Source organism: Miscanthus floridulus, chromosome 2, assembly GCF_019320115.1.
Source record: "Miscanthus floridulus cultivar M001 chromosome 2, ASM1932011v1, whole genome shotgun sequence".
Classification (NCBI taxonomy): Eukaryota; Viridiplantae; Streptophyta; class Magnoliopsida; order Poales; family Poaceae; genus Miscanthus; species Miscanthus floridulus.
The window spans coordinates 133,287,286-133,359,374 of NC_089581.1; the positions used below are offsets into that span (position 1 = coordinate 133,287,286).

General features: G+C 44.7%; 2 long non-coding RNA genes, 1 other non-coding gene and 1 pseudogene across 4 annotated transcripts in view; all 4 read right to left on the bottom strand.

Annotated features, from left to right (window-relative positions):
* Nucleotides 1–7,769: 7,769 nt before the first annotated feature.
* On the bottom strand, nt 7,770–7,876 carry LOC136541151 (small nucleolar RNA R71). The gene has a single exon (XR_010780245.1). It is a non-coding gene; the product is annotated as a small nucleolar RNA R71 (small nucleolar RNA).
* A 7,787-nt stretch (nt 7,877–15,663) lies between these two features.
* On the bottom strand, nt 15,664–41,427 carry LOC136537091 (3beta-hydroxysteroid-dehydrogenase/decarboxylase-like; annotated as a pseudogene).
* Nucleotides 41,428–61,893: 20,466 nt separating this feature from the next.
* LOC136530426 (uncharacterized) lies at nt 61,894–62,995 on the bottom strand. The gene is made up of 3 exons (XR_010777774.1): nt 62,806–62,995; nt 62,634–62,704; nt 61,894–62,055 (listed from the first exon to the last, which is right to left on the bottom strand). It is a non-coding gene; the product is annotated as an uncharacterized lncRNA (long non-coding RNA).
* A 2,161-nt stretch (nt 62,996–65,156) lies between these two features.
* The window catches only part of LOC136530416 (uncharacterized), a 7,878-nt gene continuing 945 nt past the window's right edge, over nt 65,157–72,089 (bottom strand). The window contains exons 1-3 of one of the 2 annotated variants that reach the window (XR_010777771.1): nt 69,821–72,089; nt 69,127–69,648; nt 65,157–66,139 (exon numbers count right to left, since the gene is read on the bottom strand). The exon at nt 69,821–72,089 is cut by the window's right edge and continues 945 nt beyond it. This is a non-coding gene — a long non-coding RNA (uncharacterized lncRNA). The other variant, XR_010777772.1, reaches the window with a different exon arrangement.

Below are 72,089 nucleotides of genomic sequence, written 5' to 3' on the forward strand. Positions count from 1 at the left end.
GTTCGGCAATTCATTGTGGTAGTCGAACATGGCTGATGCTCCAGGAGTATGTGCGTGCATGCTCCATGATGCACACACGTAGATGCGAGCTTGGCTTGGTGTTGATGTACGCTCATGGTCCCACGAACTTCATATCTTTAATTAATCATCTTGCATGGTAGGTGCATGCATGCTTTAGATTAGTTTGGTGCTGCGTGGTGTCGTTGGTGATGACATCTGTGCCTATCGGCCAGTCAGTGGTCGGCTTAGCGGGCACAGAGATGAAGCACACTGGATTGGCTGGGATGCTTGCCGATATGATCTGCCAGTAGGACAGCTCACGCAGGAAGCATGATGAGTCCCCACTGTAGGTCAAAATCGTTGTTGTTGCCAAAGGATGTTGCCATCGCCGCTAGAAGCCGAGTTGCCACGGATGGCATTGATCTTGAGATCCCATCTAGTTCACCATGGGATCAGCATGCACATGCCCCACGGTGGGTGCCACTGTCGACGAAATCTGGTCGATAGTCTACCTAGGGGTATACCCACGGTAGTAGATGAATTGGTGGGGGTGCGCGTGATACGAACTAGATGGTAATACAAGCACCGAGACATAAGATTTAGACAGGTTCTACCGTTCGTATGACGTAATACCTACATCATGTGTTCCGATGTATTGCATTGAGATGTATGGAGATGTCGACTAGGGGACCCCTGCCTCTCCTTATATACTCCGAAGGGGTAGGGTTACAAGGAAAGTATCCTATTTGGTACTATACAATATCTTGCGGTGCACGTCGACCAGTGCCGTGCACGCCTTGATCTTGTGGGCTGGGCCACCTCTGATGGTGCGGCCCATGTCTTGTCTTATGGATACCGGGGGTCATATCCCCCACAAGAAGTAGCTCAAGCTCCGAGGAGATAGGGAGAAGAACATCTACAAGAAGAAGAAGACCAGGGATTTCGTCCTCACTCCTATCTACGATCCAACCCTACTACAAGCCATAGGTATGACCGCTGAATTCGAACTTATTTTTAAGACCATAGGATGGGAGGGTGCTTGGAAAATTGATGAGCCGGGGTGTAAGCTTTTGACTATTCAATTCTTATGCACTCTGCAACCCACCGATTTAGAAGTTTTATTTAGACTTTTCGGGAAATAATTTTCTATTCCCTAGAAAAATTTTAGTGAACTTCTTGGATTTCACTCGCAGTGCATAATTGATGTAGACTATGCTATACAAGACTTTGATAGGAATAAGTTTTGGAGGGAGATTTCAAAAGAAATTGTTTGCTACCGTCCTCGCACCAATGAAATTCAGCACCCTACTTTGAGCTTCATGCATAAATGGTTAGGCTTTTCCTTATTTCCTAGAAGTGATTTCTGCATTATTAGGAATGATGAACTAAAACTGCTTTATGCCATGATCAAAAGAAAGAAGGTCTCACCCATAAAATTCATGATGACATAATGAAAATTCCAAGTCTTAAGGGAGATGTTGGGTGCACTTCTTTGGTCACCCGCATAGCTAAAAATTGGGCCTGCTAAAAAATGCTTCTATTACTTACATTGACGTTCCCCGTTCGCTTATTGATTATGATTATTTTAACCATGCACATATGTTAAAAAAGGGAAGAGATGGGAAACTTATCATGATGTATGTGGATTATACAACCGAGTTCCCATTACCAGACCAGAACCTCAGTCTGTATGCAGTGGATTCATTTGTCTTTGATTTGTAGAGAAAGGAGGAAGCACCTCACAGGAGTGCCTCTATGAGGATTACTCGCAGCCTGTAGCCTCGGTACCATGGAGGTGACCCCATTCCAGAAGGTCCTGCCTTCACTGGCTACATAGGATTTGATCAAGCAGGACCTTCCTAGGTGCACCATCCTGTGCATGCAGGTTGGGACCAGTTGGGATCTTCCTGTATGCACCAACCTAAACATGCTAGGTGGGTGCAGCCTCCTCCGCATCATTTGGAGAGTTCCTGGCAACAGGGCCCAAGTGGGCATTGGTAGGATGATAACTTTGATTACTACCAGCAACAATCTTATGAGGAGGTCTCTAGTGGCTACTAGGGAGGACGCATGTCCTTCTCTCCTTGTGGCTTCCATGACCATCCCACGGGCTATCATGACCCACATATGGGACACCATTCGCCGCCCATGGGTTACCATGAGCAGCAGATGGAACATGCTCGCTTTGGCACTAGGCTGACCACCATTGAGGAGAACCAGCATGAGATTCAGAACACTCTGCACCAACATTCCTAGTGGGAAGAAGAAGCAGGACAATGCCTTGCCACCATCCAGCAGCACCAGGAGCAGGAGAACCAAAATTGGTAGTACTTATTATAGGGTCTCAACATAGACCCGCCCTTCTGAGAGACCGCAACAACAACTAGCTTGGGGGAGGAGCCCCCATTACTTCAGGTAAGTTTTCTTTGTTGTATTTTATTATTTTTTAGTTAATTTTTGAATTTGTATTATAAAAAATGCATAACTAAGAAAACAAAATAAAAATTTGCCTTTATCTTATATCAACCTGGGCACAAAAAACCGAAAACCAAGAACCAAACCGAAATAACCAGAACCGAAACCGAAGTAACCGAAACCGAAAATTTCGGTTCCATGTTCGGTTCCAGGTTTCCAGGAACCGAAATTATTACGGTTAATTCGGTTCCAGCACTCGGTTAACCGAAATGACTTTAAATAACCGAAATGAAGTACACAAACTCTGCGGGCTCTGCCTCTGCACTCATTGATGGCCCATAGAATACAGCCCAGCCCAAGGTAAACCCTAAGTCCTCACCGGTCGCTCTCCTATCCTCAGTCACTCTCCTCAGTCCTTACCTCACCACCCCCGACCCCATCCCCACCGTGCCGATCCGCCACTCGCGGTGCGCTGCCCCTCCCCTCCGGTCTCCGCCCCCGCCCCCGCCACGTCGATCTGCCCTCCCCTCTGGTCTCTGGCCCTCCCTAGTCCCCTCCGGTCTCTGGTCCTCCCCTCCCCTCCGCGACCCCGACAGGCGATAGGCTGACACGACCAGCTCCCTCCGTGACACAATAGGCGGCTAGGCGTAGGCGGCCAGCAGTCCAGCACCAGCGCAGGAGGCAGGACGCACCCTGCACCCCCCCGGCCGCTGGCCCTAAGTCACCATCGCCCACCGCACTAACGCCGCCACTTCTTGTGATCTACTCCACAACGGCTACATCAATTGCATCATGCAATGTAAGTGTTAAAGATCTGACTATATTTGTGACTGATTTGTTGTGGGGATTTGTAGTTGATAACTTGACTGCATTTCTTCAGATGTCTGACGAGGACATGGACCAAGACTTGAGGGATTGGGAAGAGACCTGTGGCGGGAGTGATGGGAATTTCAAGGATGATAATGATGTAGATAAGGATGGTGCTACTACTAGGGATGATGCTGATGCAGAGAAGGATGGTGCTGCTACTGGGGCTAATGGTGACGCAGAGAAGGAGAAGGAGGTCATTGATGTAGAAGCTGAGGAGGAAAAGAAGAGAAAGCCGATGGCATCTAGATCTAGCATGTGGGATCACTTCACCAAAATCTATGATAAAGGTCAGTTGGTCAAGGGAAAATGCAACTATTGCAGCAATGAAATTGCAGCACATCCAGTGCTCAATGGTACATCTGCTATGCGTAAGCATTTTAACACTTGCAAGTGTAATCCTCATAGAGTTAGTGATGATGCAAAACAAGGTGTTTTGCCAGTAAGTCAAGGCACTAGTGTAGGTACTTGGAAGTTTGATCCTGAATTGCTTAGGTCTGCTTTTGCTGAATTAATCATAGAAGATGAGGAGCCATTTGGATATGGTGAGAAGCCTAGTTTTAGAAAGTTCATATCTCTTGCTTGCCCTAGGTTCATTATCCCTTCTAGAAGGACATGTACTAGGGACACTGTGCAGTTGTACTTTGAGCAGAAAGCAAGACTTAAAATTTCAAGAACAATGCAATAGAGTTTGCCTCATAACCAATGGTTGGACATCACAGCAACAAGATAATTACATGACTGTGACAGCCCACTTTATAGACAAAGATTGGTGCCTGCATAAAAAGATAATTAGTTTTTTCAAGGTAAAAGGTAAAAAGGGGGATGATATTGGAAAACACTTGCATAAAGTATTGCTTGATTGGGGGTTGGACAAAGTAATGACAGTAACAGTAGATAATGCTAGTGCAAATGATAGTGGTGTTAGTTATTTGAGAAGACAAATGAATAGTGTGAAAACTAGCATAGTAGGGGGCAAATACCTTCACATGAGATGTGCTGCACATATACTTAATTTGATTGTCCAAGATGGTTTGAAAGAAGTAGACCAGTCTATCAAGCGTGTATGGGCTGCGATTAGATTTGTTAGGAATGGTGCATCAAGATTGGCCAAATTTAAAGAGATTGCACAATGGGAGAAAGTGGACAGCAAGGCATTCTTGAACCTTGATGTGTGCACTAGGTGGAACTCGACATATGATATGCTAAAAGCAGCTTGCACATATGAAAAGGTGTTTGCAAGGTATCCAGATGAAGATCCATACTATACAATTGAATTGCTTAGTGACATTAAGCCAGGTGTTCCCGGTTCAGGAGTTCCTGATGAACATGATTGGGATAATGCAAGAAAACTAGCTGAGTTTCTAGGACATTTTGCTGAAGTAACAAAACATGTTTCAGCATCATTAAGTGTGACTGCTCACACTTACTTTCATGAGATTGGAGAGGTCAATGAATTGGTGAATGAATGGATGAGTAGTTCAGATTCTGTCCAGCAAGAAATGGGGAGAAGAATGAAAGACAAGTATGACAAGTATTGGGGGAAGTGGCATGAACATTTAGAAATGCAAAATGACAAGGCAAAGGGAAGGGAGAAGGAGAAGGAAAATATTAACTTGCTGATTTTTGTTGCTGCTGTACTTGATCCTAGATACAAGCTTTCACAGTATACAGAAATGGTAATCGAAGAGATGTATGGTGATGGTGTTGGACAGAAAGTTTGGGCTGCAATTACCAAATGCTTGCAAAACCTTTTTGAAGAATACAGGAACAATAGTTCTCCAAGTAATGTGCAGCCCCAACCAAGTGAATCAACCCCATCTAAGCAAGGTGGAGAGGGTGCTAGAAAGTTGAAGACTAAGCTGACAAAGAAGATTAAGCTGAACAATGGAACAAGCATTTGCAGCAGGGGCAGCTGGACTGAACTGGATAAATACTTGGCTGAAGAGTGTGAAGAAGATACCAAAATGTTTGATATTCTTGCTTGGTGGAAGGGGCAGTCCACTAGATTTCCCATATTGTGTACATTGGCCCGTGATGTGCTTGCCATTCCAATATCCACAGTTGCTAGTGAATCGGCCTTTAGCACTGGTGGGCGTATTCTAGGTGATTTTAGGAGTTCACTCACTCCATTTATGGTTGAAGCTCTTGTTTGCACTCAAGATTGGCTTAGAAGAGCAACTCCCATCAACTTAGTAGAGAATACAGAAGAATTGACCAAAGTAGAAGAAGGTGACCATTTATTGTACCATTTCTTTACTGTTTTCAACAATGAAAAAAATATTTAATGTTTTCTTTGTTTGCTTTTTTCTATTTTCATAATTTATTAAAGAATTCAAGGACAAAGCCATTGTTGATGCCCATGCTACCAAGTCACAAATACAAGGCAGCAAAAAGAAGATGGTTACATCCACCAACATCAGCTCATCACAGCCAAGCAAGTCCTCCAATCCAAGCAAATCCTCAAAGGAAAGCAAGAACAAGAAATAGGTAAAAGATAAATGACCATGTGAGCTATATTGTGGTATGCATGTTTCTCCTTGGCGTAATCTTAATTTTTTTCCAATCTGCATGTTTCAATTGTGATTTGTGTTCTAACTAGGCCAAGGTCAGAATGAACTTAATTATTTTTACAAGAAACTAGGTCACTTGTCAATCTCACTTATCATTTTATTGCTGCAGTTCCATTGTATGCGGTTTTAGCCTTTTAGGACTAAAAAATGTCCCTTCTTGATGATACTGTGTCAGTTCTAATTTCTAGGTTTAATGTGTTATTTTGATGTGATGCATTTATAGTAGCATTGCCACTCTCTGATTATTGAACGAGCACAATTCTTACTGCATTTGTCTACCAAGTTTTTACTTGTTCATGTGTATAAGCAAGTCTAGTAGTTTCCAGCTAGTTGCAAAGTAGTTATAATGTTTTCTATCTATCCATTTTCCAGACTGAGAAGGCTTTCCTCAAGCAGCCTTGCAAGGGAGGCAACCGATTCTGGAAGAGCATTGCTGCATTGACCTTGGCTTCAAGACTCCCAGGGAAGCAATTGAAGCAGGCAAAATGGTGGACTTCTTGTTTCACTTGTGCTGTTGGACTTGGACCTCTTGTTTTTTCATTGCTCTATATGCTTGAATATGTGTGTGTGTGACTGTGTGGTGCTGGACGCCTGGAGGCTAGAGGCCTGGAGCTGTGGTCTGTGACTAAGCATTGCTACGCAGCCTATGCTATAGATATTGTTTGCCTGTGGATGCATTTTACACTCTGGGTCATATGGTAGATCATAGATGTGACACTCTCGTTGAGTCCTTTGTAGTCTAGTCCCCATTTGTAGAGCAAGTAGAATGCGGTTGCAAAAGGGAGATAGGCTCTGTTCTTGATCTTTCTTAGTAATGTTCCTTATGCATAGATCCAAAGTTAGTTATGCTATAGATGAGAGTGTATATACTTGGGTGTACAAAAGACTTAGTAAATAAGGAATGATTTAGGAATCTTTTGCTCTTAATGAATCTCCTGCTTAGCCGTACTACATTTTATGAGTCTCTATTTCTATCTCTGGAATACCACTATTACATTACACTTATTATTCATCTATCATTTTACTTACCCCTGCCATATCAAGAGAGTGGTTTTATCAAAAGTATATATATTTGTCAATATCTCTATGCCAACACAACTCCATAGCTCCTCCCTGTGGAAAAAATATAAATAACAATACCTAGCATACTCTCAGGTGAAATGCTACAATGGTATATTATCTATGCGCTTGTGGATACTTTAATATATATATATATAATTTTCCTCTGAGTTTTCAAGTGTCATTTATAATTACCAACAACACATTTCTGGCATCATGCTAGGGATGACAACTTAGTAAAGAGTGATGCTAAGAAATGTCAACAAGCATTTCTGGTGCCATTGCCGGGGAGGGGCACATGGCTAAGAGAATTGACCAAATAAATACTTATTGATAAAATCATAACACCACTGCTTTAGTAGGCTTACCCTTGTTTATCTTCGTTCATATCTTATACAGGGTATTGCAGGATTGGTTATGATTTACCAATAATTTCCATCAATCAGAATCAACCAAATTAAGAGGAAGCTCAATACCAGTTTCTGAAGCTATGGCTGACAAGACCCTGCGTGAGTTCTCTGCTACAAGCACCAAGAACATTCACACTAGACCAACACTCAGAACTACCAACCCCGAGTTTGAGCTCAAGCCAAGCCTCATCAACATGGTGCAAGCTACCCCATTCAGTGGAAAGGCACATGAAGGTGCTAGTGCTCATCTTTAGAATTTTCTGGAGATAAGCAGCATGGTTGTCATCAAGGATGTTGCTCAAGACATCATACTACTTCGCTTATTTCCATTCTCACTTGTGGGACGAGCGAAGCAGTGGATCTACATCAACAAAGATCACATCAACACATGGGCAAAGTGTTCAAAGGCCTTCCTAGAAAAGTTCTTCCCTATAGGCAAGACCAATGCCTTAAGAGGAAAGATTTCTAATTTCCAACAGTAGAAGGGAGAAACCATTCTAGTAGCATAGGAACGTTTCCAAGAATATATTTCAGATTGTCCTCATCATGGAATGGAAGATTGGTTGTTCATGCAAAACTTTTACCATGGATTAACTTAGAAAGCTCATAAACAACTAGTTGCAACTGCTATAGATCATTTATGTCACTCACCCTTGGAAAAGTTGAAACTCTTATCGAAAAGATAGCCTCTAATCAAGGCTGGTCATTGTACAACATTCAATTATGCAATAAGAGAGAAGAAGTACCAGAAGAGGTGTGTGCATTGTCAACCAAGAAGGATGTCTTATTGAATTGGCTTGAACAGCGAGCCAATTACAAGAGAGATCATCAGGCCATTGAAGATGCATTCAATGCACAAAACACCTATAGAGAATATTTGGGGGTTGAATTCCCTGAATATTTGGAGGATGCAAATATCGTCATCAACGATTCTGCTCCACAATAACAGAGACAAGGGTGGAATCAACAACAATGGTCGACTTACCAAGGTAAGTACCTAGATAATTACTATAATTCTTCTAAATCTAGTAGCCATCCTTAAGAGACTTAATCTTAGAACAAGTTAGGATGAATGAGAATATTTCTAAGAAGCTTGCTTTGAATGATAAGGTCCTAGAAAACATAAATACTAAAATGAATAACTTTTCTTCCGCCATAAAAGACCAACTTAGATATAATAAAAAGATAGAATCACAATTAGCCTAGTTGGTTGCTGCTCTACCTTTTGCTACTAATCTTGAGAAGGTAAACGCCATAATCACAAGAGGTGGCAAGTCTACTCGTGATCCACGGGTAAGACACCAGTGGTAGTACAAGAAGAGGAGAAGAGAAATGATGAAGTTGAAGAAGTTGGGCCATAAGAGCAAGAGTTACAATAAGATTTTCATGGCACAACCCTCCTACCATTTCCACGCAAAAATTAGAAAGCCAAAATGGATGAGCAGTTTGGTAAGTTCGTAGAGGTAATTCAAAAGATATATCAATATTCCATTGCTAGATGCCATACAATTACCTACCTACGTGAAGTATCTCAGAGACATCCTCAACAACAAAAGGCCACTGCCTTCACTGAGGTAATCAAGTTAACAGAGGAGTGTAGTGCGGCCATCCTAAACACTTCACCTGTCAAGAAGAAGAATCTAGGATGTCCCACTATCGATTGTTGTATCGAGATCCAGAACTTTGAGAATGCATTATGCGATCTTGGAGCAAGTGTCAGTGTCATGCCCAAAAAGGTCTTTGACAAGCTTGACTATTCAACGCTCACACCAACATCGATATGTTTGCAACTGGCTGACCAATAGGTCCGCTACCCTGTAGGAATCGCTGAGAATATTCCAGTAAAAATACAAAATTTCTTTGTTCCTGTAGATTTGGTAGTACTTGACATGCAAGAGGACATGAAGACACCCCTTATACTTGGGAGACCCTTCATGAGTACTACAAATGCTCACATTGATATCGAAGTCGAAGAAATTAAATTCCATATTAATGGAAAGAAAGAGCGATTCACTTTCAAGCCAAGACCGGAACAATGCTCCAATCTGGAGTGGCATGAGAAGCGAGTATCAAGGTCTCCATCTTCGTGACCTACTAACGCACCTGAAAGATAAACCCAAATGGAGAAGTCCGGTTCGGTGGACTTAAAATACCGAACTCTCGCCAGAAGGTAACTCCGTAGTTATCTACAATTATTTTTCGCATTATATTTTACTTTGGCATATTTAATTTTCAACACCTGCATTAGAAAAATGAAATAAAAATACTCATCATGGCATTATAAAAATTCAAGCCCATGTAAATAATTTTATAGAGCATAAAAACCTGTAAAGAAATATTTACCGTGATGGCGTAAAAATTAAAAATACTTTCATTCATCTTCTTATAATTCGTAGTATCATAAAATATTTTTGCAATGCATTTTTATACATATATACGGTAGAAATACTCTAGCGAGGAAACACAAGAGAGAATGACACGAGGGACCCACTTGTCATTGTCTATTAGCATGAGTTTGGGTAGCCAGTTTTAGGTAGTAATGCTGGAGTTGGAAGCAAAATTTGGGTGGTATGAAAATTGGTGCCTACCTAAACAAGGAAATAGGTAGTGTGTTTTAGGTAGTACAACTGGAGATACTCTTAGATTTACTTGACTTAGGGTAAGGCCCATTCTCCATACTCGTGAGTCACTCGACTAGGATGGGCTAGTGCCTACGTGATGAAGACAAAATTATCACTTGATCATAGGCATAGCGTCTCAACATGATGCCAGTTGATTTGACAATGACCTTACGTTTTCAAGGAAGTTGATTTCGCTAATGTGCAAGGCACATGTTGAAAAGTGTTTGAGTTGATGGGTGAAATGATATGCATTTCGGCATGGGGCTTTAGCGAGGTCATGATTCCTAGTTGATTTACACTGTCTTTTGCTGTTATCCTTAATGCAAAAAATATGCTTAATTATGCACAATATTTGATAATGCTCATGAAATACATATGCTTAAAACTTGGGGGTGTTACAACTTGCTTGGAGTTCAATTCAACTGTCTGATTACAATATCTGGAGGAATCAGACTAAGGAAAACATCACTATAGATATTCCCAAAGCGGCCTTGGACCCATTGGTCAGGTATGTATGATGGCTAAGGATTTGTCCCTCCTAGGTCCAACCATAAAGCTTGATGCTACCCTTTTATTTGTTATGTTACTATCCCTATTAGTAGTAATGATTGAAGTTCTTCCATAATAAACTTGAATGATACATATCTTGGTCACTAACAGAATGAGGAACTATATATAAGAAGTTATGGATCATAAGATATTTTGGATAAGGATTTAGAAGTCATAATTTTTAGATAACGGAAATAAAAGTTTTGGCTTCATCGTCCCTCTAGGAGAAAGAATCAGACCAATTATTATGAAAGATATTTTGGATAAGGATTTAGAAGTCATAATTTTTTAGATAATCAAGAAAAAGTTTTTTTTGGCTTTTGTTAAAAACAAAATCATTTCTTGTGAGCCAGATTGCCCAACACAGGGCCGATGCTCCTGTTAAAATGTCACACCCAATTTTAAGGATAAAATGGGATGCATAATCTTATGTGCGTCCAGAGATCAGTCACACACATAAGCCGACAAATTATAAATAGTATCATCACAAGTGTTTATTACATCATGAATAACAAGACAGAGTCTTCACATAAATGTAGCGGAAGTATAAAGAAAAGTCTCTCACGGAAGCTCCATATCACAGGGACGTCAACTGGTTGACCACAAGACTAGTAATCCTTAGGAAAGTCGTCATTACCATAGCCATCTGTTACCCATCTGAGATTTTTATCCAAATAATGAAAATAAACAAGCATAAGTACATGTCGTACTCAACAAGTGAAACACGGGGTTCATAAGGCCTAAAATGCTTGCCATAGGTTTAACAACAGTCAGCTTTTAGTAGTCATAATTTTGGCATAAGAGTAGCAACAAGTTGTTTCAATCCCAAAGTAAAACACATGATCAATGTAAACATGAATAATGAATAGCATAAACCAATAATTCTTAGTGATCATCTATTCCATAAGGGTTCCAAGGCCGCTCGTGACTGAGAGCACGGCTGATATACTAGTTTTACACTCTACAGAGGTTGTACACTTTCACTGTGAGTCGTGATTTACCCTTTTGCCCGAGGTGACCAACCTCTTGACCCACTACAAAGGAAGGTCGACAGGGTTTACTATGAAGTCTTTTAAAGGTTCGCCTAACAAGTTAGGGCCATTAGATTCACTCAGCAAATAGATGTAGAGCCCCCTTCCTGATGGCACATTGACACACAACCTATACTCATGGGGACAGAGGCCGCACTATACCCAATTCGTCAAGTCATTCTTATGCTAATAAAGGTAACCACTAACAAGCTAGAAAAGGTCCTCATACTGAGCTAAAGCTAGAGCCATGTAGCCCTCACAATTGTACTGTAAGTTCGGAATGATCACTTACAGATAAGTCCTTAGGGAGAGGAATCTAGAGCACCATAAAAATAGCCCAATGCTCTAGCCCCTGGTTTCATGTTGCTAAAAAGTCATATTTTAATGTTTATTGCATATACCATTAGTCAAGTTACAAGATCATGGTTTAATTGAGCACTAGCAAAGCTACCCAATGCATATCCCGTAGGTGACATGGTATAAGTTCAATTCTAGGGAAATCCCTATCAAGGTGACACATGCAACATGAATTAAATGTATTAAGGTGAATAGGAAACAAGGATAATCCCATGCTATACTTGCCTTGAACAAATTGTTCCTGCTGATCCTGCTCGTCAAGGTAATACTCTTGGTCACCCACGAATTGCTCACCGTCTATACTCGATAATCATGGCAACATACAAGCATCCAGAAGCAATCATGCATAATAAACAAAAGCTATAGATTAGAACAGTACACCAACAACATAAAATCAATGATAAAAAGTTTGTAAAATGAATCTATGTCTCACTACAAACACACAGACGCGAAGATCATAAAAATCAGAGCTAAACGAAGAAGTTATGGATTAAACAAGATTTCCTTTAGTAAAATAATAGATTAAATTTGACATCAAATTTTAAAAGTTGAAAAACTACTTAACAGTAGTATGAACATGTAGATTATGGATTTACGAACCTAACGTAAGTTGAACGGACCAAATCGGAGTTAAAACGAAGATTTTATGGCCTACAGAAGATAGTGGCAGTTCTCCAAATAGAGGAAACTTAATTTTTGAATTAAAATAAATAAAATCTAATTTTTAAATCTAACTGAGGACTGCGGGTGCTATTATCAGAAACCCAAGGGGCTCTTTAGATCAAATGAAAGGATGGCGGGTTAGATTAAGGAATAGGAGGGGGTCTCTTTTGCAAATACTCCGGCCAAACCGGTATCATCAAATGTAGGCCGTTGGATTAGACTCGGGTGGCCAGGATTGGTTCAGGAGGGGAAAGTGGCCGCCGGTGAGCCAGTCTACGGCGGCGCCATGGCCAGAGTGGGCGGCGTGGTCGGATCTAAGCCTACGAACTCACGAGTCAAAAACACTAAAGGATAGAGGAAAGCAAGTTGAACTCACCATGGTAGCTAGCGTCGGTGGTGGGGGCATGGAGAAGGCACGACGCTCAGCTCGGCGGATGATGGCGACGGTGCTAGGGCTTGGCGTGATGTGGCGTGATGCGAGGGTAGCTACGGCTCCGAAGCACGAGATAGGCGCGGTACGATGCGGGCACCTGATTTTTATAGCCTGAAGCGGCTTGGAGCCCAAGACAAGGAGGGGGCGTGGATTTCTGATGGCGGTAGTGTCCGACGTGGACACGTTCACGAGGTAGGCAATGACAAATGGGGCTGGGTTGTTAGGGAGAGATGGAAAGGATGCGGGCGGCTACGCTAGCTGCGGCTTCAGGCGAAGCTCGGCCACGCTGAAACACGGGCGACGCGGGGCAGCCCAAGAGCAGAAGGGGGTGACCGGGCCGGCGGAGGAGAGAGCAGAGCTGTGCGGTGAAACTAGGCCGACGACTGGGCCAATGGGCCAGAAGCAAGGGAGGAGAAATGAATTCCTTTTCTATTTTCCAAACTAATTTCCAAACAACTTTTGAATGCAAATTCAATTCAATTTGAAATCTAATTTCAACCCACACAATACAAAAATAATATGCAGCAGCATGAATGCATAAACATGTAGGTAAACCTTACATTTGATTTTATTTTGTTAAAAGTAGTTATTTTCCTATGTTACATGCTCACACTAATACATAAATAAATCCAATCCACCTATTTTCAAAATGTTGCAAAATTTAGGGTGTTACACAAAATAAGCAAATTGTGTTTGCGGTGACCCAATTTTGACCATCCCCTAAACAAGTGAGACACGCTTGTTGGAGGGGCAATACCAAACACGCAATGAACCACGCGCCAGAGAAAACGAGCATAATGACAATCGAAGAAAATGTGTAATTGGATGGTTTCAAGTTTATTAAAAAACAACAAACTTTACTGCCATTTCAATTCCTTCTTGCTAGATTACCTTTTGTTAAAATAACCCTTTTTTAGGAACCACATGAAGATTTTTTAAGGTTATTTTTATTTGTCATATCTCCTTCATGACTTTCAAACCATTGCTAACAAGGAACTTACCATAAAATTTACCGAAAATGACCCATTTTTATGTAAACCCCAAACAAACCTATCCAGCATACTATTGAGCGTAACATGCATAATACTAGCAAGTAGGCTATGCCATTCTGTTATTTTTGTCCCCAACATAGCCCTTCTGAAGGACACATTTAGAGGAATAGTGTGCAAAACCTCAGATATTGTACCGGTGCCTGCTTTTTGCGCACCACATTGTATAGGTTTAGATATAAGGTTTTAAAAGCCTGATGTCCCAACCATTTATCTTCCCAAAACCTGATTTGAGTTCCATTATTTAATCTAAATTGAATCATGTTTATGAACTAATCTTTGACACTCGTAAGCCTTGCCCAAAAATGGGAATCCTCCGCTTTCTTTTCAACTCAGCTCAACGTTTTATTTTTTAAGTATTTGTTTTTAATCAAATCCTACCACATGCCTTCTTCATTACATAACTTAAACAACCATTTACTCAGCATACACCTATTTTGCAGCTCTAAATTCATAATTCCCATTCCACCTTGGTCTTTTGGCTTGCAGAGAATAGGTCATTTGACTAACCTATACTTCTTTTTTTCCTAATCATATTGCCAAAAAATCTAGATCTGAAGTATTCAATCTTTTGATAGAACTCCCCTAGGGACTAAAAAAGGCATCATAAACATTGGTAGATCAGATGGAACAGAATTTAACAGGACAGAACGCCCCCGATTGGCAATAATTTACCTTTCCAACTGCTTAATTTTTTCTCGATTCTATCTTCTATCACTTTCTGATCTTTATTCGATAGACTTCTAACATGCATTGGGATGCCTAAGTACTTGAAGGGGAGTTGTCCTAGTTTGCAACCAAAAAGTTGTGAGTATTGTTCCTCACACTCTCTAGTCTACCCAAAATAGAACATGCCACTTTTGTGATAGTTAATTTTTAGACTAGGCAATTGTTCAAAGACACAAAGTAACAATTTCATATTCTTTTCTAAGTCAATGTCATGGTCTAAAAAAATAATTGTATCATCATCGTCAGCATACTGCAAAATTCACAGTCCATCCTCTATTAGATGTCGGATTATTCCCCTAATAAGACCCTCCTGTTTAGCCCTATTTAAAATAATTGCCAGCATGTCTGCACTATGTTGAATAAAATTGGAGATAAAGGATCTCCTTGCCTAAGGCTTTCTTGGTCTGGAAGTAAGGTCCCAAATGATCATTTATTTTGATTTCTACATTTCCTCCTTGAACCACCATCTTAAACCATTCACACCAAGTCGAATGAAAACCTTTTGGTCTAAGGGCTTGTTGTAAAAAGTTTCAATTTACTTTGTCATAGACCTTCTCAAAATCGATCTTAAAAATCACTCCATCTTTTTTTGAGTATGGAGTTCATGTAACATCTCATGGAGAATCATTGCCCCCTCCATAATATTTCTACCAGGAATGAAGGCTGTAAGGGATGGCCTAATTATTTTATCTGCAAGTTCTATGATTCTATTGGTAAGCACTTTAGTAAAGATATTAAAGCTAACATTAAGCAAACATATTGGTTTGTATTGCTGAATTTTGCTCGCATCTTTACATTTTGGCAATAGGATTATTGTTCCGAAGTTAAGGCTATGGAGAGGCAACAATCCACAGTGGAATTCCCAAAAGAGTGCCAACAAGTCATCTTTTATTATCGTCCAGAAGACCTAATAGAACTCAAAAGGAAAACCATCTGGACCTGGTGCGATGTTATGTTTCATATGAAATAAAGCCTCCCTAACCTCTTCTTCCAAAAACTGTGCAACTAACAACTCATTTTCCTCGTTAGGAACTTGGGGTATGCCATCACGGTAAGATTCAACCATCATCACGGGAGGGCTAGATGTTGGGCCAAACAGGTTCTTATAATATTTTGTGATATACCTTTTCAGCTCTTCTTCATCATGAATTACCGCCTCTTCCTGATCTAACTGGAAAATTCATATTTTCCTGTGCTTGCCATTAGCTACCAAGTGGAAGTATTTCATATTCGCATCCCCTTCTAATAAGTTCTTTACTTTAGCTCGCTGGTACCATTTTATTTCCTCTTCCCTTAAATGGGTTGTGAGTCTATCATTTATTACATGTTTTAAATCAAATTCACTCTGATTCAAAGGAGTTGATTCTACCTTATCCAATTCATCCAATTTAGAAGTCATAATTGAATATGGACAATTGTTTTAATTTGGACCTTTCATCTTACAAGCAAGCACATCCATTAGTTGCACATTGCGTAGTTTTATTGAGAATAGTATTACATACTATGACTCTAATATGGTCAACTTTTACTTCAAACAAGGAGGATAATGTGACAAATTACAAGGGAGAAATTAATATAAAAATCATACCATTTATCTCTTTAAGACAAATTCATATTTCTGGACTGAATATATGAGTTAACTGCTATCTTTAGACCATCCTGGATCATAATTTAGAAAAGTGTGTTAGTATATATAAGGTTATAATAACAAAAAAAAGAATTATGAAGAGGCTCCAAAAGGGTTTAATAAGTTTAACCATGAGTGTCACAGTAGGTTTGTAGCCAAGTTCTTCAACAGCTTTGTTACAACTAAATGTTCTGTTAAGTGTCACATACTTAATCCTTGCTGATGTTACCATTCGAGGTTGGTATATTCCATAACGGTGTAGAACCATGTATGCCCACTCGACCAAATAGCTTACTAGCTTGATGAGAGGCAAAGGTATCCTTATCGTGAATAGTCTACAATAAACTTACAACATATTAGCAAAATGGTGTATCATGTGCTTTGAATTATGAAAAGTATTTAATCAATAAAACAAATAAACTATTTATCATAAATTAAAGCACATAGAAAATTTGAAAGAGACCTTTTATGTCCTAGTTCTTCCTGAACCATGTGTAGAAAGTCCCAAAAATTGATTGGCTCCATATTAGTTATAAAGTAGGCCTAAAACATTCAAATATATTTATGTGATATATTTTAAGTAGAAATTCGAGTTTCCACTCAAATTTAAAACATACTTTTCCACCACTGGTTTTTGCACCCTCTATAGTAGAAAGAGTGGTATCAACACATATGTGACCATGTACCACATTTTCAACGTACACGAAATCATCACAATTCTTCCCATCACCAATAATAAACTGCAGCAACATAGAACTGATTAGAACTGCATATTCAAACAGAGCGTAAACTTTTCAATGAGTAGTTTTATTAGCTCCAATTGAGTTACAAAGGGTTAATAGTGCCTGTTGTAGCTTTTTGGGGTTGATTTGGTATGGTATTTGGTCTGCCATGCCAAGCCCTATATGTAGTTCACAATCGAGGCTGAACCAAGCTGGACGTGATAATAAAGTCTGTTCTAAAGTACATTCATATGGACCAATAACCTAAACTTTAATAGATAAGTCTTGCAATAAAGGTATTGTTACGTTGTGTAAAATATTGCCACCGTACGATTTAATTTGTACCACAACATTTATTTGAGCATGTACGAGAATAGTTTTCCTACACACTCTTGCAATGATGGATCTAATCGGAATATTGGCCCGTCTGATAGAGCTCTGGATCAAAGAAATCTTTGCCAGCTCTATAAATATATGGATTTGGAGTTGTGGGTACACCTAAGGCCCTGTTTGAAACCCTATAGATAGTAGTTATCTACTAATAATTATCTCTTTTGGATCCAAATAGGTATAGAGAATAGACTAGCTAATTGTTAGCTGGACCTTTAGATAATAACTATCCCACTAGCTAGACCAAATCAAATAATGAGTTATTAGTTAGCTAACTATTATCAGATAATGAATCCAAATAAGGCCTAAATATAAATTGTTTAGTTGAGCTATATTATTTCTATTGTAGGAAAAAAAATCAAAGTTTCCAGGTTCTCAATTTGGAGCTCAGAGTCTGGAGATATGCCAAATGGGGCTACTATAGCCATCATTATGTTATCTGTAAACTGATTTGTTCCTTTGAAATATGTTTCAATTAATATTTAATATTAAGTATGTCATACAACTTCTTACATGTGTTTTTCCGCTATGATCCAGAGTTGATATCATCGTGCCGCCCGGGCCAAATATGCTACCAGGACGAATGCAACAAGTTAGAAGGCCATTGATGTCATTAGCATTGATGACTAGCTTCTCTGCTTCTGCTTTTGTTTGCGCATATGCATCAGGAAACTACAAATAAAACCTATATTAGAAAAGTGCATTAATTTGCACTGTAAATATATTTTTATAATATTAGTCAACATATTCAAAGAAAAATAGTATAGGCAAGAAGCATGCCAAAAAAAATCTCTCCTTCAATGGGTTATTTCTTATCCTATCGCCAGTAGCCGATTGTCAGATGAAAAGAAATGCACTCAAGGTATAGTATATAAAGTACTGAGTAGTCAATATATATATATATATATATATATATATATATATATATATATATATATATAGAGAGAGAGAGAGAGAGAGAGAGAGAGTATATTCAGTAGCCAGCTACAAAATAAGTTATTATGTACCCATCTCCATTTATGATAATTTTATATACTAATTTACGATAATGTCAATACATATTTACGATAGTTGGGTTACTATAACACATGGGGATATTTACCGTAACGTTATAGTAAACCACTTAGTAATGGGATATATATATATATACTACCCTGTAGCTGGCTACAAAATAACTTATTCTGTAGCCACTTTGAGTTACGATAATTACTATGTTAATTAATATATATAACTACTATCCTGTAGCTGGCTACAAAATAACTTATTTTGTAGCCACTTTGAATTACGATAATTACTATGTTAATTGATAAGATTATAGTAACTTCTTACTAAGTGGTTTACTATAACGTTATGGTAAATATCCCCATGTGTTATAGTAACCCAACTATCGTAAATATGTATTGACATTATCGTAAATTAGTATATAAAATTATCGTAAATAGAGGTGGCTACAGAATAACTTATTTTGTAGCTGGCTATATATATATATATATATATATATATATATATATATATATATATATATCTGTTGTACATATTTTTTGAGCTATTAGTTTGAATTGAGATGCAACCTTGTCTGGGTATGGTAATGATTCATTTACGTTGAAAAGTCCACGAACTCCATCAAATACAGCAGAGCTAGAACTCGTGTGTATAAGCCTTTTCACCTTGCAGATCTTACAAGCATCAATTACACTCTTTGTTCCTGTGTATGCAGTATACATCAAAGCTAATTAGTAAATTTAATTTAATTCCTATATGCTACTTTATAAATGTGAACAAAAATATCCTTATGGATTCAACTGATTTTATCTACTAAAAGGTCATATATTTGTTAATGAGTAAAGTTCATGGCCGACGCTCGAACTTATGGGGGTGTGTCATCTCGGTGGTTGAACTTAGAAAGTGTGTCATTCCGGTCCATAAACTCTGTTTGGGTCTCATATTCATCCAAATGGGTCTAGGCCCACATGTCAGCTCTATCTGTCGCTGGGGTCGGGATGTCATCATCTAGATGAATATGAGACCTGAATAGAGTTTAAGGACCGGAATGACACACTTTCTGAGTTCACGGACCGGGATGACACACACGTACAAGTTCGAGGACCGCCCATGAACTTTACTCTTTGTTAATTATATGCAACTAGCTAGTTTAGTAGCAACACAATATTTTCTTAGGCTTGAATTTAAGCTGAATACACATACAAAACGAATGCCACCAATTTATGTATTAATATAGCAGATTCCTTATTGGCTAATGTATATTAATCTTTTTAGCAACTCTCATGATAAACAACTAATATGTGACTCTCATGAAAGAATGTCAGCACAGATATTCTCAACACATTTGTATGCGAATAAAATTCAACTTTGTCGAGTACCATGTTATAGCGAAAAACAATATAGGTAGAACCAATTAGGCATGGAATATGTAGCTTGTCATCTATTGTTACGATATCCTTGATAAAACAACTCGTTTTATTTACTAACCCTCGACATTGACCTTGTAGTGAAGTGGCAAGTTGTTCTTGCTAGGATCCGCGGCAGCTGTGTGGAAAACAACATCTACCCCTTCAAAAGCTGAATACAAAAGAAAAAAAATATATTGAGCTTATATAACTAAGAAAACAGCAAAAAAACCACCACATGTTGCATATTAAGGGAACGCATCACAACCGCAGCCTGTGGGCAGATGTGTTGTTATTATTCTGTTGAGCGGTAGTTTAGTCCCAAGAGTGCTTCAAATAATGGTTACTTATTATTGGCCAAAAGTTATCACCCTTTTTTCTATACATGGATGTTAATCACATAAATGCTAACGGTGTTTAGGTCCATATGCGTAGTGTAAAGACTTCATTTCAATCATTCATTTCTTTTTTATGGCAGGCTATAGCCAATGTGGAGTGGATTGTGTATTTGTGTGTCTAAATTGCACAATCCATCTGTATGTAAATTTATTTTAAATAAATGATAATCTCATTTTTACATATTAGTGAGTCATGCCAAGTATAGTTGTATGTGCAAAAAATTGGGTTGTCAATGATGATGATATGTTCATGTGTAATTTTGGCCACGCATCTATATGGTTGCAGTATAAATAGATGCTTATAATTGTGGATAGTAATGTTTATGAATAGGACTTTCAAACTCCATTATAAAATGTTACTTAGGCATATATATTGCAAATAAAACTAAAAATTAACTAATAGTTACCTTTTGATTATTATATTACTAGATGCCTTGCTGAGTACCATAATATGCCATCCTCGTTTATTGAGACACTATGAAACATAGACATAATCACATAAACCATTATTCAAGTTTATTTTTCTTAGAGAACCAAACAAAAAAGCATGTACAGAGGTTGAACAGAACAACAAACAAATGCTAGCTAGTCTTTTTCATGTGGGTTTTGGTTAGTCCTCCTTTATTTGGACAAGCCTCCTAAACTCCAAGCAACTAAAAATGCTACAATTTTCAGTCTATCGGTGTGAACACACAACTGTGTATCATATTGAGAAGAGCAGAACTGACCACAAGCTTAGTGGGGGTGGGTTAGGGATTTAATGATTTCATGGTCACTGAGTTTAGAGGGGTGTTTGTGTGAGGCAGCCAGCTTGGAGGCAATGGGCAGTGGATGAAGATGGAGCAGGAAGGTGTGGCTATGCCGGTTTAGGCGGGGAACAAAGGAAGTGTAAGCATCTAGGCCCCTATGCAGCCTGTTCGTTTGGCTGTGGCTTATCGTAAACGATCGTAAATTTATAGCCGGAACAGTATTTTTCTCTCACACAAACCAGCCAGCAGTACTTCTTCACGAACCAGCAACGATATGAACCAGCCAACCGAATAGGCTAGTAAGTGATAAGTTTCGAGGTTAATGACAAATGTGGTTATTGTAACTAATGTTTGTTTTGAAGGAACAAATTTGAAGTTAGATAATAAAGCGCATGATGATTGTGATCCTCAATTTTGGTTGCAAGGCGATGAACGACTCAATTCAAAGGCTAAGGACTTTTCTAGAGTTAAGTGTCTCACAAAGGAGATGAAAGATACTTAGGTAGATATGTTTTTGTAGTTTTTAGTATTTGAGTTGTTATAAAGGAGGAATAGGAGATAGTAGTTTGACTAAGTAAATCATGATAAAAAAATATGCACAATTGACAGTGGCATAGATGGATACTAGAAGTCAAAACTATCCCAAGGAAATAGGTTGGAATCAATTCCAATCAATATTGAAGAAACTAGAGCAAAAAAGTATGTGAACATTGGATGATTCATAAGTTTGAGAGAAGAACTCGGCAGACAATTTAACTGAAGTTCGGTGCTGACTAATTTCAAAGACTGAACAGTTTGGTGGTCAATAAAGGAGGCATCGTTCAAATCAATTAATGGTCATCGGGTGGTGAAGTCAGTTGGGCACTTCTCTAATACACAGACTAGATGGTTTGACAGGCAAAGTGCCTGGTGCGCCAAACAATCACAAGATAGTCCATAGAAGATGGTGTTTCTAGGACAGTGTCAGGCTTCAACTTATGGACCGGATGGTCTAGTGCCATATGTAGTGAGCACCAGACAAGTGATGATGATGTGACCATTGAAAAGTGGTGGTAGATACAACATATCAGACAGTCCAGCGATGTGTTGCCCTGATGCTCCAGCGAAGTCACTTTTTCTATAGGGTTTTTAGATATATAAAGTTATAAACTCCTCAAGAGCATTTATTTGTGGTCTCTTGGAATATGAGAAGGCTAGCCACACATTTGGAAGATCAAGAGGAGATTTTAGAGTTACAAGTACCCATCAATTATCTCCTAGACTTGCTTGGTTAAGTGAGCGCTTTTGTTCTTGTTACTCCTGGTGGTTGGGAGCACCTCGACTATTTTAGTGATCTGTGTTCTTGCTTGATCAGCTGCTGGAGATCTTGTGGGAGCCTTGCAAATCTTGGTGACACGGTTTGAGTTCTACCACTCAAGTGAGGGAAGATGGATACTCTTATTGGATCTAGAGTCTTGGTGTCTCAAGACTGCTTAACCCTTAGTGGGTGCAATAACATGGATTAAAGGGTGTCCCAACACCTCGAAACCACCAGGAAAGAATCTGATTGTCTTGTGCTCGTTTAGTTCTTGCATTTCTTTCTTACACCTGTTGTTTTATGCTCTTGGATGTTTGAAGTAGTTGAGTGAGAACATAGGATTGTCCTTGTGATAGTGTGCTTAGTAATTGACATGCTTTATATTTTTGCAACTAAGGACTTTATTGTTAGTGTGTTTTGTGAGCACATTGCTTAGTGTGAAAGCTTTAATATATAACTCATCTTAGTGTCTCCTTTAGTTTGTAGGGTCAGTCATGCTAGTCGGTTAAAGTAGTATATTAGGTCAAAGTTTATATTGTTAATTCTTTTTAGCCCAATTCACTCGGTGTCTTAAGTCATTCTGTCCTTACAAGACGGTTGGTGGGTAGCATCAAGAGATCTAGCAATGAGAGAGCTTCTAAAGATGTTGGTCAGTGTTATACTAAATGCTAAATGGTAAATAGTTGGTCACTTATTGTTTAGCTATTATTCAGCCTAAACAACTAAACAGGCGAAACGACTGATGAAATGCAAACAACGTCCCACTATGCAACATTCAAACACTGTGTAAACAAGCTAAACAAAACAGTTTAGGTGAACATTGGTGTTGGTGTGTTTGGGTGGGCGGGTAGGAGGGGCAGGAGTGGGGACAAGCAAGATAAAAAAGGCGACCCATGAAGAGAATATGAGAGAAGAGCTATTGTTGTAACCATAATGACATATATAGTGATAGGCTCGTGAGAGAGAGGTGACGCCTTGCCGGGACGGCGGGACTTGAAGCGGCTACCATGAGTAGGTAAGTTTCCACTAAATCTCGTCAACGATGATATCGTCTGTGATCTTGAATGTTTGTCTCAATAGATCAAATCGATGCTTTTGCACATTAAGGTTAGCAGACAACTTAATTATCATTGTGAGGGCTTATTTGTAATGGCTGCACATGAAAACATCACAGTTTTAACATAGCTGGTGTACCTATAGCATTGCCCTTATGTCGTTCCGCCGACCACAAGATAGAAGATACGGCGAGAGAAGGTAATAGGGTGGCACACTATACTAGCATGCAGCTAGGATGCTGGATAGGGTAAAAAATGGACGGGTAATATCCCGTCCCCACCTATCCCGTTTTTATATTTTACTAGATATATGCCTACGGGTTGCACCGGGTCACAATGTTTTGAATTGAAACTCAGTAATTGGACGTGGTTGTGTGAGCTTCGAGGACTTCTTCGTATCGGATGAGGACACGTAGATCTGATCTTCGTATCATAACCAGGTAGGACACGGACGTGTGAGCTTCGAGTGGAGTATGATTCGTATCAGACGCGGACGTGTGAGTAGGGATCAGAATTTGGTATCACCGGATAGATGATGACTTTAGAGTCTTTTTAGGTGTAGAGAAGAAATCCGCCTATTTTTGTATTTTAAAAAAATCCAGAAACAGGAGGGAACAAGGGGCGGGGGATGGTGGCTGTAGGACGGAAACGGAAAAGGCTTGATCCCACCCATATTACGGGATTCCATATTTGGGAGGGATGAGCCCGTATCATACCCGGATTTGGAAAATATGGGATAAGCCCAATATTGAATATATATGTGAGGCCCAGGAGCTAAAAGGCCCATCATATCCCTTCCTGCGGCCGGTTGCCTGTTAGCTTGCTGCTTGCCCTCTATCCTAAAATAGGAATTCTCGAAAAGTTATTTTTTTTAACTTTGATTAATTATATATAAAATAATATTAATATTTATAATACATAATTAGTATCATTAGATAGATCGTTGCATATATTTTCATAATAAAATTATTTAAAGATATAAATGTTGCACGTATTTTCTATAAACTTGGTCAAAGTTAAAAAAATGTAAGCTGCACATATTTCATAATGACCTTCTTTCTGGGACGAATGGAGTAATACATTACCTTCTGTCTGGGACGGAGGGAGTAATACTGTCGGTGTTTTGGACTGGGGGGTCCTCAACCGGCTAGTGAAAATGTACTGCGTGCCCCTAATTCCGGATGGTGATGCAAAGAGACACAAGGTTTATACTGGTTCAGGCAATAGGTGCCCTACGTCCAGTCTGAGAGATCGATCTTGTATTCCTTGCACCGAGGTGCTTGTAGTAGGGGTTTACAAGCTTGGTGAGAGAGGGAGCTTGTCCCAGGTCTCTGCGTGGAGCGGCGTGGGTTGCTTGAGATGTTGATCTCAGGCAGCGGGGGAGCGTGCGTATTACAGAGTGTCGAGCGTTGCTGGAGCGTGTGTGTCTGAGTCTACGTGAGTCTGTCTGTTCGTGCGTCTATCTGTGTGTCTATCTCCCTAGAAACGGCCCCGGTCACTCCCTTTTATAGTTGAAGGGGGGACAGGGGCGATACATATGTTCGCTACATGGTGTTTTGTGAGCGGAGGCGGTATGCCGAGCCCTGTAGCTCATCACTATGGCGGCATGGTCGATGGAGCGGTCTTGTCCTCGATGCACTAGAGCGACACGCCGGTCATGCCCGATCCTGTGCGACGTGGGGGCTCCTGTGATGGCTTCGCGGGGCATGGCGCAGACTGTGGACGACGTGCCGGTCGCTGTATGTCGACAGCGTAGAGAGCCGAGGCCCCGTCGGTGCAGAGGCTGAACCATTGTGGGGGGGGGGGCTCGGCGGGCACGAGTCCCGAGGCTACAGGGGTGCGGAGGCGGGTAGCCGAGGCTCGGAGGGAGCAGTTGGTCTTTTATGCTGATTCTGAGGCTACAGGGACACGGACATGACTCCCCACGCCGCACTGTCCTCGGAGCAGGTGGGGTTAGGCAGCACAGTGCCGCAGGGGTGTCAGTCGTGGGCATAGTGCCGAGCACAGTGGCCGGTAACCCCTGCCCCGTTCTGTCCCGGACGGCATGGCGTTGATGCGACTCCCATCTCGTCGGTCACTCCACTGTGTCGAGCCATCGTTCGGCTGACGTCGCGGGAGTGGTTGGTCGCATTAGTTGGACGTGACGTCCCGATCGAGGCGGCGGTGACGGGGTAGCTGCCGAGCCGGCCTCGAGCGAGGTGGAGAATCGGTACCTCGTCCGAGGCCTTTCGTGTGGGGTCTCGAGCAAGGCGGAGAATCGGTACCTCGTCCGAGGCCTTACGTGCGGGGCCTCGAGCGAGGCGGAGGATCGGTACCTCATCCGAGGCCTTACGGGTGGGGCCTCGAGTGAGGCAGAGAATCAGTACCTCGTCCAAGGCCTTACGGTTGGGGCCTCGGGCGAGTCGGAAAATCGGCACCTCGTCCGAGGCCTTACATGCGGGGCCTCGACGAGGCGGAGAATCGGCACCTCGTCCGAGGCCTTACGTGCGGGGCCTCGAGCGAGGTGGAGAATCGATACCTCATCCGAGGCCTTACATGCGGGGCCTCGGGCGAGGCGGGATACTGTCCGAGGTGGGTCGGGTGATCTAGCCGAGCCTCGGATAAGGTGGGGGTTTGCCGGTGGTTGTCTCTTGGCTTCGATTTTTACAAGGTCTAAGTGATTTTTTGGTTCTTGCTTAGGAGACCCCTTTTTATGGTACCCGACAGTAGCCCCCGAGCCTTGGGGGGAGCGTGAGCACTCTCCCTAAGGTTTTGACGAGACTTGGCTCGCGGCAGCTCCTGGTGGAATGGTGTTTCGTACTCGAGGCTTCGGTGGGTGCGCGCGAGCTCACCCACCGGGTGTAGCCCCCGAGGCCCTGGAGGAGTGGGTTTACTCCTCCAGGGGCTTTTCCCCTGTCGAGCAGGGGGGGTTTGTCGCGTTTGCCGAGCCCCCGAGTGCGAGTTCGGGTCGCTGGGTTGCAAGAAGAGCCCCCGAGCCTCTGCTCGGTGCAAGAGGGCGATCAGGAGTTTCCCTGTCCTTTTTGTGCGGCCCTCGCGCATCCTTTTCGTTTGGAAGGAGGGGTGTTTATCATGTTGGCCGAGCCCTTGAGTGCGAGTTTGGGTCGCTGGGTCTCGGCTTGGTTGCAGGAAGAGCCCCCGAGCCTCTGCTCGGAGCAAGAGGGCGATAAGGAGTTTTCCTGTCTTTTTTGTGCGGCCCTCGCGCATCCTTTTTGTTCGGAAGGAGGGGTTGTTTGCTGAGGCTCCGAGTGCGAGTTTGGGTCGCTAGGTCTCAGCTTGGTTGCAGGAAGTGCCCTCGAGCCTCTACGCGGAGCAAGAGGGCGATCAGGAGTTTCCCTGTCTTTTTTGTGCGGCCCTCGCGCATCCTTTTCGTTCAGAAGGAGGGGTGAAGTATGCCAGGCTACCCTCGGTGGGCACGAGCAGTGACATCTCCGGTGAGCTGTTATCGGGCAAGTCCAAGTGGAGGCCCTTGCCCCATTCGATAGGGGTCGGTTGGTGGTCCAGAGACACACTCCAAAAATACCAGCGGGCTTCTCTAGTGGGTCCCAGGGCCGTTCGATTGGCCCCGGGGGCTCGGTGCCTCCCTGCGGTGGGATCCCATTCAGAGACCTCCATGTCGGTCTCGTACACGACTTAGGGCATCCCAAGCAGTCGCTTGCTTGGGCCTCGGCCATGTACAGGCTCGCCCATAGTCATCCCTGACTCTGTTTGTCCTGGGGTGGCTGTTGAGACCCTCGGGGGCCAAGCCTTCGAACCCCTAGACCGTAATGGGCTCGGTGCCTAGTTCCTTAGTCTGAAAGGAATCAGGTGGGGGGATATTCCCCTCCCATCGGCTGACAATGGCGGGTGCACCTTTTGAGGCGGTTTCTCGGGGAGACGGAATGACGCCTGCTGTTGCTCTGGTCAGACACGACGTGATGTCTGCGGATGGGACATTACTGTGCGCGCGTGGTTAATAAGGAAAAGGTGGATGCATGGGCGGTTTAATCGGATCCGGATTAACTACGCTAGATTTGAGGGTAACTTCCCCGGTTTTGTCGCCTGTCTGTTTCACCCCCTTCCCTCATAAATACGTGACGAGCCTCGCCCCTCCCCTCCTTACCTTGCCTACATACGTTCAACCTTTCTGCCCTCGAGCGGTTGCTAAGAACAGAGAGCACCGAGGAGGAGAAGGGAGAAGGGGGAGGAAGAGAGCGAGAGAGAGAGGGATAGCGAGAGCTTGCCTTACCGCTATAGCCACGTTCTCCACCGCACCGATGGCCGGCGGCGCTGTTGTCGTTTAGGTGGATCCTTGGGGTCCGTCCGACGTGTTTGCGGTGACGCTGCAGTCACTCGTCGACGATGGCGTCCTCCACCCGGTTACTGACCCCACCAGGCCAGAGTGGATTGCTCCGAGGGCTGAGCCGGAGCCAAGGCCACACGATGGCTACATCGTGAGCTTCGTGGCCTTCCACGAGTGCGGTCTTGGCCTGCCGGCAGACCGGTTTATGCGGGCGCTCCCGCACTACTACGGCGTGGAGCTCCACAACTTCAACCCCAACTCCATCGCGCAGGCGGCCATCTTTGTCGCTGTCTGCGAGGGGTACCTGGGCATTGCCCCCCACTGGGAGCTGTGGCTCCACCTCTTTCGGGCGAGGCTCACCACCAAGCCAGTGGGCACGGCAGGCATGCGGAAGGCGATGAGGGCCGGTGGCTGCACTCTCCAAGTGCGTCAAGACCGGTAGCTCCTCTACATCCCGGCCCAGCTCACGTTGTCCAACCGTCGCTGGTACAACAGCTGGTTCTACCTCCGCAACGACGATAGTGGACTTCCCCCCTATACCGGGCGGGTCGTGGAGAGCCAGCCGAAGAAGTGGAGGTACGGCGTCCCGACGATTGATCATCCCAAGCTGCGGCCGCTTCTAGAGGTGCTGGAGAGGCTGCGCAGCCACGGCCTTACGACGGCTGTGGTCGTGGCGGCCTTCCACCGCCGGAGGGTGCTACCGCTGATGGCTTAGCGACAGCACCTGTTCGAGATGACACCGGATGAGCCAATCGATGGCATCCAGATGTCCACCATCGCCCTTTCTGACGAGGAGGTTCTACGTTGGGTGAGAGAGATGGTGGAGGGGTGGTTGAGGAGTAGTGGTCTGTCCCTGTTCCCGATGCGCTCGTCGCGGGGGTACCTCTCTCTGGTAAGTCATGCACTACTGCGGCCCCTGAGGCCTTCTCGTTCCTTATAGTTTCTTGTTCCCTTATTTGTGTTCATTGTTCCTGCAGGGGATGAGGGATGTGCGAGCCTCTCCGCCGCCCGTCCCCAAGGACGCAGAGCGACGGGTAGTGAACAGGGCGCATGCCGAGGCGTAGAAGAAGCGGAAGGACACCAAGGAGGCAAGGCGCAAGAGGAAGAACCTTGAGCGCGATGAGCTGGAGAAACATCGGTGGTAGTAGAGGCACGATGGTCTCCCGGTGGAGCCGTCTCCATCACCGTCGTTGTTGGATTCCTCGAGCGATGACGACGAGAGCGATGCGGGGGGGGGGGGGTTACCCTGGATTATCTCCCTAACGTCAGGGGGATGTCGGGGCATGCCGTCAGCCTGGTGGGCTCGACGGTGGAGGTAGAGCAGGTGGTGGGGGGGGGGGGGGTGACGCAACCACCTCCGCAGAGGTTCGAGGGGGCACCGAAGTCCGGTGAGGACCGTCCGGCACCGGTGGACATGGGGGCCATGCCACCGCCGCCGCCACCGCCATTGCAGAGGACGAGGGACGTAGTGCGGAAGCGATAGTGTCCCCGTTCGAGGTAAGTGTTTTGTTAGTGGAGTTTGCAGCATCTTCCACTCGTTCTTTGGTTGTATGCTAACCCCATGAGTGCTTTGTCTTCAGCCAAAAGCGTCAGGTGGAAGCGCCTACCTTGGCGCCACGTAAGGCACTCAAGGTGAGCACCAGCTCCCCCGCCCAATGGGTGGTGGAGGCGCAAGCTACCATAGAGCATGGCGCGACGTCGGCCAGGGCTGACCCGAAGGAGCCGATCACCCAAGAAGAGGCTACCAAGGCGGCCACGAAGCAAGCAGGGGAGGAGGCGCCTATGCCCCGCGAGGCCGAGGCCTGCGCGTCAGATGAAGCCGAGGCGCCCCTAGTCGCTGAGGCCACTAAGGGTGAGGCCAAGGCCCCTAGGACCTCCGAGGTCGAAGCGACGGAGGCCGGGGCTCTCAGGACCACCAAGGCCGAGGTGGCGGAGGCTAGCGTGGGCGCGGCGAAGCCAGTGGCCCAGGATATGGAGACAGAGGCGGGGCAAGCTTCCATACCGCCCCTGGTCCAAGACCCACCGCCGTCGCAGGGAAGCGCCCGGGAGGTGGAGGTCCATTCGATCTCCTCCGACGATACTTCTCGGGGGAATGAGGTGGCGGACGCCGATGCAGCCAGCACCGTGGAGCAGCCAGCTCCGACCTCTGGCGAGGGGAGCTCGGCCCTCGTCCGAGTACAACCCGAGCCCCGTGGGTGGGATAGCCCGCGTGTCTTGTGGCGGAGCCGGGACGACCCTGAGGGGGAGCCTCTGCTCGCCCTCGAGGACGTGGCCGAGGGGGGGCGCTGGGGCTCCTTCAAGCAATTCTGCCAGCTAGCGGAGCGGTCGCTGTGGACAGCGCTGTCTGTCATGGCTGACGATCTGCCCGGCGTTGCCCAGGTGCGCACTTTCTTTTTTCGTGCTATGTCGTCTTTTCTCGAGTTTTCCCGTAGTGCTTGACATTTGTTCTACATATCCAAGAGCTCGAGGCCCGGTCCCTTGGGAAGTTGTTGTTCCTTCGGCGGGAGAGGGGCATCTAGGACCAGCTCCGGTAGCAGAAGGACCTGCTCGTCGGTGCCAACGAGCTTCTGTCGGCATGGAGCGTGGAGGTGGAGGACCTCCACCTTTGCTGTGCTGACATGAAGGCCGAGGTGGCCACGGCTCGGGAGCAGGCCGCCCCTTTGGCATCGTGGATCAAGGAGCTGGAGGAGTAGTTGACCCGGGTGGCCAGCGAGCAGGACACCTTCAGGTCCCGGGCCAAACAAGTGGAGGTCTCTGCCAAGGCTGTCGCCGGGCAGCTGGGGGCGAAGCAGGGCGCGCACCTGCTGATGAAAGGTGCTTTGGCAGAGGCCCTCAAGGTGGCCGAGGCCTCCCGGGTCGAGGCCTTAGCCTAGAAGAAAAAGGTCAAGGGTGAGTCCTGTTGAGCCGTGCCCCTTGCTTTATTTGTTTTTCTTGCGTTCGACTCCTAACTCCCCGATGCGATGCAGAGCTGGAGAAGGAGGCTTCCAGGGCGGCCGAGGCCTCTCGGGTCGAGGTCCAAAGCTAGAAGGAGATAGCCAAGGGTGAGTCCCGTAGGCCTATGCCCTTGTTCGGCTTATTTCCTTTTGTGCTTAACCCCATCCTGCTTGTCTTGGCGCAGGGTTGGAGAAGGAGGTCTCCCGGGTAGCTAAGGCCTCCGTTGAGGTGTAGGCAGTGCTCGAGGCCAAGATCCAGGAGCACAATGCGCTGCAGAGCGCCGCTCGTACCATCTGCGAGGCCCTAGAGGTCGAGGGGGTCAAATTGGGCAGCTCCCTCAGGAGCCGCTTGATCGCGTTGAGTGGCCGAGTCCACGAGCGGCTCCGGGGGGCGCTGCATACGGGCGTCAAGCGCGCCCTGGCCATCGTCTCCTCACACTACGCCAGCGTCGACCTCGAGGCCATCAGCGACGGTTACGTCTTGGCTGAGGATGATGAGGAGGCTGAGGAGGAGGTCATGAAGCTGGTGGAGGCGGCTAAGGCCCCTGGCATGGCGCTGGCCAAGCTGTTCGAAGAGGAGGTGGTTCCTCCTGCGCCGACCGCCGATGCTGGCGACCCTGAGTTCTGACCTAGGCCAAAGGGGCCATGTAAATAGGTTATGATTATTATTGTACCATAACGCTTGTGGCCGTCGAGGCCTTTTTTAAAGTACTTATGCGTCTATGCTTTTTAATCATTTTTTATTGTATTTCCGAGCCTCTGCCCTCTGTCTGGTCTCTAATCATATCACTTGCAAAAAACTTCCTCGGAGCCTAAGCTGCCCCTCGGGCAAAAGGTGGTGAGGGAGTTGCCGTAGCCCGGAGGCGTAGGCCGTCTCGCGGCTCGGCCGGCCTTTTGGTCCTGAGACAGACTTTCGGTCCTTAGGTTTTTTACAATCGATTTGTCAGAGCACGCTAGAGAGTTTGGTGTAGAATTTTTTTTTCGAAAAACGACTAAAAAATGGTGCCTGGGACTTAGGGGGGTCCCCCCTTCTAGCCCCCGAGGGAGGCTCGGTTCTACAGAGGCAGAGCTGAGTCTTGTTTGGGCCCCGCGGTGGGCACCTCTGCAGAGGCAGAGTCGAGTCTCCCTTGTAGTGTTATCGTAACGCTGATCCCCCATCGATAGGTTTGGGGGGTTTCTTGAAAAATTAGAATAACTAAAGAACGCTTCTTTATTGTATTTCGAGAAATAATGTATACAATGCTTGGAAATTTAAGTGTAGAAGCGACGTAGCTGTTCTATGTTCCAAGCGTTGGTGAGGATTTCACCCTTCTCGTTGGCTAGCTTGTAGGTCCCGGGCTTTAGCACTTGGGTGACGATGTACGGCCCTTCCCATGGCGGTGTCAGCTTGTGGCGGCCCTTGTTGCTCTGCCTCAGTCTCAGCACCAGGTCGCCCACCTTCAGGTCTTAGCCTCAAATGCGCCAGGCTTGATAGCGTCGTAGGGCTTGCTGGTACTTGGCCGAGTGTAGCAGTGCAACATCTCGGGCTTCCTCCAGTTGGTCGAGGGCATCCTCGCGGGCAGTGCGGTTGCTTTGCTCGTTGTAGGCCTGTAGCCTCGGGGAACCGTACTCCAAGTCAGTGGGGAGGAAGGCCTCGGCTCCATAGACTAGGAAGAACGGTGTGAACCCCGTGGCTCGGCTCGAAGTGTTCCTCAGGCTCTTGATGACCGACAGGAGTTCGACAAGCCATTTCTTGCCAAATTTCTTCAACCGGTTGTATATTCTTGGCTTGAGGCCTTGTAGGATCATGCCATTGGCATGTTCTACTTGGTCGTTTGTCCTAGGGTGTCCTACGGCCGACTAGGCCACATGGATGTGGTGGTCGTCGCAGAACATCAGGAACTTGTGGCCGGTGAATTGTGTCCCATTGTCAGTTATGATGGTGTTTGGAACCCCGAACCTGTGGATGATATCAGTGAAGAACAGCACTGCTTGCTCGAATTTGATTCGATTGATCAGATGAGCCTCGATCCACTTGGAGAACTTATCGATTGCTACCAGCAAATGGGTATAGCCCCCGAGGGCCTTCTGTAGAGGCCCAACCATGTCGAGCCCCCACAAGGCGAATGGCCATGTAATGGGGATGGTTTGGAGGGCTTGGGCCGGGAGGTGCGTCTGCCGCGCATAGTATTGACATCCCTCACAGGAGCGTACCAGCTTGGTGGCGTCAGCAACCGCCGTTGGCCAGTAGAACCCTTGGCGGAAGGCATTTCCGATGAGCGTCTGAGGCACTGCATGGTGCCTGTAGGCTCCCGCGTGCAAGTCCCAAAGTAGGGCTTGGCCTGCCTCGGTGGTGATGCATCGTTGGAGGACGCCAGATGGGCTTCGCCTATACAACTCGCCGTTGCTGAGGACATAAGTTTTGGCTCGTCATGCAAGCCATCGGGCTTTGGTCCTGTCTGCAGGAAGCTCTCCTCAAATGAGGTAATCAAGGAACAGGACTCATCAGTCCATGCCCTGGTTGGCCTTGGGAGGCTCCGCGTTGATTTCCATGACCTCGGGCTTGGCCGAAGGGGTCTCGATGACAGAGGGGGCCTCAGGCCCTATGGTGGGCTCGACCATTGGGCCCTCTTCCGCCGCCGAGACGTAGTCGATGGAAGGCTTGTGGAGGTCTCTGGCGAAGATGTTCGGGGGGACCGGGGCCCGTGCCAACGCCATCTTTGCCAGTTTGTCCATGGCCTCGTTGAATTTTTGCGTAATGTGATTGAGTTCGAGACCGTCGAACTTGTCTTCTAGGCGACGCTCCAACTTGCAGTACGCCTCCATTTTGGGGTCATGGCAGTTTGACTCCTTCATCACTTGATCGACGACGAGCTGCGAATCGCCCCATATGTCGAGACACCGTACTCCAAGTTCGATGGCGATCTGCAAGCCGTTGACGAGGGCTTCGTACTCGACTGCGTTGTTGGAGGCGGCGAAGTGGAGCTGAATCATGTAGCGCATGTATACTCTGAGGGGTGAGATGAAGAGCAGACCCACACCTGCCCTGGTCTTCATCAGGGACCCATCAAAGTACATGGTCTAGCATTCTGCTTGGATTTGAGCAGGTGGCAGTTGGGTGTCGGTCCACTCAGCCACAAAATTGGCCAAGACCTGAGATTTAATTACTTTCCGAGGCGCAAAAGATAGGGCTTCCCCCATGAGTTCCACGGCCCACTTGGCTATTCTACCCGAGGCCTCCCGGTTCTAGATTATCTCTCCTAGAGGGAAAGACGACACCACGGTCACCGGGTGGGACTTGAAGTAGTGACGCAGCTTGCGTCGAGACAAGACTATGGCGTAGATCAGCTTCTAGATGTGGGGGTAGCGTGTCTTAGTCTCGGAGAGCACCTCACTAATGAAGTAAATAGGTCGTTGGACGGGTAAAGCATGCCCCTCTTCCTGCCTCTCGACCACTACTGCCACACTGACCACTTGGGTCGTTGCGGCGACGTAGAGCAAGAGGGCCTCGCCCTTGGTTGGCGGCACTAGGATGGGAGGATTGGAGAGCAGTGCCTTGAGCTTGGTGAGGGCTTCTTTGGCCTCAGGAGTCCAGGAAAAGCGTTCAGACTTTCTCAAGAGGCGATACAGAGGCAAGCCTTTTTCGCCAAGGTGCGAGATGAAGCGGCTCAGGGCTACAAGGCATCCCATAACCCTCTGCACTCCCTTGAGGTCTCGGATTGGTCCCATGTTGGTCACGGCCGAGACCTTCTCTGGGTTGGCCTCGATGCCACGCTCTGAGACTATGAATCCCAAGAGCATGCCTCGGGGGACCTCGAAGACACACTTCTTGGGGTTGAGCTTGATGCCCTTCTCTCTGAGGCATCTAAAGGCGATCTCCAGGTCATCGATGAGACCACTGGCCTTTCTGGACTTGACCACGATGTCGTCCACGTAGGCCTCGATAGTTTGCCCGATGTGCTCGCCAAAGACCTGGGTCATGCACCGCTGGTATGTGGCCCCTGCGTTTCTAAGGCCGAATGGCATAGTCACATAGTAGTACATGCCGAATGGGGTGATGAAAGAAGTCACGAGCTGGTCGGATTCTTTCATCTTGATTTGATGGTAACCGGAATACGCATCAAGGAAAGATAGGGTTTCACATCCCGCAGTGGAGTCAATGATTTGGTCGATTCGAGGTAATGGGAAAGGGACCTTTGGACATGCCTTATTCAAACTGGTGTAGTCTACACACATCCTCCACTTCCCATTTTTCTTCTTAACTAATACAGGATTAGCCAACCACTCTAGATGGGACACTTCCTTGATGAATCCGGCTGCCAAAAGCTTCTGCACCTCCTCGCCGATGGCCCTGTGCTTTTCCTCGTCGAATCAACGCAGGCACTGCTTCACCGGTCTAGAGCCGGCCTAGATGTCTAGGGCATGCTCGGCGACCTCCCTCGTTATGCCTGGCATGTCCGAGGGGCTCCACGCGAATACTTCGGCATTCACGCGAAGAAAGTCGATGAGCATGGCTTCCTATTTGATGTCAAGGGTGGCGCTGATCCTTAGTGCCCGATCATTGGAGCAGGTGGGGTCGACCAGGATGAGCTTGATAGCCTCCACAGGCTCGAAAGTCCCGACACGACGCTTGGAGTCGGGCGCCTCGCTACCAAGTTGGTCGAGGTTGACGATGAGGGTCTCGGCCTCCACGAGGGCTTCGGCATACTTGATGCATTTGATGTCGCAGTCGTATGCATGCTCGTACGTGGACTCGACAGTGATGATGCTGTTGGGGCCCGGCATCTTGAGCTTGAGGTAGGTGTAGCTAGGGATCGCCATGAACTTGGCGTAGCACGGGCGGCCCAGGATGGCGTGGTAGGTTCCCTTGAACCCAACCACCTTGAAGGTGAGGACCTCCTTATGGTAGTTAGAGGGAGTGCCGAAGCAGACGGGCAAGTCGATGCGCCCGAGGGGTCGCGTGCGTTTCCCTAGCACGATGCCATGGAAGGGCACGGCATCACCTCGGAGCTGTGACTGGTCGAGCCCCAGGAGTTCCAGGGTGTCGGCGTAGAGGATGTTGAGGCCGCTGCCTCCGTCCATCAACACCTTGGTGAGCCAGGTGTTGCCGATGATCGGGTCGACGACGAGTGGGTACTGCTCGGGGTTTGGGACGTAATCAGGGTGGTCATCCCAATCAAAGGTGATCGCCTCCCGAGACTAGTCGAGGTACTAGGGAGTGGCCACCTTAACCGAGAAGACTTCCTGGCACTCCTTCTTTCGCTGACGTGCCGTGAGGCACACTGAAGGCCCGCCAAAGATCATGAAGGCGTTGTACACCTCGGGGAACTCGTCGTCCTTGTCATTGTCCCTATCGCTGGCGTCCCTCTTCTTGGCCTCATCGTTGGGGAGTTCGAGCTTAGCATAGTAACGCCGGAGCATGGTGCACTCTTCGAGGGTGTGCTTCATCGGGCCCTGGTGATAAGGGCAGGGCTTCTTAAGCATGTCGTCGAAGAGCCCGGGGCCTCTGGCGGGGCCTCGGGGATTCTTGTGTTCTGTGGCTATGACTGGATCGGCCTTGAGCACCTCTTGCTTCCCATGGCGACCCTTTTTCTTTTTCTTGGGGAGGTGGGGGCCGAGGCCCTAGGGGCCTCGTCCCTCCGCTTCCCCTTGGTGTCGTTGTCGGGGAAGATGGCCCCGACAACCTCTTTGCCCGAGGCGAAGTTGGTGGCGATGTCGAGGAGTGCGGCCGCCGTGGTCGGTATGTTCTGGCCTAACTCTCAGACCAGGTCTCGACAGGAGGTGCCGGAGAGGAACGCCTAGACAATTTCTGAGTCACCGACGCGGGGCAACTCGGTGCATTGTTTGGAGAAGCGTCGGATGAAGTCTCGTAGAGACTCGCCTGGTTTCTAGCGACAACTCTTGAGGTCCCAGGAGTTCCCGGAGCGCATGTATGTGCCCTAGAAATTCCTGACGAAGACCTTTACCAAGTCACGCCAGTTGTGGATCTACGAGGGAGGGAGGTGTTCGAGCCAGGATCGCGCCAAGTCTGACAGGAACAATGGGAGGTTGCGGATGATGAGCAGGTCATCGTCTACGCCGCGTAGCTAACAAGCTAGGCGGTAATCGGCCAGCCACAACTCGGGGTTGGTCTCACCGCTGTACTTTGCGAGGTTGGCCGGTTGCCGAAACTGAACCGAGAAGTGAGCGCTGCGGATGGCCTTGCTAAAGACTCGAGTGCCAGGTGGCCCAGGAGAAGGACTTCGGTCCTCCCCACTGTCGTAACGACCGCCTCAGTGCGGGTGGTAGCCTCGGGCGGGCCCCTCATTGCTGTGGCGCCGTCGCTTGCTGACCACATCGTGGTCGCCTTGCGCCTCGCGTCGATTGCCGAGGCGGTCATGCACCGAGGGGGCCCTATTGGCCGTCGGTGCCTGAGCGGGCTCGGGACGAACTGAGGCCTCCCTATCCTGCTGAGGCAGTGTCGTGGGAAGTTCCGAGGCGCCTCCGCGCCGTCGAGAGGTGGAACTTTTGGCCTGTTGTACCACGGTAGTCTCGAGGAGGTCTCGGAGCTCACCGTGGACCAGTCGCCCCTCCGTGGTAGAGGGCTCGAGCATAGTCCAGAGTAGCATAGCCGCTACCGTGACGTTCTGGCTAGCGCGATTGAAGATAGGGGGTTGCTCGCCCCCTACGTCATTGTTGATGCGGTGGTTGACGTCGCGAGCCCTCCATCGGGTTGCTCCGACATCACCGTGACCCCGCTGCTCTTGCTCGAGAGTGTCTCGGAGCTGCCGTAGAAGGAGTCGGTCTTGTTCGACCTTGGCCTGAAGCTCATGGAGCTGCTCCAAGTCAAGGCGTCGAAGTTCCTCGTGGGCGGGGTTCTCGTTCCGCGCCGCCGGGAGCTCGACGCGCGGAGGTGTGGCGTCGGTTGCCCCCTCGTAGGGCGGGGAGCGATTGCCTGCCCCTTCGTCCTCATCGCCCGCTCTCGGCATCCTGAGCTCGACGTAGAAGCACTCATGAGTGGGATCGTAAGTGCCTTCGTCATCGGAGTCGGAGTAGCTGAAGCAGTAGTTGCTTGCGGCCAAGAAGCGGCGCATGGCTTTAGGGTCGCAAAGCCCGGAGAAGTCCGCTCCGACCCATGCCTCGTCCTCCTCCGAGGAGTCGGCATGGGAGTGAGTTGAAGTTGTGGCGTCGAGGTCGAGGGCAAAGCATTGGTGGCCTCCTGAGGGCTCCGCGTGAGCGGAGGCATAGGCGGAAGCGTAGGCGGCGGCGGTATTGCCCAACCCGAAGGGGTACGAGGATGGTGCCGTCACCGGGCGCTGCTCCGCCGGAGTCGACTCCTTAGGAGGTAGCGGGGCAGAGCTTGATGACGGGGCGTCGCTGCATGCCACCGGCGTCTTTCCGTTGCCCAGGCTTAAGCCGGACAGGTCCCCAACCAGGGACTCTGTACCAACAGCCGGGCATGGGGTACCGGCGGAGCGCGGTGCGTCGCCCTGAGCTTGCACGGTGTCGGGGTGGTCCCACCCGCGTCATGCCTGGCGAGCGCGATGAGGGCGACAGCCCGGGCGCCGCCTGCGCCTGGGCTATCGGTGCGTGATGTCGTCGTCGGTCGGTGGGGCTCGGGGTGCGAGGAGTACCATATCATACTCAGAACCTAGAGACATGAACTCTAGGCTCCCGAACCAGATCACCGTGCCGAGACGCAGCGGTCGCACGGGGTCTGCCATCCGGAACTTGTTGGGATGACTAAGCTGACACGCAGTAGATCCCCTACCTGGCGCGCCAACTGTTGGTGTTTTGGACCAGGGGGTCCTCAACCGGCTAGTGAAAATGTACTGCGTGCCCCTAATCCTGGATGGTGATGCAAAGAGACACAAGGTTTATACTGGTTCAGGCAATAGGTGCCCTACGTCCAGTCTGAGAGATCGATCTTGTATTCCTTGCACCGAGGTGCTTGTAGTAGGGGTTTACAAGCTGGGTGAGAGAGGGAGCTTGTCCCAGGTCTCTGCGTGGAGCGGCGTGGGTTGCTTGAGATGTTGATCTCAGGCAGCGGGGGAGCGTGCGTATTACAGAGTGTCGAGCATTGCTGGAGCGTGTGTGTCTGAGTCTACGTGAGTCTGTCTGTTCGTGCGTCTATCGGTGTGTCTATCTCCCTAGAAACGGCCCCGGTCGCTCCCTTTTATAGTTGAAGGGGGACAGGGGCGATACATGTGTTCGCTACGTGGCGTTTTGTGAGCGGAGGCGGTATGCCGAGCCCTGTAGCTCGTCACTGTGGCGGCATGGTCGATGGAGCAGTCTTGTCCTCGATGCACTGGAGCGACGCGCCGGTCACGCCCGATCCTGTGCGACGTGGGGGCTCCTGTGATGGCTTCGCAGGGCATGGCGCAGACTGTGGACGACGTGCCGGTCGCTGTATGTCGACAGCGTAGAGAGCCGAGGCCCCGTCGGTGCAGAGGCTGAACCATTGTGGGGGGGGGGGGCTCGGCGAGCACGAGTCCCAAGGCTACAGGGGTGCGGAGGCGGGTAGCCGAGGCTCGGAGGGAGCAGTTGGTCTTTTATGCTGATTCCGAGGCTACAGGGACACGGACATGACTCCTCACGCCGCACTGTCCTCGGAGCAGGTGGGGTTAGGCAGCACAGCGCCGCAGGGGTATCAGTCGTGGGCACAGTGCCGAGCAGAGCGGCCAGTAACCCCTGCCCCGTCCTGTCCCGGACGGCATGGCGTTGATGCGACTCCCATCTCGTCGGTCACTCCGCTGTGTCGAGCCGTCGTTCGTCTGACGTCGCGGGAGTGGTTGGTCGCGTTAGCTGGACGTGACGTCCCGGTCGAGGCGGCGGTGACGGGGTAGCTGCCGAGCCGGCCTCGAGCGAGGCGGAGAATCGGTACCTCGTCCGAGGCCTTACGTGCGGGGTCTCGAGCGAGGCGGAGAATCGGTACCTCGTCCGAGGCCTTACGTGCGGAGCCTCGAGCGAGGCGGAGAATCAGCACCTCGTCTGAGGCCTTACGGGCGGGGCCTCGAGCGAGTCGGAGAATCGGTACCTCGTCCGAGGCCTTACGTGCGGGGCCTTGAGCGAGGCGGAGAATCGGCACCTCGTCCGAGGCCTTACGTGCGGGGCCTCGGGCAAGACAGGATACTGTCCGAGGTGGGCCGGGTGATCTAGCCGAGCCTCGGATAAGGTGGGGGTTTGCCGGTGATTGTCTCTTGGCTTCGGTTTTTATAAGGTCTAAGCGATTTTTTCGGTTCTTACTTAGGGGACCCCTTTTTATGGTACCCGACAAATACACTACGTGGCACGCTAATTTGTGACATGTTAACTTGATTGATGAATAATACGTGCACTTGCTTGAAGAATAATACGTGGCCAAATTAAATACGTGCAATTGCGTACGCGCACTGCACTTCTGCACCAAGCCAAGCAACTGATTCACTTGTGACATGTCGTTAACTTGATTGATAAATAGTAATGTACTCCCTATGTCCTAAAAGAATTAATTTCTAAAGTCGTCTGAAGTTAAACATTTTAAACTTTAATTAAATTTCTATAAAAATGCTAAGATTTATAGTATCAAATTAATATTATTAGATTTATCATAAAATATATTTCATAAGATGCTCATTTTATGTCATAAAAGTTGTTACTCTTTTCTATAAAGTTAGTAAAATCTAAAAGAATTTAACTAGCACGGATTCTAGGAATTGATTTATTTAGGAACGGAACGAGTATATTTGTGTGGTGTGCCTAGGAGCTACTTTCAGATAATAGATTCAACATGTAATCTGATCCCGACTAAATAAGCTTCCAGCTCCCAACCATTTCCGTTTAATTTCCGACTGTGTTTGTTCGTTTCTGTAAGTCCGTATATTTTGGTCCCGTTTCTTGCCAACGGCTCCACGGACCAGATGGTCGCGTGCAGGGTTTGAGCCCCCGTGGGTGCGCTCGTTCGCCTGACAGAGGTAAAAAAATCCTCTTGTCTGTTCCCTGTTTCTCAAAGCACAGGTAAGTGGATCGGTCCATTCACGGTGTAACGGGCCCTTATATGAGGACGGAGCATGTGATTCGAGGATTTTTTCGGTCTGCATGAGAGGTCTTCTGCCTTAAACATAAAGTTACGGGGCTATGTGCCCACCATAGGCCGAGTTTTTTTTTATCCCGTTTCTTGATCTGGTCCTTTCGGATCTGACTCTAATGCTGGAGTTAAGGAGAGGACCGCAGGTTGGGAGCATTGGGCCGAAATGTTGAAGAATTGATTTCCGGATCGGTGAAACAAGAAAGTGGAGGGCGACCGCGGCGGAAGATGAACACTAGTACTCCGTACTTTTAAGTTGAGACGGACGAACGAATAGTCTATGTGTAACACACTTTTTTTTTAAAAAAAAAGATAGTGTCTCCTCTTTTAAATTAGTTTTTGTTGGTAAGGTCACGTCGCTGAAAATTTTAATTAATGCCATTTAAATTCGGTGTCACGAGCAGAATATATATCTTTCGTTCGTTCAAACAAACACAAGAGAGAGACGGATTTTTGTTTAGAATGAATCCAAGAGTATATCACCTGTAGTAAGCTGCTCTAGGTTGCAGACATCCACGGAGGCATAAACGGCTCGGCCGTCGCCGAGGGCATCACGGAGGAGGTCCTCCGTCTCGCCGGTGCCGAGCACCAAGGAGGGGGCGAGGTCGGTAATCCGAACGTGCCACTCGCCGGAGCGGAGCAACGCGGCCACCAGGTGCCTGGCCATGTACCCTCGGCCGCCAGTCACCGCGCACCACTTGGTCGCCTTCGCCTCTTGTCGGCCATCGTCAGCACGCGGCGACCCCATTTTTGCTAGAGTACAGTGCAGTCGCAGGATAGAGCTGTGTGTATGTGTCCATCCACAACATATAAATAGCTCTCCTGCGGGTGTTAGGTATATCATATATATAGCCTGGACGAGGACGACGACCAAGAGTTAAAATCAATTGCTTGAATGGTGCTATCAAGAAAAACTTGGCAGCACCAGCCAAGAAGCCCGGACGGCCTATAAATTAAAGGTGCCGCCGCTCAACCAAGAAGTAATATTTACACATACATGTTGCACATTTGGCATCACCGCGTGCATTACATTGAAGGAGCAATCATTGTGATGCTTCTAGATCATCCAAGCGCCCTCCGTGATGAGTAGCTGGGTCACCAATGAGCCGACCTTAATCCGGCCTCCAGCTATCGCTGCGCCGGTGCTGTCCCGTTCTCTTGTCTTATCAGCTGTATTTTTTTAGCAAAAAAAAAATAATATTTTTCTCTTACAACAATTCATCAAACAACGGCTAACGTCACCAGACATGAGACAACCCCCAACTGACACAGCGGCAAAGCAAGGTGCCAGCGACCCCCTCCCTCTCCCCGACCCGGCGTCGCGCAGCGCTGAGCAAATCACTGCTGCCGCATGAGGGTTCGCAGCATGGACCACCAGCAAGAGGACAAGCAGCCTTGCGAGGACCAATGCCAGGTGGAGCACAGCCGGACTCCCTTCCCTGCATCAAGTCCGTTCTCCGTGCAGTCCCAATCTATGCAATGATGGCAGAGAACCTATCATCGTGGGCAAGGAAAGAAATCGACGCTATATTAATGAAAATTTTCTGGGTAAGAACAGACGCGTTTGTTTAGGGGAAATGCAAGTACAATCACACTCAGTGGAATTGTCGGCCAATAATACACGACAGAAACTTTTTAAAAGAGTGCAAGGGCCCCTTGTCGCCCTGTGCAAGAATGGATAATATAAGCTTTGCAAAACTTACTTTGGGTCCTTTCCGATGTACTTGTCCTAACCTAGGCGCGCGCCCGCGAGCTGAACCCCTGCACCGAGCCACCGACGCTGAGCCGGCTGTTGGGGCTCCTTGCTTGACGTGAATGCACGTGTGCTCGGAGCCGAAGGGCACCGCTAACTTATTGCTTGAGCGCAACCTGCCGCCATGGACCGACGAGACGACGAGCGTAGCTGAACTCCGGCCAGCCCGCCCTTGTCCCTTGCCCAAGAAGTCCAAAGGAAACCGCGTGCCATGACGCCCGCCCGGCCGTCTCCATGCTTGCATCTCGGAAAAAAAAAAGATTATGCACGCGTGTTGTGGATGAGTTCCGTGCAACCTGATGGACGATCGGCTGGTCCTTCGCAAAACCGCAGCGCAGAAATCCGTGGTCCCACCCAGCGTTTTCGGCCATCACGACTTCCTCACGCATGCAAAGCTGATCTGTATCTGGTTTAGACGGTAGTGATGAGGTGCTGTACGTACGGAGACAGCCGAGTTCGTTTTGATGATGTAATGTAATGTAATCATGGTTGGATCTTTCTTTCTATCCTTTTGTCATGCAGATTTTGGTTATTGTCTAAAATTGTTTATCTTTTTCTTATCAGTAAAGTCTCTCTTTTCATCGTATAATCTATATGATCGGCGATGCTTCCGTGCTCTCTGACGTTATGTTCTTGTTGAGGTGTTGTGGTAATAATCCAGAAGGTGCTTGTCATTGTTTTTATTCTCGGGTGTTACAACATATTACATATAAATATGTTATATATAGGCGGCACTACATTAAAGACGTAATCATTCTTATGCTTTCAGATCATCTAATTGCCATGAACAATCTGCGATTTCATTCCCTTTTTGAGTAGCTGTGGGTCACCAATGAGTCGTCAATCGACCTTAAACCTCGATCTATTGCTATGCCAATCCCTAGAGATTGTTTAGCAAACAACACATGAGATTAACATGTGTTGTTCCTCTTCTCCTGGTCACATAAAGGGTATTTTTCAAGGTGCCGTGGCCCTCTTGCTCCGAGCTAGATGCTCAGGTAGCAGTCAACAACAATTGTAGACAGCTAACCACAAAAAGAATAATTAGCACGTTTAGGCTGTTTGATTTGAGGAACTAGAAGAATGCCCCGAGCGCGGCTGCAGGAATCGCTGGTGAAATTATACTTCTTATATTTACTAATATGATTGAATAATTATCATAATACATGTTTGTGGATTATTTTTAGCATTCCGTTGTGAACAACTTAATATATTACTACTACAGATTTGGACATCACTACTGGCCTCATCACTGTCGGATTTGTGAGAACCGACAGTGATGTACCTTCACTGTCGGGGTCTGAGCTTCAAAATGAGAAAATGATTAGGGTTGGGCTAAAACCGGCTGTGAAGGACCACATCACTGCCGGTTTGTGGCTTGCACCGGAAGTGAGTTGGCGGCCACTTATCACTGCCGGTTCTAACCAAGAGCTGACGGTGATTTGGTGCTATCACCGTCGGTTTGAGCCAAGAACCGACGGTGATAAAATAGCAGTACAAAAAGTTGGTGCCGTCCTCTTCTTTCTCCTCTCTTCCATCCCGAGCACAGAGATGTGCATTTGGGCCGCTCCCTCCATTGTTGCGGCTGCTCTTCACCGTGAATCTAGCTCTTGGATTTGGAAGAATGACTTGATCTTTTTGCTTTAAAGTTAGTAACAAGCATCCACTCCTTTAATTTTATTGCTTAATTAGCGTTGTTTTGATAGCTTCATTGCTTGATTTTTATTCTAGTTCTTTCTCCATTCTAGAGAGCACTTTTCCAATTAGACTTTGTGCAAGGCTTCCAAGCAAATTATGGTGAATCCATCATCCAAAAGGTTGGTGTCTTTGAACACATTTAAAATCCTAGCTAATTACATGGTGGTCAGGATTATTGTTAGTATGTGATGCTATAATTAGTTCTCAATAAGAGTAGAGTAGATTCTTTTACAATTTTGGTGACGAAATTTATCCATGTGTCACCTACCAACATATTGTTTGGAGCTATATTGTTGTTCATAGTCATGTCTCCAATTTTAGTATTTTTAAAAATTAGTGTCTCCATTTTTATGTGCCATCGAGTAGAATAATTGTTCTTTATTATTGTGCAATAATTGTTTTTTACGGGGCTACGATTTTCAATTTATATGTCCGGGGCTATCAATGTCAATTTTCCAATAATTAGTGTGCAATAATGTTTTTCAAAAATGGGGTGACTAAATTAAATAAGTGTAGAATAAATGGTACTTTTGAGCTACAATTGTTGTTCATGAAGCTGGACTTTTTATTAATTTCTCTGTAATTACTGTCTCAATATTTTTTTGTACAGAGATGGATCGAGAGTTGATGCATTTGTCCTGAACGGACAAGCGGTACATACATGGCGTCAACCATTTTATCACCAATGCAAAAGCCCATGCTAGGAATAGGAATCATATCTTTTGCCCATGCAAAGATTGCATGAATCAAAAGAAATGGGCTCAAATTGAGTCTGTACGAATGCACTTGATTACCAGGGAGTTCATGCCAAACTATACGATATAGACTATGCATGACGAGATTAGTGTGAATGTTCTGCAGGAAAATGATGATGATGTGGCCATGCCTGACGTAGCCATCCATGATGCTGACGAGGAACCCAGTGTCAACACGGAACCTATGGCCACAGTTAATGATATGTTTAGGAACACGCTAGCTGACGATACCGAGGATAACGATGGCATTTCTCAGCTACTATGTAATGTAGAGACCGGATGTCTTAGTGAAAGATAGCTGAGAAAGCTAGAGAAAATGAGACAAGATGACAAAACACATTGTATAAGAATTGTTTAATGATCAAATTGGAAGCCGACATCATGTTGTTAGAGTTTAAATCGACAAACGGATTGAGCGATAAATGCTTCGATCAGTTGTTAGGTATAATAAGGAAAATACTCCCAGAAAAAATGAGTTGCTAGAAAAGACATACCTGGCCAAGCAAATGATCTACCCCATCGGCCTCAAGGTTAAAAAAATCCATGCGTGTTCCAATGATTGCATATTGTACCGTGCAGACGAATACAAAGACTTGGATGTGTGCCCCAAGTGTCAAGCTCCACGGTACAAGGAAGGGCCGTCAGATGAGGGTACCAAGACCAGAGAAGGTCCCGTGAAGGTCGATTGGTATTTTCTTAAAGCTCCCCGGGTGCATAGGCTGTTTGCATGTGCAAAGTCAACCAAGCTATTGCACTGGCATTGCGAAGAGCGTAAGAAAGATACAATGATGAGGCACCCCACCAATGGAAAGGACTAGAGGACACTCAATACTATGTTCTATAAGAACATCGGTGGAGAGGTAAGGCACCTTTGGTTTGGTTTGAGCACAGATGGGATGAATCCTTTTGACCAGGTTAGAAGCAATCATAGCACCGAGCTAGTGATGCTCTGTATATACAACCTTCCACCTTGACTCTATATGAAGCGGTCGTACATCCAGATGCCACTATTGATCTAAGGGCCAAGACAACCTGGGAATGACATCAATGTGTTTTTGGAACCAGTGATCGCTGAACTAGTGGAGATATTTGAAAAGGGTGTGGAGGATGTTTGGGATGAGTACAAAAAGGAATATGTCACGATCAAGGTAGTACTTATCGCTACAATCACCGACCAGCCAGGTCAAGGTTGTTTGTCCGGAGAGAAGACAAAAGGCTATACTGGATGTGTTGAGTGCTTGGAGGACACTGATGCGGTACATCTGCCAAAGAACTCAAAGATAGTTTATATGGGACACCGTGTGTTCCTACCTAAGGATCACCCTTACCACAGGAACAAAAAAGATTTTGATGGGACTATTGAGAAATGCTTACCTCCAAAATATCGAGACGGGCCTGCGATACTTTGAGAAGTCAACAAACTGGAGGTTGTCCTTGGGAAGGGGGACAATGCAGTAGCAGCGCCTGATGGGAGCATCTGGAAGAAACAATCAGTTTTCTAGAAACTACCTTACTGGCCAGTGCTGAGGGTACGCCGTTGTCTTGATCCCATGCACATTACTAAAAATGTGTGCGGTAACATGCTTAACACCTTGATGGACACCGAGGGACATCAAAGTATTCTCTAGCCACATGCCTGGACATGCAACACTTGGGAATCAGGAAGGAGTTGCATCCCATGGCGCTAGAGGATGTCTAGTTCGAACTTTTGGTTGCGTCGTGGATGTTGAAGAAGGAAGAAAAGCGTGCGCTTGTTTCTTTCTTCAATGAACTCAAAGTCTCGATAGGCTACTGTGTGAACCCGAAGAGGCTAGTGAACATGAGAGAACTCAAGTTCAACAATGACTGTATGAAGGCCCATGATTGTCATATCATTATGACTCAGCTGCTCCCTGTTGCCTTGCATGGTATCCTCCCAACAAAGGTCGGCGCCCCAATCATAAAGCTTTGCTTGTTCTTCAATGCCATCTCAAAAAAGGTCATTGATGTGTCCACGCTGAACCAGCTACAGCGGGACATAGTCGAAACTCTCATTAGGCTTGAGATGCATTTCCCGCTGACTTACTTTGATCTCTTAGTGCATCTTCTCGTTCATCTTGTTGACCAAATTAGAGCTTTTGGTCCAATGTACCTGCATCAGATGTTCCCTTTCAAAAAGTTGATGAAAGTTTTTAGGAGGTATGTTAGGAATAGATTTAGGCCAGAAGGGGCATAGTTGAAGGATGGTCAATGGAGGAGGCCATTGAGTTCTACACATATTATCTAGATATCAATAGGGCCGGAGTTCTAGAATCTCATCACGAGGGAAGACTAGGTGGCAAAGGAACGATCGGGGAGAAATCTATCACAGTAGATGACCCCGTTTCTTTTAGACAGGCATAGTTCACTAGCTAGTTGCGATGCCGCTTGATTAGAACAACATTGGGTAATCAGCTAGATATCTTTGCCAAGGTACCTTCGAGTACATTGCTTAAGTGCCAAGGGTATGAGATCAATGGATTTATATTTTACACAAAAAAGCAAGATGGAAAAAGCACATACTAAAATAGTGGTATTCGTTTCGATGCTCATGACGAAAACGACAATGTGCAGGCGACGTACTATGGTTTCATAGAGGAGATATGGGAGCTAGACTACGATTAGTTGAAGGCAACTCTTTTTTGCTGCTAGTGGGTCTGGCTCGAGGAAATCACCACTGACATAGAAGGGTTCACTACCGATGATCTCAGCAAGACCACATACAGAGATGACCCCTTTGTCCTTACAAAATATGTTATGCAAATCTTCTATGTAGGGGACAACAAGACAAAAGGAAAGCTAAAAGTAGTCTTGGAAGGAAAGAGGAAGATTGTCGATGTCGATGGAGTGACGGATGAAGAAGACTACAGGGGCTATCAGGAAATGCCTATATTCGGGGTGAACGTACCCCTACCTATCCTTGAAGAGGGTGACGAACGTGCTTACGTTCGACGTGATCACGATGATGCCCTCATTGTTGGACCCGATAAAGATAGTTAGATTATTATTAACTATGTAATCATTATTCAGACGTTGTATCAGTAATTCGCACTGAATATCTAATTTATATTTTGTGCTCATCTGCATAATTAAATTATTAACTATGTAATCAAATATTGAGATGATATTCACAAACACTATTATTTGATAATTATAGACCATTAATTAATTATCATAGAATTAAATAATCAAGACACAAATTTTTGTCTTATTTTAGAATATAAACTAACTCCATTATTTGTAGTAATAAATAAAAAGAGAAAAGCAAACTAGCTGAACTTTCTGTCCTAGCTCAGCGGTTAAGGCCGCGCACTCTGTACTCGAAGACCCACGCTCGAATCCTAGCAGGCCAATCTTTTTTTATTTTTCATTTATTATTTAGTAGTGCGTTACGACAGGATGAAAGAAAAAAAATAAAACCAATCTAACTAAACTTCCTATCCTAGCTCAGCGATTAAGGCCACGCACTCTCGACCCCGTGACCCGCGCTTGAATCCCAGGTGGGCCAAATTTATCCCTTCAAGGCTACCATCAGGGCAACAGGAATTTATCTGGCGAACGGGATCACGGATGCCTAGCAAGAGAATCGCCTAGTTCTTTGTCGTGCGTAACTGTTTGGTGGCACTTCAGCACATTTGCAATCAGGTGGCCAATTTCTCGCACTTCAAGATAGAAGCTTTGCGTGCTGGTGATGTCCCCATTCTACAAGTAAGCGAATACTAGGTGAGCTATAACCAAATGGATGTGGTAAAGTCGACGTCACTGATACCTGAGTTATGATTATTTATTGTATTGTTATTGTAATAATGATGTCTCATTTTTTGTTTTGCCTGCTTACAGGTGGTGCTCCATGATAGTACCTATGTTGCATTGGGTTTGTCGGCCATTCTAGACCAAGCTACGGAGAGACTCGGGTATGACTGGGAGTACTATACTAGGAACCTCGGCTAGCACACTACTGCAGGACACCAGTTCTACACAAGATTTACTAACGGAGCCAACGATCGTTCGGTAGGTTACATCTATGGATGACTATGTCACCGGCCTTTTAAGGCACGAGAGAGTGCGATCGTACAGGCATTGGCCTTCATCCATAGCTGTGGTTACAGAATCTATGACATCAATTACCATGCTTGGATGCAAATGTATGGTGCTGCCATCCACCCCCTCATTAGTGTTTGTTTAGGTTTATTTTGCAAGGTTTAAGTTTAATTTGGCTTGTGTTTGTCATGTAGTTCATGTGTTGTGGAATAAGAACTCTCAATTGTGATGCTGTATTGGTCTCAAAGTTTTTCTTAGGCTTGCACGTGCCATGGGTGAATGAAACACCAAGTTTGAGATTTTTCTGAGATGGTTTGGTACTTTCTCTGATTTAATTGAATTTCCACGCGACGTCACCAATTAATTAGAGGTTGAACTGAGCCTACCCCCGAAATGATCCAGAATGGTGCCAAACTTTTTCATGGGGTCTTATGTGCCCTAGAGACCAATTTTTGTTCAAGGCGGATGCAAAATTCTAGTGTGCCCAACATGTAATTCGGCCTCTTTTGTCCCTTTTAGCACAAAGAAAAATATAATAATAAAGAAAATGATCATAAAAACCTAAGATCTTGTGTTGGGCCATAATTTGGGTGTACATGCTTGAAAAAAATTGAAGCCATTTAGACATAGGCGGTACATACCTGCTTCATAAACCTATAGAAGTCGTCTCATGTTACAATAACTAAACACCTAGGTTATAAGGTTTCTGTGGTTCATATGTACTCCAGGGTCATATTGGTCTCAAACTTTTTCTCAGGCTTGCATGTTCCATGGGTGAAGGAACCACCAAGTTTGAGATTTTTCTGAGATGGTTTGGTACTTTCTCCGATTTAATTGAATTTCCGCGCGACGTCCCTAATTAATTAGAGGTTGAACTGAGCCTACCCTTGAAACGATCCTGAATGGTTCCAAACTTTTCCACAGGGTATCATATGCCCTTGGGACCAATTTTTGGTCGAGGTGGATATAAAATTCTAGTGTGTCCATCATGTAATTGGGCCTCTTTTTACTCGTCTAGCACAAAGAAAAATATAATAATAAATAAAATGATCAGAAAAACCTAAGATCTTGTGTGGGACCATAATTTGGATGTACATGCTTGCAAATTTTTTTAAGCCATTTGGACATAGGTGCAATAGGAATATAAATGTGTGAATTTATTCAGTTTTAAAAAGAAAAAAGATTATATATAATCATCACTATCGGTTTCCCAAACCAACAGTGATGGGCCCAAAACCGACAGTGATGATAAGTATCATTGTCGGTTCCTTGTTAAAAACCGACAGTGATATCTATATTTTAAAAATTAAAAAAAATTGTGCCTAGCCTCGGGTTCGAGCGCGTGTCTCAGGGTCCAGAGTGCGTGGCATTAACCGCTACGATAGTCTAGGGAGTTCGTTCGGTTTCATTTTTTTTCTTTTTTATCATGTTATAACACACTATTTAAATTAGAAAATAAAAAACAAAAAAGTTTGGCCCGCCTAGACTTGGAACGCAGGTCTCGGGGTTGATAGTGTGCGGCCTTAACCACTACAGTAGTGTAGGGAGTTCATTAAGTTTATGTTGTTTTTTTTTTGTTTTTTATCCTATTCTAACACACTATTAAATTATAAAATAAAAAACAAAAAGTTTGGGCCATCTGGCATTTGAACGCGAGTCTCGGGGTTGAGAGTGCGTGGCCTTAATCGATACAGTAGTGTAGGGAGTTCGTTAGGTTTAATTTCCTTTTGTTTTTTTCCTATTCTAACGCACTATTAAATTATAAAATAAAAAAACAAAAAAGTTTAGGCCATCTGGCATTCAAACGTGGGTCTAGGGGTTGAGAGTGTGTGGCCTTAACTGCTACAGTAGCATAGGGAGTTCGTTAGGTTTAGGTTCTTTTTGTTTTTTATCCTGTTCTAACACATTATTAAATTATAAAATAAAAAATAAAAAAATTTGGCCCGCCTAGGACTCGAACATGGGTCGTGGGGTTGAGAGTGCGTGGCCTTAACTGCTGCGCTAGGATAGGAAGTTCATTAGTGTTGGTTCTCTTTTTGTTTTTAACCTTTTAAACAAACCGATAGTGGAGTTGCACATCACTGTCGGTTTGCCTTTGGCACCGGCAATGATGCTACATCATCACTGTCGGTTTGTCGTTGGCATCGACAGTGATGTGCCACGAGTATATAGCCCAATGGTGCGGGGTGAAAATTTTCTAAGTCATTTGAACCGCACGCCATCCACTTCACCCAAGCCGATGGAGCACCGCCACCCCCTGCGCCGTCGTTCGCCACCCCCACGCCGCCGTCCATAGCCCGAGCGCCCTACTCTTCTTCAACGCCAACGTTCACGCATCCTATTCTGGCCCATGACAGCGAGGAAGACGCGTGATGCCGTCCTCCACCCCGACGTCCCCCACCCCATGGTCCTCCACGCCGGCATCTCCCACCCCCGGTCCTCCATGACCCCTCCCACCATGACACCAGCAACTCCCAACACAGTGTGGATTTGAAGGAGCACACGGACAACGACGTCCCCAATCGATAGGGTGAGTGCCTCCCTCACTACGCCCCTTAGGTGTTCGATGGATTGCCACTAACCGTCGCTACCGTCCCAGCCACACCCATGCCATCCTCTTTCTCCACACCAACTGATCTCCACCGCCACCCATGCCGCCGTCCACAATCATCGCGCCATCCTCTTCTTCAATGCCTGACGCCGTCCCTACCATGCCAGCACCCTCTTCTTCCTCGATGCCGCCGGAGCACCGCCGCCGCCCTCGTCTTCCTCGTACACCCCATGGTACTCCACGACGTAGGCCATGCCCCCACCGCAACGCCTACATCTCCCAAGACCAAGGCCCTTAGTAGCGTGCAGAGAGTTGGTCTTGGGAAAACTGACCACGCTACTAGTGTGACGCAGGCCATGCCCCCACCACAACACCTGCATCTCCCAAGACCAGGCCCTTAGTAGCCTGCATCTCCCAAGACCAAGGCCCTTAGTAGCATGGGCAGTGCCTGCATCTCCCAAGACCAAGGCCCCCACCGCAACAAACACCCTTTTCTTATTTGAAAGTTGATGTAGGCTTGGTTTCATAGAACATTAGATGGACTTTGTTGTATGGAGCCAATCAAACAATGCATTTGTTGTATGTGAACTGTATGTGGACTTATTATTAGACTTTGCATTAAATCTCTATTAGTTTGGTAATATATATATGCACAAATGCTACTAGTAGTTGTACGCAGCCAAAACTGACCACGATCATGTCACAACCATGACTTGTCGTCGCCCATTAACCCATCGCCCAAGAACTGATAGGCAACAAGAAGTGGCTGATTTCGGTGGAACAGGAGAGCAACATGATCCGACAAACGATGGCGGTAACAATCAGGACGGTGAGAATGAGGTACCATGGACCCCTACCAGTCTTCTCAAGCTAGATCAAGATGACCAAGTAACTTAGGTATCATTTGACTAGGTAGCCACACACGCTAATTAATTGAGAGTCTATTAGCTTACTTGGTATCTCTAGCAGGAGGTTCAGCCATCCGAGCAGCCAGATGGTTCAGGTAGCAGCAAGGCTAGAACCAAGCAAGGAGTGTTATAGCTTCCTACTAGTAGAAATGCACACTAGCACATCACTGAGTCAGGGAGCCGCTCGCACCTAAAAAAGCTGTGGCCAAATACAAGACTATCATTGGGGCACTTGTGAGGGACTACATCCCGATTAAGTACAGAAAGTGGATTGGAAAGATAATGACCCGTGGAGGGTTCCCAAAAGTGAGAAGGATGACATATGGGAGAAATAGATCCTATAGTATTTCACTTTCCCACGGGACTATGGCAAGGAGCAAGTCAAGAAAAAAGCAAAAGAAATCATGGGGACATGCTTCAAGACTTTCAAGGGGACATTGTACAAGAAATTTATCCTTGAGGATAACGAGCCTAATTAGGATGGTGGAGAGTACGCCAAGTAGAAGGACTTCTGGTAGGATTTCAAGCAATATAGGCAATCCAAGGGGTACTTGGAACTAAGCAAGAAGAATAAGGAGAACTCACTTAAAGCGATGAATCCTCATAAACTCGGCTCTCATGGCTATGCCAGTAAGATGGATGCATTTGAAAGGGAACTTATGGAGGTGGAACGCCCTAGCATTGAGCTTGAGACTACTAATTGGGAGCCCAGATTGATATATTTCTGTATGGCGAGGGGGTATACCACGACTCAGATGGGAGCTTTAGGTCCACAAATCTAGCCATGAGCAGCCTTGTCCAGAGGATCTCCGAGGTAAATGATGAGGTGAGGAAAGGGACCCATAGAACTAATAGGGAGAATGATGTGCTCACCCAAGCACTCAGACACAAGGAGCATCCTGGTCGCACTAGAGAAGCCGATCTTGTTCCTTGGAAAATAGCATTCAAGGAAGAATCTTCCACTTATTGGGGCCGCTCGAGGGGTAGAGTGGCACAAGAGGCAGAGTATTTGAGGGTTCTAAAAGCGATGGAAGACAAATTCAAAAAAATGATGAGAGGGTTCACAAAAAAGTCAATGTACTTATGGCGTCCATGGGATTAGGAGTAGTACCATAAGAACCTATTCCGACTAGCTTTAGCCCACAGTTCAGGGGTCACAACAGCTATGGATGGACCCCACTCGACGATGAAGAGGCGAATGCACTTCATCCGGTGGACAACATCACCGAACTCATCAATGTCAGGCTATACATCCATCAGCAATGGACAACTAACAAGGTGGCGGTCGGCTAGGCCTGACCTATGGGAGACGAGACCATTAATGGCCACCCAATTCCAATGGGGATGCCCACATCAGCATTGATACTATACTTGATAAGAAGTATAACAAGATACACAATGATTACCCCGCACAGGAAGACATGCAATGCCTTGTTCAGAACAATGATGCTCATGTGGCCTGGCGCAAGCGCTTCATTAAGGTTGATCACTAGTTGTCTTTGGGTGATGATGAGGATGATGGCGAATCTTCGCCGCCCAGAGATGATCACTCACCATCTCCTTCTCCTAACAGAGGAGATCACACTACCTTCCCTGGTTCCTTGCCATCACCCCTGAGAAGACAAAAGTCTCCTTCTCTTCTCCTTGTCCTCCATCTTCATTAGCCCCAACAAAAGAGAAGACTCATCCTCCTCCACCTCCTCCCTCTTCATCACCCTCGAGAAAACATAATTCTCGTCCTCCAACTCCACAACAGCCCAAAACAAAATCTAAGGCATCCTCACAGTCACAGAAAAGGTCATTGGATTTGGTCTCTAATGCTCCCAAAGTGGACCAACAAAAAAAGAAAAGGACGATGAGTGGCAGAGCTACAAACTTGATGAACCAACAAAAGCTAGAAGTAGCCTCCAAGGAAGACAAAGTTAGATTCTGGAATCTATTTGCCTCACTGCCTAAGTGGAGGGTGTAGTCCGAATTCAATAGGCAAACAGAGACTAAGCACAATCAATATAGAGTCAAAGAAATACAACATGAAGATCAAAGGAAGATAAACAAGATTATCGAAGATAACCCCAAATTAACCAGGGATGATGCCGTGAACATCTATTATGATTCACTATATGAGATGACAAGACCGGCAATGTAGTTTCAAAGAGGCAATTTCTTGGTGGATGAGGAGGAGTATAAAAATTTGACAACATATATGCGTGACTTGCTTGATTACTACATGGCCCAAGCACTTGAGATGGGGCAAGCTGGTTTCGAATATATTATCCGCTTGCCGCATGTTTTGTATTATCCTAATGAAGAGAAGCACATTGTCGGTTGGGATCACTTGTTTTAGCTATTCTAGAGACGCGATCTCGATACACAAATGTTAACGCTGTGGACTATGTAAGTACCCTACTCGTACGATATTATAATCAACTACTCTCTCGATACACAAATAGTTAACGACTACACATTCCCAATGAATTATGCAGGTGTGTAGCAAAACATTGCTTCAAAACAAAGTACGCTCATATGTTTTTCCTGGACCTCGAGCTAGTCAACGAGAGAACATGCAGAGGCATGCATGGAAATAAAATGGAAGATTTGACGGAGACACTGATTGCCATTTTTGAAAATTTCAAGTTGAGTAATAAAACTGAAATACTACTAGCCTACAACTATGAGTATCTGTTCTCTGCTCTTATTTTTATGCTTGTTTTTTGTAGTTATGATTGTTCGTTAACTAGGGTTTTGTGATTGCAGCAACCATTTCATCTTCATTGTTGTCGATATTAAAAGAAATCATATCAAGGAGTGGCACTCAAAGAAAAAACTACTTTCTTTGCTCGATCCCCTAGTCGAAGTGCTTAATGCGTAAGCGAACCTAATAACATATTATTTTCTAATCGCACATAGCATATTCTAATGTTGCCCCTTTTTTCACACTTTATAATGTGGCATAGTTTCCAGGCAAGAATGGTCGGTGGGACAAAGGTCCCATTTCAAGTTGCACCAATGCAATTGGAGACCCTAGACTAGCTAGCGGGAAATAATGAATGCGGGTTTTATATAATGTGGGCAATGCTTCGCTACCTCGGCATAACATTAGAGGTGATAGATCATTTGGTGTGTATAATCCCCATTTCATTTATATCTATTAATTTAACAAACGATCTACTTATTTCTCTAACATTTCTGCCTTTCGAAACAAGTTTTTTTGAATGACAGCGCAAGAAATCTAAACACAATAGGCTTTTAGAAATAGTGGTCATAGTACTATCATCAGAGCTTGCAGCCTTCACCGTATTGGAGTGCTTGGAAAAAAGGAACATTCTCCATTGCACAGTCATGAAGTACAAGGCACAGTATGGGCCAGAGCGGCTCGCTAGACTGTTGTAATTTCTTTTTAATTTCAAGGGCTCGAAAGCTTCATAAGTACATTTGAACTGTAACTATAACATTTGTAATGTTTAATGTTGATGGACCTATTGTTTACGTAGCGAATACAAAGTGAAACCTGATTCCCCAAAAAAAATGTATAAAACAATAAAATGCAAAAAAGAGATCACTTCTGGTTTTACATGTCAAGCCGACAGTGTTGGCTTGTGCATCACTAATGGCTCGATCCACAAGCCAGCAGTGTTTGCTTGAGCATCACTGTCGTCTCATGCCACAAGCTGGCAGTGTTGGCTTAACTGACACTGCTAGGTGGTGCCAGGAACCGATAGTCTTGCCTGCACATCACTGGTGGTTCTGAGTACCGGCAATGATGTGAACCCCACATCACTATCGGTATGCCACTGCTAGTTCAAAGTCCGGCAGTGAAGGGGGATTTTGAACCGACAGCGATTTCCTAATCTGGGGTAGTGTATGCTAATAAATGATGTGGTGGTTTGCTAATGTGAATAACTTTGAATGAAGACATAATTGCATATGTTAGTTGGATGTGTTAGTGGATGCTGATGTGGACACTTTGCATAGCGTGGTAGTTGAATGTGCTAGTGGATGCTGATGTAGACACTTTGCATGTCAAGATAAATTGCTAGTGGAGTTTATCTTTATTTGTGGAATGGAATGAGTTGATGCATCACCTCCTTATTTATCATAAGCTAATAATAACTAGAAGAAGACCCTGCACGTTGCTGTGGGAATCACTTGTGAAATTATACTACTTATATTTACTAATATGATTGAATAAATATCATAATACTTGTTTGTGGATGATTTTTAGCATTCTTATGTGGACAACAAAATATATGTTAGTAAATGATGTGGTTTGCTAATGTGAATAGCATGAATGAAGACATGATGACTTGTGTTAGGCCCTGTTTGGTCGGGCTTTTGAGCCTACTTTTGCTTTTGCAAAATCCAAAAGCCAACCAAAGGGTTTAAAAGCCACAATTGCTTTAGGCCAAAAGTAGCTTTTGCTCTAGTAGAAAACTCAAAGCACCTCTCTCCCTGCTTTCAACTACTTTTGGGGAAAAATTTACCCACATGCCACTAGTTATGGAACATACCAGTTTGTTTTTTCCCTTCTATCTTAGTCCGAAGCGAAGAAAGCGAAACTTGCAGGGTTCGCACAGCAGCACCGACCCTTACCGACCATGCGAGGTCCTTCCCCTCCCCATGGCCCTCTCATGGCGGCGTGAGCTCCTTCCCCTTGTCACACCTAATTTTAAAGACAAAACTAGGTTCACCATATGTGTGCCTAGGAAGTTCACACATATAACCACAGAATGAATAGTATCAGAAACAATGCCATTAAATAATGTATACATAGCTATATTAACACTTACATCAGAGTATCATAGAATGGTAACTAATCTTCAGGCTCTATTCTTCACAGGGATGGCTAACTAGGGGTAACATACGCCTAGCACTCCTGTCAATCTTCTAGGAACTCCTTTGTGTCCTCATCAATACTCTAAGCAACTTTACTATAGACTGAGGAGTGGGGGAAATAGCAAGGGTGAGCACATGTCGTACTTAGCAAATATAACATAGGGTTCATGAGGCTCAAAAGGTTGATACTGGTTTACTACGATTAGCTTTTAGTGAGTCACATTTTTAAGCAATTGAGTAGCATTAAATTTATCATAAAGCCCGTGTAAACACATGATCAGGTAAACATGAATAATGAATAACATAAACAATTAACCACTAATGATCATCTATTTCGTAAGAGTTCCAAGGCTGCTTGTGACCGTGAGCACGACTAATATATCTGTTTTACACTCTGTAGAGGTTGTACACTTTCACTATGAGTCATGATACCCATATGCTTGGGTTTATAACCCTCAAAACACTTCTAAGGTGAGCAGGCAGGGGTCACTATGAAGTCTTTCAAAGGTTCATCTAACAAGTTAGGGCTGCTAGGATTCTAATTGGCAAGTAGATGTAGGAACCCCCTTTCGAATAGCACAATTCCTTCACGGCTATACACATAGGAACCGAGGCTGTCCTATACCCGACTCGTCAAGCCCCTTTTGTGCCCTTTCAGGTAACCGCTAACAAGCTAGAAAAGATCCTCGTACTTGACTAAAGCTAGGGCCATGTGGCCCTCACAGTTGTATTGTAAGTCCCGATGACCACTTACAGATAAGTCCTTAGGGAGAGGAATCTAGGACACCATAAAACCCAATGCTCTAGCCCTCTTAAGCCAAGTTGCTAAAAACATATTTTAACATTTATTGCATATACCATTAGTCATGTTATAAGATCATGGTTTTAGTTGAGCAGTAGCATCACTACCCAATGCAATATCCCACAGGTGAAAAGGAATCCAAGATATCAAACAACTAGGAAATTTACTATGGTTGCCAAGGTAGACACATGCATATGATTAAGTTGTTATTAAAGTGAATATGACAACAAGGATGATTCCATGCTATACTTGTCTTACTTATATCCTTCTTCTAGTCCAAATCTTTAAGGGAACTCCCTCTTGACCACCACGTAAAGCTCATCGACTGGACAAGATCATAAAGCACCACACAAACATTCATGCAATCATACATGAAGCAAACAATAGAACTATAATTAGATAAGTGCACCAATCAATAAAAGATTTGAAAACTAATCTATGTATTGCCATGAACACACAGACGATAAAAGCACGCTATTCGGAGCTATGGTTCAAAAATACATCTATCATAAGATTTACTTTAAAAGAGAAAAATAAAACTATAGGCTTTATTTATTTTAAATAAATCATGTATAGGATAGTTTAGATAAATAGCTGGATCGAATTAGGTCAAATTATATTTGATTTGGAAAACCAAAATAAAACTAATCTTATTTTATTATTTAGAAAAGATCGAAGTAGAAAATCTAAAGTGCTTTTAATTAGAAATCTAATTGCATTTAGATTGATCAAATTAACATTTTATTTGAAAGCACAAAATAGGCAAAACAATGTTATTGTCACGTAGATCATGTCATTACGAATCTAATGCAACTTGAACGGGTCAAAATGGAGATTTTATGCACAAAACAAGGTCAGTGGCACTTTTGTAAATAAACCGAACTTAATTTTGAATTAAAATAAATAAAAATAGATTTTAAATCAGGATTAGGGACTGCAGGTTCTATTTGGCTGAAACAGAGGGGCTCTTTAGCATAAATTACCAGCAAAGGGGTATGGGAGGATCTAAGCCGTTGGATCAGATCTGGATGGTGGAGATTAGAAGGGAGAGAGATGGGTCGCCGGAGTGGTGCTCCTGTGGCAGCGCCATTGATGGTAGTGGCTTGACCTCGCCAGAGTTTGTCGATATGGTGACTCCAAGCATCATCGGCCAAACGGAAAGCACAGGGAGGGAGAGCGGAGCACTACGAACCCGGGTAGGGAACGGAAGAGGCCACGAGGGCACAGAGGCGAGCGTGGCCTTGATAAGGCGGCTTGAGTTGGTCGGAGTTGCTCTGGCGAGCATGTTCACAACACAGAGAGCGAGAGAGAGATAAAAGCTGGGCACCATGAGCCTACTTACTGACTTCCAAAGCTCGGCAAGTAGCTCAACGCGATGGCAAAGCGGTGGGTCGATGAATCGAATGGCGGTGACGACTTTAGGGTGTCAAGCTCGGGTGCGGCGCTATGAGCTCGGCAGAGGCGGCGGCTGCGAGCTAGGGTTTGGGATGAGGGTGGCGCTAGCTCGGGCTCCTATTTATGGGGTTCTAGGCTTAGGGAACACGTCCGAGTCTGGCTCACATATGGGAGGAAGGAGACGACCGACAGGTGGGGTCGCCTCATCAGCGAGAGAGAGCGCGGGGCCCGATCATCAGCCAAACCGAGAGAGAGAGGCATGACATCCGCACGCAGCTATACTGCAGGGCGCGCTGGGCCTAGGGCTAGAAAATAGAGGGAGGAGGGAGCAGGCCGGTCGAGCCTACAGGCTAAAAGAGAGAGAGGAGAGAGTTTTCTTTTTCTTTTGTTTTTTCTTTATCTCAATGCTATTCCAAAACCCTTTTGTGAAAAGCAATTTGAATTATTTTGAATTTTATACAAAGCCACACGTTATAATAAATCATATGCACCAGCATGTATGCACAACAATGTTGCTAACTTCCTATGATGAATTTTAATTTAATGAAAAATTTTATTTCCCTATGTTTTCATGAGCACAAAAATGCAAAATTACATCATTTTTCATCTATTTCAAAAGGAGCAATTTTTAGGGTGTTACACCCCTCCCCTGCCCTCCCTAGCTGGTGCAAGCTCCTTCCCCTCCCCATGGCCCTCCCCTAGCAGCATGAACTCCTTCGCCTCCCTTGCCCCTCCCAAGCCAGCGCGAACTCTTTCCCCTCCCCATGGCGGCGCGAGCTCCTTCCTACTCCAGATTCGGCGGTCTCGTGCATGGCCGCTGCCCTCCTCCATCTCTGGCGGTTGCCGGGCGCGGGAGCGGCACCGACAGAGGGCGCGACCCCTCCCCCAAATCCAGTGGCCCTGCCTCCCTCCCTATGTCGGCAGTCCTTGGGCTGGCGGCGCCTCCCTCCCTCTCTACAGCCGGCGACAACTCTCTTGGGATGGCAATGGAGCTACCTCCCTTCCTCTCTATAGCCAGCAAGCATGACGTGGCCTAGCGAACACAGCCATCCCAGCGAGTACGGCTAGCTCTGGCGAGAGGAGGACGAAGACCCATTCTATGCATGACATGTGGGGCCCGCTCGCAAGTGAGAGAAACTTTTCCAAAAGTCACATTTGTTCAACCAAACGAGCTTTCAATCACCCCACAACAGCTTTTCTACAGCAGCTTGGCAAAAGTCATAGCTCACAGCAGCTTTTGCAAAAGCCATAGCTCAACCAAATAGTTCCTTAGTTGGATGTGTTAGTGGATGCTGATGTGGACACTTTGCATGGAGAGGTAGTTGATAATGCTAGTGGAATGTTCTAGTGGATGCTGATGTGGACAATTTGCATGTCAAGATAAATTGCTAGTGGGGGTTTATCTTTATCTAGGAGATATAGATAGATGAGTTAGTCCATCACCTCGGTGTGAAGCCAGAATTAAATGTCACCGGAGTCAGTCCAAGCACACATTACTAATAACTATAGACAATATTATATAAGCTCACACATTATCAATATAAATATTATTTTCACGACTAAGATCCTTTAGTTGTGTTAAATTGAAATTAGTAGAATTGCTTATCCTAGATGTCAATTCTTTGTGAGTTGGTTCCCGATGTGTCGATACCATGTGTGAACTCCCATAATTTGATCCTACGGTTTTGTGCTAGTGGAGATCACAAGTGGTGACTCTAGAGGTTCCTATGGTTAGTGGGCTTAAACTGTGTTAGTTGGGAGAATGACACGCGATTTATGTTGGCTAACTGAGGAGGGTTCCTCATAGATTTGGTGCGTCCCTGCCCACACGTCTTGCCCAAGCAACACCATTTGGCGCCACAACACACCAGCTCTGGTGCATCCCATTGAGACCTCATGTGCACTTTCTACTCCTTGAGCCGCCACATATCTCTGTTCTAGAGCAAATGAGCAGTGGAGATGGGGAGTATGTTATACTCATGAGGGATAGCTATTTTGACAAGAGTTTGAGGTAACTGCCATCCAATTGTCACTTTTCCTCATTGTTTGTGGGAATACCTTCACAAAAATATATTTTCATCACAGTTAATGTACCACCTTCATGAAATAAAAATATTTTCATTATATATTGCACACCTTTCACAAAATATGTCACTTTCATGAAATCTTTGTTTTCTGGTAGTGATATCATCTAAAATAAATATTTAACTTATTTACAAGGGTATCTAAAATGAAGAATAGAACAAAGGATACAACTATGTGTGTAGGGAAAAAATGATAATAAAATGAATATGAATGGGTGAAGACTAGTCAAAACATCTTGAATTTGAAAGTTTGAGGAACTTGCAATACAACAAGTTTTCCGTTACTCATTATCGAATCAAGGCATTATCAGTAGTTACGATGGCGTTAATTTCACATTTCACATGATGAGAGGAACATAAAAGAAAATACAATATCATCTACATTTCAAAATAACATAAATACATGCATAACCATTAGAGCATTATAGTTGATCCTTACCTGAAACTAATTTACAATCCATTACATAGCTTTCCTTAGTACAATAAAGAATACACAAACTCGAGTTTTTTTTATTAATGGAGACATCATCACCCTCTGGCTTTGGCTTTTGACATTTGTAGAGTTGTCTTACATCACAACTGTAAGAAACATGAGATGATGTCACAACGAATCCATGACACTATAATGTTCTAATATTGCACACAAAGCTATGATAAGATATGCGTACAATCAGTATATACAACCTACATACATGATGTGTTGCTCACCCGTTAGCCCTGATTTTTTTTCTGAATACATAGTTCTTTTCTAAATAGTCTTAGTGCTGTTGGTAGAGTAGTGGAGCTGATGTTGTCTTCATAATTTATAATATTTTAGGGTAGCATTCTTTTAAGATCATGCATATCAAACTTGAACCACTGATACCTTGATCACTACTATAATGAGTTGAAAATTATTATTCATCATACAATTGTTCTAGTAATAGTGTAATACTTTTGCGGGCAGAATCAAAACTACCTAATTTATTGTAATTTTTGGTACTTAGCTCTCTCATAAGCACGTATTGGTATTCATTAATTTGTGCTTCACATAGTGTGTTGACATCTAACATTGTTAGAAAAAATATTGCCAACGTATAGATCTAGTAGGATGTACTTTATACATCAAGGATGATATATAATGAGAGTACAGGGGCGATTGATGTAAAAATTCATACCTTTACTATCTCTTAGATAAATCTTTATTCCTCAATCGAATATACATTCTCACTGCTTTCTTTAAACCATCCTAGACCATAAGTCAAAAGTGTATGAACATTTCAAATAAAAATGAGTTACACCAATAGAGAAAACTATGAAGATAATAGAAAAAGAGTTTAATTTTCGAACCTGTAGTGTTACAATAGGCTTGTAGCCAAGTTCTTCAACAGCTTTGTTACAACTAAATGTTCTATTGAGTGTTACATATCTAATCCTTGCTGGTGTTAGCATTTGAGGCTGGCAAATTCCAAAATGAGAGCAAACGACCTTATATGCCCACTCTATCAAATAGCTTGCTGGCTTGATAACAAATGTAGGTATCCTTGGATATTCTGAAAAACATTCAACATATGTATTAGCAATGTGAATTGTTTTGTATCATTTCTACTAAGTATGAAAAATATATATTTAAAATAAACAAAATAAAATATGTATCAGGACCAAGATATATAATCTATTATATGTCTCATAATAATAATGAAAAAACTAAAAATAAAATCAATTATTTAGTGAAAATTGTAAATGGAGAAAATTGTTCCAAATTGAACCCCTTCTCTACATTATATTTATAAAGTACACTTCATAGATAATCAACAATTCTAATGAAGAGTTGATGAAAAAAGAAGTAAATATTATAGAGATGTATAAATGAACAAAAGTACTACACCATAAATACACAAACTAGAAGCATGGATAATATTTTAGAGAGTTAAGTATATATTATCATTGGGGAACCATAACATTTTTGTATTATATAGGTATATATCTCCATATTTTTTTGCAGGGAAGTAAACATTACCGGTTATTAACAACAATCATTCAAATATAAAATGCATTAACTTCAAATGCCAATATCGTAAATCAAGGCCTTCAATAACTAATTTGGTTATGTCTTGCTTAATTTTTCATAGGCCATGTCCTGTACACTATCAAAATTACTACAATTAAACAACAATTTTCCAAGAGAATTTCAACTTGACTTAGGCATCCAATGCAATATTTAGGAAATGTATTGTTAAATGGGACAAAAAATAGACAAAATGAATTTGGGTGCAAATTGAATAGCTAGTTTGTAAACTGTATTGTGAAATAAAATGCTCTATTGAGGTATAAGCATATATCCATATAATGAACACCTTTTGTATCCAAGTTCTTCTTGAACAAGATATGTGAAGTCCCACATATTCACTGGCTCCATATTAGTTATAAAGTATGCCTAAAAATTCAAATACGTCATGATATAATAATTTATAGATGAAATATGTTTTTCCATTCAATAGTAAGAACATACTTTTCCGCCACTGGTTCTTGCACCCTCAATTGTAGAAAGAGTCTTATCAGCACAAAGATGACCATGTACAACATTTTCAACATCCACAAAATCATCACAATTCTTCCCATCACCAATAGTAACCTGTAGCATATTATGCTAGTTAGATTGTTTATAGAAATATATATTGATCAATCCTAAACCTTTCTATTAGTTCTTTCATTGGCTCCAGACTAGTTGAACATTCTTAATGATGCCATTGATAGCCGTGATAATTTTGTATTGTTTTTGCTTGATTTGGTATTATTATAGGCAATACTATTACTAGCCTGGTTTCAAAAGTACCACTATAGCCTAGAAATTATTAACACTACATGGAAATTTAGGCCTCATTTTGGCAAGAGAAATAAGATATGAACTAAACTCTAAAGTGTTTATTTTGTAGCGATTTGGGCCATGTTTGCATGAAAATTGTTATATTTTGTACTCTTTCGGTCCCACAAAGACTATATTTATAGCAATTCTTTAGCAGATTAATTGTAACACTCATGAGTACATAAGGGATAAATATGGTTTTAATATGGATTAAATGACTTTCTATGATTGACAAGACACATTAAAAGAAGGCAAGTTGTCTTTTTTATTGTCTCTTGATGGATGATCAGATGTTATGGATACATAGAGCTCTCATCGAATGTATTTTGTTTGACTACTCATACACATTATATTGTTTTAAGTTTAGATCACGAAATTACGCTATCACAAGGTTTAAGGAAGCAAAAAAAAGATGTGCTACAGTACTTAGCCACATTATGAGCCATGACAGAGTTGTTTTTTTCTGTTCTTTTCCTTGTACCTCTCTCCCAAGACTGAGGCTTGCCCAGCCGCCACCTCTGTCTATTTAGGCAAAGGAGAAAAGAAGCAACACATGGGAGAAGAATGAGGATTTAGGGTTTGCTTGCTCATCATGCATGCCCGTACCTCTCCAAAAAATGAGTGTCCCTCTATTCTCTCCTATCTCAATTTTGCTATTAATTTTATGTAACTCATGCAATGTTGCAGAGGCATCACTCAGTAGTGTCAATGTCCAATGCTAAATATAGCTATTTGTTTATGATCCAAAATATTTTTATAATTTAATTTTTCTTGTTAGTTCTATAACGTTCCAAAGTTGGTATCACTATGTCACTTGGGCCAAATATGGCACCAGGACGTAAGCAACATGTTAGAAGGTCATTAATGCAATTGGCCTTGATGACCAACTTCTCTGCTTCTGCCTTTGTTTGTGCATATGCATCAGGAAACTGCCAAAAAAATGTGCGTGGTAAAAAATGTAGGAAACGACTAATGCACGGCCGTGCATGCATTAAGCAGGCCACATACACACTCCATATTAGAAAATCCAATAGTATACACTTTCCGTTTTGGTCCTGGTCATGGGGAAAGCAGCGGCCATGCGCGCGTGAAGCACTACGGTGGGTGCGCGCCAAGCGCGCTTCCTGGACAAGGCCCACCAGACGCCAGGCCCACACCCCGCCTAGAAGCTTTTTCCCCTCGCCCTGTTTTGCTTTTCCCTTTCAACACGCAAAACAGAGGCGTCCAGGACGCTACCGCCACCATTGGGTGGCCGCCAGATTCATCCAAACAAGACAGGCCAATACATCCAAACAGCAGGTACGTACAAATATGCAAGAACTTGATACTATCATCTGTAGATAACCAGCTTCTTCTCAGACACTAGAATTACACAATAGAACCAACCAGATCTGTTACAAGAAACAATTCAGTTCTGATATCAGATAGTACTGCTGTTACTACTGCATAAGTAGATCTGATCCTAACTGATAAGCAATTCACTACTTTTGCATAAGCAATTCAGTTGTTTTGCATAAGCAATCCAATTCTCTTGCATCACAAATATTAATGCAGTTCCTACTGAATTAGCAGTTCTGATCCTAACTGGGACATGTAAATAACTAGTGTTTTACTGCACATCTTACTACCAGATGGTGTTCTTACTAGTTGACATGGATGTATGCTATATGCACCACTCCTATAGATGTACATCTTGATGCATTAAACCTTCTTGTGTTAGTTGTTGTACGTGGTTACTCCTATGCATTAAACTTTCTTGTGTTAGCTGCTGCACATGGTTGCTGCACTTGTTCATTTTGATGCTTGATGGCCTTACACCTGCAATTAAATAGAAGTACATGATAAGCACATAGATGATAGTGAGAACTGAGGGAAAAATGTTTAAATCAACTGAGTTGAGGACAAGCAAGCCTCAAATTTCAACTTTCTACAAAAAGAGGGAAACACAAGAACAATAGATTCATTAAGTTGAAATCTGACTATGGAATAAAATGTATTTTGTACCATGGATAGTCTTAAGTTTCTAAACTCTCATGTGTCCATTTTATAGGTTGTAACATTTAGGTATAGTGTTAGTCAGTCTTTAGTCCCACTGTAACCGTGGAAAACTGATAGCCACAACTATCGTGAAATTTTATGTAACTGATAGCATGTACTGAACAAAACTGATAGCATGTACTGAACAAAACTGCATAAGTTGCTGGCCTTTTTTTGCCTAATTTTGTATAGTATTATTGCCTAATGGATTTGACTAAGTTGCCTAGTTTCATGTAACTTTCTATTTTGCATGTGGTTCTCAAATATGGATCTTAACAAGCTACCACTAGATTTGGATGAAGATTTCTTGGATGCATTTGGTTTGGATTATGTGACCGGCAACCCTACCTTCTGCTCTTAAGTGCCTACAATTCCTAAAATTCCTCAGCCTAATGATGAGCATGTGAACCAATAGATTTTGCCTAGTTTTTCTGAAGTTGGCTATGCTGGTTTAGCAAGGAGGCTCGTGTAGTTTCAGAAGAGGTTCTTCCTATCGTTTCTGAGATCAGATTATCACTTGAATATGTGAGGATTGAGGACAAGAATGAAGGTTCTACTGCTAATCCTGTAGTTGCTGATAATGAATTGAATGGTGCTAGAAATGAAGTAGTAGAAGAGGAGGAAGAGGTGTGGCCTACTCCTCAAATACCACACAATGGGCTGTCTTTTGCATCCTTGGATGACGCAAAAGAGTACTACAACTCTTATGCAAAGAGAACTAGCTTCTCGATTAGAACAAACACGTCACGTTGGTCCACAATCACAAGAGAAATGCAGAAGGTCCAGTTTGTGTGCAATAAGGAAGGCATTGGCAAGAAAAGGAGAGTTGTTGCTCAGCTTGTTGATGCTATCACTTGCTACTTTGACAATGATGAAGTCAAAGAGGAGGATAGCGCACAAGAGGAAGAGGATGATCAAGGGGAGAAGAGGAAGAAGCTTGACAGATGTAAGAAAAGGAAGAGGGAGAAAATGCTATATACAAACTGCAAGGCGAGGATGGTGGTCAAAATGATTGGCTCCAGGTGGCAAGTCATCTATTTTCTGGCCAAGCACAACCATGATCTTGTGGTGAAGCCCTCGCTCAAGAAGTTCCTAAGGTCCCATAGAGGGATACCAAAGCCAGAAAAGGATTTCATCGTTTTGCTACACGGATGCAACTTGAGCACAGGTAGAATCATGCAGTTGATGAGCGAGTTCTATGGCTGTGCACAACTGGTGCCATATGAGGGCAAATGTGTTTCAAACTTTCGCTCCACCATCCACAAGATGGAAAAATTCAAAGATATGTAGAAAACTTTGGATTACTTCAGAGCTTTGAAAGAAGAAGACCCTGATTTCTTCTACAAGATCAAGCTCTGCCAAACTTTTTAGCTAGAATGTGCCTTTATAAGGAATGAGAAGGCAGCTACCTATGAATGGTTATTTGTAACATTTCTAGAGGCAATAGATGGAAAGGCACCCCTCAACATAATTACCGATTAGGACGCTACGATGAGAGCCACCATTTGCACCGTTTTTCCAAACATGACCCAAAAGAATTGTAGGTGGCATATCATAGACATGATTTTGAGCACAATTGGACTGGTCCTTGCTAAAAATGAAGAACTAAATGAGGAGTTTGTGGATTGCATGAACCACATCGTAAGTCATGAAGATTTTGAGTCAAAGTGGGTCGCTATGGTCCAGAAACACGATTTGGAGGGCAATGATTATTTTCAGCACCTGTACCACATAAGGCAGAGCTTCATTCTAGACTACTACATGCACAACTTCTTCCCATTCCTCTAGTTGACTCAAAGGAGCGAGGGGTTCAATGCTTTACTCAAGAAGTATGTGACCTAAACTTGTCCATGCTACAGTTCGTGAGACAGTACTAGAAAATACAAGAGAAGTGTCTGGTAGCATAGGATGGGCAAGACTTCAGGACTGATGAGAATGAGCAAAGACAATGGTCAAGGCATCCACTTTAGAAGCATGCTTCCATTGTATACACAAAGAATATGTTCAACAAGTTCTCCAAAGAGTTTGAGAAAACTGCAGAATATGATGTGAAGCCTGTAGGACAGTTCTAATATTAGGTGGAGCCCAATAACAACTTTGTTTATGGGTATGGAAAAAGGAACTACCTTGCTATAGCAATAGAAGAGGAGGAAAGCTACTACTATGAGTGTAGCAAGTTTGACAGGGATGGAATCATTTGCTGCCAAATTACGAGGGTTATGGTCAGGATGGGGATGAAATTGATACCAAAAAGTTACATCCTTAAAAGGTGGATGCAGCAAGCAATTACTAGTGATACAGATTAGGTCCAAAATGTGCAGGCACCGGTGGAAGCGTTTAGGGCATTGGACCAGAAATAAGATGCGAAAATCAAGAGTAAATCATTCCTCTCCATCCCGGATAATGAGAGTGTCAAACATTGATTCAAATCATGCACCTCCCAATCTTTGGCCTTTTTCTCGGATACCCTATGAAACCAATCTCTCCACCCCTTGGGCCTTTTAGGCTAGTTTCTGAAGGGGGTTTTGATATTCCAGGAGGATGAATCCACTACAGACTGTCTGAAGGGGATTTCGTTGGTTTCTTGACGGACGAAATCAGATGGGTCAGGGTCACCCATAGGCCCAAGAAAATAGACATTGGAAGCAACAGCTGATGGAATGAAGATTTCGTTCCTCATCTCCTAGAAATCGGATGAAATAAATTTAAGGAGAAAAGAAATACAGGGTATCGGTTGGTACTTGGAGAATGGAAGCTTGGAAGCATACCTCAGGGACGTGGTCGTTGGTCGCCATTGCAGCCAAAATAGACTTGAATCTGACAAAGATCGCTTGAATAATGGCTTGATAAAATAGAGGATTTGCTAGGGTTTGCGGCCTTGGCGATGACGGCGTCAGATGTTAAGATTTGCTCGAGGAAGAAGGAAAAGCAAATAGGCCGAGTGAGTTGGAAGAGATACTTTTGGGATATTATATAAAACTCAGGTCGGGAAGTCAGGAGTCATGCGTATATCTTGGGATAGAACGGTTGCGGCATGGTGAATGGATAAATAGGAATTTTGGAATAAAATCACTTTTATCCTAAAATTGGGGGGCATGTGTTTACACCAAAATTTGGGAGAAGAACGTGGGAACTCAAAGGCTTCCAAGATTGTGTCAATCAAGGAATCGATTGCATAAGGATCGATATCAGCTGATTCAGACATGACACTGGAATCGGTTCTCTTTGAATGATGTCGGCAAATAACGATGATGAGCTACGGTTGGCGTCGGGGAACTACATATCGGACTCTACAAAAAGGGAAAGATTAGGGTCCAAGTTATCTTAAGATAGGAATGTTTTCTTCTATACCAAAGATTGTAATGAGTAGTACTCGAGTATAATTCATGTTTAGTCTTCGGGTATAAATACTAGACCTCGACTATTGCAAAAGACACAATCAATCAAATACAAGTTACTTACTTTTTCGGCTTCGACCACCCCTTAGGAGTAGAAGTAGAGTAGATCTCAGTGAGTTCTTTAGCGAGCAAGGTTGCATCGGTCCGGCTGACCTTCAGCTTGTCTGTAAGTACCGTCATGGCTTATACTTCTGTTCGTACGGCTGCATCGATCCGGTCGACCACCACTGTAACTCTGGTATAAGCTAGTTATCGACCTCCACTGCTCAGACTAGATTAAGGTCAAGTTATCGGTTCTATCTAAGGGTGGCGTCCTTCGGATAGATTCATTAAGTTATCGATGTTGCTAATGTTTTCATTGTTATTAGTTTATAGCAACATCAATTCGCCCGGTCGAGATCGAATTAGATTGGCCTCATATCTTTTAGATCCATCATTCGTTTGTTACAACATGACATTATCTACCTTGAATGACGGTTTATGTTTCATTGGTTGTTTTACTTTGATCTTGATCATGCATAGTATATGGTTAAGGCATGCATATTCTTGAAGAGGTCTACTGGCTAGTTGAATCTGGTTTATGGTTCACCATTATGGCTGTAACGATCCGGTCGATCCCCACTAATGGCACTGTAGATTGGAGGATGCTAGTTAGTAGATTTGTTCCTGGTTAGGCATGACCTTAGCTGTTTGCTATGCTTGCATCGGCTAAATAGCCGATCGCCCGTGCATTAACGCCTACGGTGTGCGTCCATGATTCTGTTAAGCGCGAATAGATCCGTGTGCTTTGAGGGCTTGATTCATTGACTTTTTCATGGCTGCATCGATCCGGTCGAACCCCACTATTAGAGATAGCGGGTTGAGTCTGAGGAGTCCACAGGTTTGTTCGGATCCACCGGCATCGTCGGCACCTCGCTCCTCGACATCCTCTCGCTCGCCGACACCCCCGGTAGGCCATGGAAAGTCTACGTTGTCTCGCGCCGCCTGCTCCCGCCCTGGTTCCTAACCCCCTCCCTCGCCGTCACCCACCTCCACCTTGACCTTGCCGACTCCGCCGCCATCACCGAGGCCCTCCAACCCCTCACTAACATCACCCACGTCTTCTTCGTGGCCTGGACCAGCCGCCCCACCGAGGCGGAGAACCGGGAGGCCAACGCCGCCATGATCCACAACGTGCTCTCTGTCGTTGTCCACGTCTGACATGTGGGGCCCACGCGTTAGTGATTGGAGGGAGAGAAGCAGCAGGGGTACATAGGTCATTTCGCATGCTCTGTAGGCCTTCCCAGGCTCCCTGCCACGCTGGCATACCAATCTGACGCGCCACCTCAGTAAAAATGACAAAAACGTAGGAGGGTTACTGTTTGCGATGGCAAATGTATAGAAGCGCGCATAAAAATGGCAAACGGAGGAGTGCCATCTGTAAGGATGGCAAAAAGTCAAAAATCCCATCGACGGTGGAGCAGTGTGCGTGGGCGTTGGCAAACGCCCGCACGGATGAAACAAAGTCATTACCAAAAAGGTATACATGACTTTACACTGTACTTTACTAATTTGTGCGACCAAAAAATATTCTAAGCAAAATATTACAGGCAACATGCCAAAATTAAACCTCTCTCCATCAATTAATGGTAACTTTCTCGTCTTGTGAATCATAGCTAGCAGAAGAGAAAAGATGCAGCGTAGGCAGTATATAAAACATTAAGTGCGTGACTGATTATTAATATCTATGATATCATAATATGTATATAATGTTTTTTCAGTAAATCTTATGGTGACTCATTTACATCAAAAAAGTCCATGAACGCCGTCAAACACAACACCACTAGAACTGGTGTGTATAAGCCTTTTCACCTTGCATATCTTGCAAGCATCAATTACATTCTTCGTTCCTGTGTTGGTATAGCATATCAGTAAATAGATAATTAGTACATTTAATTAGCTCTCCTTTATGCTACTTCTGTGAATGACAACATATTTATTCTTGTGGATTGGTTGGTTGTATCTATTCTAGCTAGACTTTGCATGCTAGTGCAGAAATTTCTTAATGAGGGATGGATAATATAAGCTAAACAATCATACAAGAGGAAGGAAACCTATATATATTTATGTTTTGGCAGACTATTTCTTATTGGCGACATATTCATCCTTTTTAACATCTCGGGCAATAAACAATGAATAATAAAAATAAACTTTGTGAAACACATTGTGCAATTTGGACGGAATAGAGTAACACACCACATATTAGAGCAAGGATTATAATGGTAGGGTTATGCAGGTATGCAATAGCTTTAGTTTGTCATCTTTTTTTTTACCTGAAATTATTATTGGGGCAA